General features: G+C 38.9%; 1 protein-coding gene and 1 non-coding gene across 2 annotated transcripts; one reads left to right on the forward strand and one right to left on the reverse strand.

The window, feature by feature from the left end:
• Positions 1-24,114: 24,114 nt before the first annotated feature.
• LOC119059920 (RNA polymerase II subunit A C-terminal domain phosphatase SSU72-like) lies at positions 24,115-24,738 on the reverse strand. The gene has a single exon (XM_037159755.2). The coding sequence runs from the start codon at positions 24,697-24,699 to the stop codon at positions 24,115-24,117; it is 585 nt and encodes a 194-aa protein (XP_037015650.1). The 5' UTR covers positions 24,700-24,738.
• An 11,066-nt stretch (positions 24,739-35,804) lies between these two features.
• On the forward strand, positions 35,805-35,968 carry LOC119059925 (U1 spliceosomal RNA). Its single transcript, XR_005084496.2, has one exon. It is a non-coding gene; the product is annotated as a U1 spliceosomal RNA (small nuclear RNA).
• Positions 35,969-72,089: the final 36,121 nt, after the last annotated feature.

Genomic DNA, 72,089 nt, shown 5'->3' on the forward strand with positions numbered 1-72,089 from the left:
AATTTGACAAAAGAAAAAGTCACACAAATCCAGGAATCACACAGAGTCCCATTCAAGAGGAACCCAAAGAGGCCCACTTCAAGACGCATCATCATTAAAATGGCAAAATTCCAAGACAAACAGAGAATCTTAAAGCCAGCAAGGGAGAAAAAAGAAATAACATACAAGGGTGCCCCAATAAGGTTAGCCACTGACTTCTCAATGGAAACACTCCAAGCAAGAAGAGATTGGCAAGAAATACTCCAAGTAATGAGAAACAGAGGCCTACAACCAAGGCTACTTTACCCAGCAAGGCTCTCAATCAAGATAGAAGGCCAAATAAAGAGCTTCCAAGACAAAAGAAGTCTAAAAGAATTTGCTGCCACCAAGCCAGCTCTACAAGAAATACTAAAAGGTCTGCTTTAAGGAAAGGAAGGAAAAGAGACAGACAGAGAGGAACACAGGTACAAAAATGGCAATGAATAAGTACCTATCAAAAATAACCTTAAATGTAAATGGATTAAATGCTCCAATCAAAAGACACAGAATAGCTCCATGGATAAGAAAGTATGACCCACACATATGCTGCCTACAAGAGACCCACCTCAGGACAAAAGACCATCACAGACTAAAAGTGAAAGGATGGAAACAAATTTTCCAAGCAAATGGACAAGAAAAAAAAGCTGGGGTAGCAATTCTCATATCAGACAAAATAGACTTCAAAAAAAGAGCCATAAAGAGTGACCCAGAAGGTCACTTCATAATACTCAAGGGAAGAATCCACCAAGAAGACATTAACATCATAAATATATATGCACCCAACATAGGAGCACCAAAATATATAAGGAAAATCTTAGAGGAATTCAAGAAAGATATAGACAGGAACACAATTATAGTGGGGGATTTTAACACTCCACTATCAAAAATGGACAGATCTTCCAAACAAAATATCAACAAAGATATTGCGGCATTAACAACACCCTTGATGAAATGGACCTAACTGATATATACAGAGCTCTTCACCCCAAAGAAGCTAAATACACATTCTTTTCAAATGCACATGGAACATTCTCAAAGATAGGCCACATGATAGGGCACAAAACAAGCCTCAACAAATTCAAGAATATTGAAATCATACCAAGCATTTTCTCTGACCATAAGGGACTGAAACTGGAAACCAACCCTAAAGGAAAAAACCCAAAACACCCAAAATCATGGAGACTGAACGGTATGCTATTAAACAATGAATGTGTCAAGAATGAAATTAGGGAAGAAATCAAAAAGTTTCTAGAAACAAATGAAAATGATCTCACAACAACCCAAAACTTATGGGATACAGCCAAGGCAGTCATGAGAGGGAAGTTTATAGCAATACAGGCCTACCTAAAAAAAAAAACAAAAAAAAAAAAACAGAAGCATTTCAAACAAATGACCTTACTCTACGCCTGCAAGAACTCGAGGAACAACAACAAAAACAGCCCAAAGCAAGTAGAAGGAAGGAAATAACTAAGATCAGAGCAGAACTAAATGACATAGAAACTAAAAGTACAATTCTAAAGATCAATGAATCCAGGAGTTGGTTCTTTGAAAAAATAAACAAAATAGACAAGCCTTTAAGTAGGCTCGTCAAGAAAAGAAGGGAACGGACACAAATAAACACAATCAGAAATGAAAGAGGAGAGATTACAACTGACACCACAGAAATAGAAAGGATTGTAAGAAATTACTATGAAGAACTGTATGCCAAGAAATTTGAAAACCTAGGGGAAATGGACACATTTCTAGAAAAATATAATCTCCCAAAACTCAATGAAAAAGAAGTAGAGCACCTGAATAGACCAATAACAGCAAAAGAAATTGAAGCAGTAATCAAAAAACTCCCATCACACAAAAGCCCCGGACCAGATGGATTCATAGGAGAATTCTACAAAGCATTTAAGGAAGAGCTAACCCCCATTCTTCACAGACTATTCCAAAAAATCCAAAAGGATGGAAAACTCCCAAACTCCTTTTATGAAGCCAGCATCATCCTAATTCCAAAACCAGATAGAGATACAACAAAGAAAGAAAACTTCAGGCCAATATCGCTGATGAACATAGACACTAAAATCCTCAACAAAATATTGGCAAATCACATCCAACAATATATCAAAAAGATTATACACCATGACCAAGTGGGATTCATCCCAGGGATGTAAGGATGGTTCAACATTCGCAAAACAGTAAATGTAATTCATCACATAAACAAAAGCAAAGACAAAAACCACATGATCATATCAATAGATGCAGAAAAAGCTTTCGATAAGGTACAACACCCATTTATGATAAAAACACTCAGCAAAATGGGAATACAGGGAACATTCCTCAATATAATAAAGGCCATTTATGAGAGACCTACAGCCAATATCATACTCAACGGGCAAAAACTAAAAGCTTTTCCACTAAGATCAGGAACAAGACAAGGATGTCCACTTTCACCACTTCTATTCAATATAGTATTAGAAGTTTTGTCCACAGCGATCAGGCAGGAAAAGGAAATAAAAGGCATCCAAATAGGAAAGGAGGAAACAAAATTGTCACTGTTTGCAGATGACATGATAGTGTACATGGAAAATCCTATAGACTCTACCCAAAAACTGCTCAAACTACCTAATGAATTTGGCAAAACAGCAGGATACAAAGTTAATATCCAGAAATCAAAGGCATTTTTGTATACAAACAATGAATCAGCAGAAGCAGAAATCAAGGAAAAAATCCCATTTGATATAGCAAAAAGAAAAATAAAATATCTGGGAATAAACCTAACCAATGAGTTTACGTAAAAGACCTGTATGCAGAAAACTACACAGCACTGAAGAAAGAAATCAGGGAAGACACAAACAAATGGAAACATATACCGTGTTCATGGATTGGAAGAATTAACATCATCAAAATGTCCATACTACCCAAAGCAATATACAGATTCAATGCAATACCTATTAAAGTACCAATGGCGTATTTCACAGACATAGAACAAACACTTCAAAAATTTATATGGAACCATAAACGAGCCCGAATAGCAGCTGCTCTTTTGAGAAAGAGGAACAAAGTAGGAGGGATCACAATACCTGATATCAAACTGTATTACAAAGCCACTGTAATCAAAACAGCCTGGTACTGGCATAAAAACAGGCACATAGACCAATGGAACAGAACAGAGAGCCCAGAAATAAACCCAAACCTCTACAGTCAATTAATATTCGACAAAGTGGGCAGTAACATAAAATGGAGTAAAGATAGCCTCTTCAGCAAATGGTGTTGGGAGAACTGGACAGCTACGTGCAAAAAAATGAAACTTGAGCACCAACTTACACCATACACCAAAATAAATTCAAGGTGGGTAATAAATATAAGCCGTGACACCATTAAAGTCCTAGAGGAGAACATTGGCAAGAAAATCTCAGATATTCCACGCAGCAACATTTTTACTGATATGTCCCCTAGAGCAAGGAATATAAACGAAAGAATAAACAAATGGGATCTCATCAAAATAAAAAGCTTCTGCATGGCTAAAGAAAACAGTATTAAATTAAAAAGACAACCAACTGTATGGGAAAACATATTTGCCAATGATACCACAGACAAAGGTTTAATCTCCATAATATACAAAGAACTTACACGACTCCACTCTAGGAAGACATCTAACCCAATTAAAAAATGGGAAAAGGACATGAACAGACACTTCTCTAAAGAGGACATACAGAATATCCAGAGACACATGAAGAGATGCTCAATATCGTTAGCTATCAGAGAGATGCAAATTAAAACCACAATGAGATACCACTTTACACCAGTCAGGATGGCTATAATAGACAAAGCAACAAGCAACAAATGTTGGAGAGGTTGTGGGGAAAAGGGGACCTTAGTTCACTGTTGGTGGGATTGCAGACTGGTACAACTATTATAAAAAACAGTATGGAATTTTCTCAGAAAACTAAAAATGGACCTGCCTTTTGACCCAGCAATTCCACTGCTAGGATTATACCCCAAGAATCCTAAAACATCAATATCAAAGAACCTATGCACCACAATGTTCATAGCAGCACAATTGACAATAGTCAAGAGTTGGAAACAACCTAGGTGCCCATCAGTAAATGAATGGATCCAAAAATTGTGGTACATATACACAATGGAATTCTATGCAGCAGAGAGAAAGAAGGAGCTACTACCTTTTGCAACAACATGGATGGAACTGGAAAGCATTATGCTGAGTGAAATAGGCCAGGCATTGAAGGACAAATACCATATGATCTCACCTTTGACAGGAAGCTAAAGAATAAAACAAACAAGCAAACAGAATAAAAACAAAGACACTGAAATAGAGAACAAGTGGGCAGCGACCAGAGGGGAGAGGAAAGGGAACTTAACGGGAAAAAGGGGGAGGGATTTTGAGGAACAAGTATGAAAGACACAGAGATGAGGACTGGGGGGGGATGGGAGAGTGGGGGGAGACTGGGCTGGGGGTGGGTGGGATGGGAGAAATAGATAAAAAAAATGTACTTGAAATAAAATTTAATATTAAAATAAATAAATAAATAAAAAATAAAAATAAAAAAAAAGAATCCTAAAACACCAATTTCAAAGAACCTATGCACCACAATGTTCATAGCAGCACAATTTAGAGTAGCCAAGGGTTGGAAGCAACCTAGGTGCCCATCAGTAAATGTATGGATCAAAAAATCGTGATACATACACACAATGGAATTCTATGCAGCAGAGAGAAAGAAGGAGGTACTACCCTTTGCAACAACGTGGATGGGACTGGAAAGCATTATGCTGAGTGAAATAGGCCAGGTGCTGAAAGACAAATACCATATGATCTCACCTTTAACAGGAAGCTAAACAACGAAACAAACAAGCAAACAAAAAAAAAAAACCAAAGACTCTGAAATAGAGAACAAGGGGACAGTCACCTGAGGGTAGAAGGAAGGGAAGTTAAGGGGAAAAAGGGGGAGGGATTTGGAGGAACTAATAGGAAGGACACAGGGATGAGTACTAAGGGGGTTGGAAATAAGAGGGAGGTGGGGAGCAAGGGGCAGGGGAGGCTGGGATGGGAGAAATAGACAAAAAACTGTACTTGAGAAATACCTAAATAAAATTAATCTTAAAAAAATACTTGACAAAAGAGGCAAGAACATTCAATGGAGTAAAGACAGCCTAGCCTATTCAATAAATGGTGTTGGGAAAATTGGACAGATATGTGCAAAAAAAATGAAACTAACCCACCTTCTTACACTGCACACACTAGAATGAACTCCAAATGGATTAAAGACGTAATGTTAGACTTGAGACCATAAAAATTCTAGAAGAAGACATAGATAGTCAAATGTTGGACATTTCTCATGGCAATATTTTTTCTGATATATCTCACTGTGCAAGGGAAACAAAAGATACAATAAACAAATGGGACTCTATCAAACTAAAAAGCTTTTGCACAGCAAAGGAAACCATCAACAAAATGATAAGGGAACAGTCTGAATGGGAAACTGTATTTGTCAATTATACATCTGACAAAGGGTTAATTTCCAAAATATAATAATATAAGAACTTATGCAACTCAATATCAGGAAGACAAACAACCCAACTCAAAAATGGGTGCCTTGGCCAGGTGGTTGAATTAGTTGGAGCATCATCCTATATATCAAAAGGTTGCAGATTCAATTCCTAGTCAGAGCACATACCTAGGCTGTGGATTCAATCCCAGGTCAGGGCATGTATGGGAGGCAACCAATTAATGTTTCTCTCACATCAATGTCTCTCTCTCCCTCTCTCTCTCTAAGTCAATAAACATATCCTCAAGTGAGGACTTAAAAAATAAAATAAAAATGCAGGGATCACATGGATCTCTACAGTCTTCCAGGTTTCTGACACTCTGAAGTCTATAAGGACATGGAACAATTCTTTTATTATCTCTTAAAAGACATTCTTTGAGAAATTGATTAAGAGAGGTTTCTAAAAGAAATATGTTAAAATATGTTTGTCAAATACAGAAATTAATTATTTCTCTAGCAGACCTGTTAGGATAATATGTACCCTTTCACTTCAAATATACCCTGTTTTGCCACAGAAATAGACTTAAAGTATTAATGTCATCAAAACCTGTTTTGATAGTCTTGCCAATAGCATGCTTTTTGGTACACTTTTGGTTTCATTTCTGGTAGATCATGTAAAATTGTTTTCAAGACTGATTTTTTTAAAAAGCCTCCTGACTTGTTTAACAATGCAATTCAATAGATCCACAGTTTCCCCTTGATATAGGGTACTGGAATTGTCAAACCTAGAAGCTTGACAATGTAGCTGATCAGCAGTTTTGCCCTGGATACCTAGTTTTTCCTCCAACTTAATGGTGCTGTCCTTGATAATGTAATGATGCTCAGCCATCTAGAGGTCTTTGATATCAGATAGTGAAGTCCTAACAGACATGAGAAAAGGATTATTAGTTTTCCCTATTCAGCATGCCTTCCTAAAAGTGATTTATAGGAGAACAAATTAGAATCAAATAATTAAATAGGTGAGCACTTAGGTGTTACAGTGATCAGCTATATAGTATAGTATTTAGGTGGAAGGTCTATTTTCTTTGAAAATTGTAAAAGGATCTATAGCTTCCTAGTAGAAAGGGACCTGTTTCAAGAGTTCAGCCAACTTAAGTTTTTGCATACAAATCACACATTTCCTGCCATAAGAAAATATAATCCCTGCTTTCAAATCTCTTGCAAAGATACATCAAGATTAATTTCAATTAATAAAACTTCCTGACATATTTTTGGATTCTCTCTATGAAAATTTCTGATGATTGATTGCATGTTTAATAAACAATAAAACTTATAGCCATCATGTTCTTGCTAAAACTCGATTTCCCCTCTGGTAATTGTGTGAAGGGAAGGAATGTAATTACATTTCTTGTCAACATTTCCTTGACAGTTGTTTCATGCAAAGACAGCCAAGCTTGAGAGACTAATTCATTCACAGACCTGCAGCCAGTATAAGTGCTTGGTGTACTGTTGGATGCCATTGCAGTTTCTTTACTGAAGATAAAATCTCCAAGTATTTTTCAACCATAAAAAAGAAAGACACCTTTTTCTGGCCAGGTAGCTCAGGTGGTTACAACATCATTCGATATGCCAAGGTTGTGGGATTGATCTCAATCAGGGTACATACAAGAATCAGCCAATGAATGCATAAGTGGAACAGCAAACAGATGCATCTCATTCTTTTTCTCTCTCCCCCTCCCCTTTCCCTCTCTTTAAAAATCATAAATAAAAAAAATTTAAGAAAGAAATCTTGCTATTTATGACAACATAGATAAACCTAGAGGGTATTATGCTAATAAGTCAGATACAGAAAGACAAGTATCATATGATCTCAGTTATATACTTATATGTGGAATCTAAAACAAACAGAACACATTGTCAGAGGTGGGGATGGGGGATGGGAGAATGGGGTAAAAGTGGTCAAAAGGTACTAACTTCCAGTTATCAAATAATTAAGTCATGAGGGTATAATATACAATATGGAGACTATAATTAGTAATATCATATTGCATATTTAAAAGTTGCTGAGAGTAAATCTTAAAAGTCCTCATTATAAAAAAAATTTGTAACTGAGCAATGACAGATGTTAACTACATTTATTGTGATTATTTCTCATATATATGAATGTCAAACCATTATGTTGTACACCTGAAACTAATGTTATTTATCAATTATACATTAATTTTTTTGATACAGAACTTCTATTTTATTTTTTGTCAACTTATTTTTTAAATTTACTTAGTTATTTTTCAAGTACAGTTTTTTTTATTTAAAAAAAAAATGGGCACTTCACATGGTTGCTCACCGTTAGAACTCCAAGAGGCCATTAGAGTGTGAAATCAAGGTTCTCTGACTACTGGGCTTGTGTGTTTTATTTTCTTTGAGTTATTCCCATCTGCAAGGCTCTGAGAAAATATTCCTTACCTTAGGACAATGCTCCTTCCTTTAGTCATGTAGAGGAGTAGGGACTTTCCTTTCCTCTAAAGGCATTCATTATTCATTATATTAAAATAAATGCATAGAAGTATTTCTACCATGTTTGACTCCATGTGACTGTAAAATTGCAATTCAAACTCAGTTCTCCCATGTTCAAGAAATCAAGTGAGTTAATCTTAAGTGGTAATTGATTCAGAAATTAATTACTGAACAAATACTGTGTACGTTTGATTTTTCTAGAAGCTATAAAATGTTAGTGAGATTTCAATCTAGGAAGGGGATATAATTAAAGGAACTTGAAGGTAATGAAAGAATAATTCAAGATAGAAAATGTAGCCGGGTGGCAAAATGAAATGGGTAGAAAAATGAAGCATCTTTACTTTTTATTTTGTAATTAATCTGGTCTTTGCCCAAGCTATACCTGGTTCCTGGGTGGTGGAATCCATATACATATACACACATATTATCTCTATATACACACATTTATTGTGCATGTAATTTGGCTTAAATGTATCTGATTTATGATTTAAATAATTTATGCAGTGATTTTAGGTACTGTCCATGCCTTATTTGAATTAAACTATTTCAGTGTCTCAGTTCCTCCTCCTCCTAGCTCTTTTCTTTAAATGGATTCTTAGTTAAGCATCTTCATGGAGGCAGAGAGTGTGTGGTCTTTGTAATTGGTGCCTACTCCCTCCTCTGATATGCAGGGCAATACTCTGTAAGGCAATAGCACTGAGGCAAAGATAAGAGAAGACATTGAAATAAAGCTGAAGATTCAATTTTTACTAACAACATCACCAAGGAGACTAAATCGAGAAGCACATTCTCTGAAATAGAATAAGGCAGACATGCCAAAGATGCTATGAACCTCATTCCATGCTTCCAGGAAGCAGTGGCCAGAGTAATGTTTTTGTCCCCCACCCCAAAAGAACCAAGCCATAAGCCAATCATAGTCCTCTCTTCTCTCTTACTTCATCTACTCCATCTTCTAGATTTATTCAAAATTTTCACTTTCCAGAAGGTAATTCAGAAGACTATATCAGGAAACTGGAAGTGATTATTTGTATCCAAATATGTTTGGCTGCCAAAGAAGCAGCAATGTGAACAGGGATAGATACAAAAAATTACAAGCTCTGAATGTGGTGCATGCTACATGGACTAGTTCATTACACTTCACCTTTGAAAAAGAATCACTTTTGCATTACAGTATTTGCTAATTTGTGGGAGCCTGAAATTCAAAGCAGGAGAATGTCCAGCTTCTCTCAAGCATCATCTCACTGTCTTATTTCTCTCTCCAAATATCCCACTTCTGGATATTCTATATTGATCTCTGGAGGTGGGATCAAGGGCAAAGGAAGTCTGCAGGTCAAGCTGAAAATCAAGGGGAAAGGAGGTGTCCTCTGCCCATGATGAGGTCACTGTAAGACAGCAGATGCAGGGAGGGCTGCAGCACTTGAGTCTGTCATTCAGCCGTGACATCCTCCTCACAAACCAAAACATACTGTCACCCCTCCCTGAATTAATATTTCTCTTTTCATTGTACCTATTAAAACATTATTGACCAAGGAAAGAGATTTTGATTATTTTTTTTTTCATTTTGTGAATGAGCCTCCTGCAAATATCAGGACCTCATGCAGGTCTGTTTTATAAAAATGTATGTATGCATTCATTTCATAGTCAAATATTGAGCACCTACTATATACAGATCAAGTGAAGCAGTGCAAGAAATGTAAAGATGGGCAGAGGTAGATTATTTCTCAATGATCTTAGGAATTTGGGAGTTCAGGAGGGAAGCTTGGAGTAGGAGTACCATCAAGTACAGAAAGAGGGTAGGGTGTTGAAAACCATCAGTTTGGGACTTAAGCATTCCTGCACTGGAGTCTCAGCCCCATCATTTCAGTAAGCTATTTATCCTCTCTCTGCCTCAGATTTAACCATCGACAGATAGACTAAACAATGTCACACACCTCATAGGTGGAGAATTAAAATGTGTAATTTATGCCTGGCCCCTACAAGTGTTCAATTAGGAGCTAGCATAAGACTTTCCGTTACTTTGACAGATTGGGCACCACCTCACCACGGTGAGCTCTAAACCCATTTCCTCCTTCATTCTGTTATCTCCACAGTCCCATGCTAATCTCTGTCCAGTAGTTGACTTTGGTGACAACTTTTGTAATCACAGGCTGTAAAAACCAAACTACAAAGTTAAATCGTTTTTAGGGATCTGTTCTGTTATGAAAGCAATTACAAACAACTCTCGATCCTTTTCCCTAAAGAAGTGATGTGAATTTTGGCTGGAACAGAATCAGAAAACCTGGATTGAACACCTGTGTCAACACCCTGCCCCTGCCATGTGATTCACAGCAAAGTCCAGTTGTTTGTAAGACCACAGAGCAATGTGGCCCACTCTTGCATGCAAGAGTTGATTTTCTGACTGATTTCCTGGAATCTCACTGACTGAGGAAACACATCCTAATTATCAATCAACCAGGAGTCAGGATAGCTCCAAGATAAAAAAAATAAATGAACAAACACCTTATGTAGTTTTAGGCTGCATTTACATAAGCATTACTCCCTCTCTACACTGGAGTTTGGTCTCTAGTGACCCTGGGGTCAGGAAGGGGTCATACCAGTCACTGCCTGGCTGTCCTATAAAGTCAGTAGGAGGCTGGAGCACTGGAGACTGGAGACATTACTTATAAGGATGTTTACAGCATCAAGGATGGTGGAAGAGTTGGAGTGGAAAATAAACAGAGGACCCAGGTGCAAAATACGGAATAAGGAGAGTGGATGGTGCGAGTCCTAGATAATGTCATAGGTGACTGGTATGAGGTCCAATGGAGCAGAGGTTTTATTGTTGCTTGTTTAAATCTAAGAATTTTCCCCCATAGGACTAATATCCAAATCATTTAAAAAAATAAGTGATTGAGAAAGACTCTGACAACTTGTCTTATTCTGGAGATCCAATGTATAGCAATGGTGGTGATAGTTAGCAGTACTGTTTTATATACCTGTAATTTTCTAGGAGAGTAACACACACCTCCCAATGGTATTTATATACAGGTAATGGATGTTAACTAGCTTGACTGTGGTGACCATTTCATAATGTGTATGTATATCAAAATATCGAGTGTGCACCTCAAATATACATAATTTTTATGTCAGTGAAGTTCAGGCAGGAGGTAGGAAGGAGGAAACCCTGAAGGTGTGTGGGGATGATTTTCCTCACAAGTCCCCCCTTGTGCCATGGATGAGAATAAACATGACTGAGACATGATGTGATCTGCTTGGGGAGGAGAGGTAGCCAGTTACCCAGAGGAAAAAGGCCTTGAGCAGTGGACAGTTTCTCAGGGGAAAAAGGCCTTGAGCCCCTTCCTCCAGAGGCTTTTATTTGGTTGTAATACACAGGAATACGGGGCAGCAAGGTTCAAACAGTACATAATATTCAAAGAAATCTGAGGGCTTAGTCTGAGTCAGAGTCTGTCAGGGACAGAGTTTTGGGGTTTCTTGCTCAAATCCTCAACATATGAATGAAAGCACTCTTAGCAGAGCAGATTCCACAGCTTTATCAGGCAGTCTTTGTGATGCCAGATTTTTCCCCAGGGCATGATCTAGCAAGGCAAGGAGCTGCACCCCCTCCCATCAGGTATTCAGGCTTAAGGGGATTAGAGCTAGGAAGCACTTCTCCCAGAGAACATGGGGATTTGGGCTTTGTCAAAGCCGGGGGGGGGGGGGCGGCAAGAGTCCATTGCTCCCTCTTTGTTGCAGCCTCCCCGAGTCCTTCCATGATGGCCTCCCAAGTGATCATGTCTGGCCTAGGTTGCCCCTCCTCTGAGGGGTCTTACTCATCAAAGACTTCCAACCATACTTTGGGGGGAGGGAGGAAACTGAGGCAGCATTTGCTACCAGAGACAAGCTTTATCTCCCGCAGCTGGGATTCTAAAGGTCACTTACTCCTTCCTTAGCCACAGGGGGTAGAGTTACAATTCCTAGAACCAGGCAGAGTGGTCCACAACAGAGGTGCCCCAGGGCTAAAATAAAGGACATTGATACCGGATAGAGACCCTGTTCTAAGACTGGTTGTTCCTGTTTTCTGGAAAAGTGTTGAATCATGGTGACTCATGAATGCACCCCCGAGCAGAAGATGCTACATCACCCCCGCTTCATTATAGTAGCATTATAATAAACTAACACTGTGTGACCTCCTTTTTCAGTGGCCAATCGAGGAAAATCATGGGAGACCACATATACAGTAGCTTTAAAGTAATATAACTACTTGTACATGTGCAATAAAAGCCCACCAAAACTAGCCAGGAAATATCCACCCTATAAGATTAGAATCCCTCTGGCCCCTGAGGTCAATCTCTGCTCTGAGCTGGCCCACTCCCATGTTCCATGGAGTGTACTATTGCTTAATAAATCTGCTCTCTCTCTTTCTGCTATAAAGTTTCTGTGTTCAGTTCAATTCTTTGCCTGTGATCACCAAGAACCTGATTACCTGTGCCCGCCTATGATACTATCTCAAGAAAACTGCTAAAAATAAGTATGGCCTGTAGGAAAATGGCTTTCAGGAAAGCATCAAACAATGAAGCTAAAAGGATGGGCTGACACTGGAGGGCTTTGTGTAAGATGCATGATCACAAATACATACCTGTGGCCAAGATCAACAGAGCAGCATGGTCCCAAATGACAGTATCTTGATTTCAGCTTTCCTGCTCTAGAAAGAGTGACACCTGCTTCTGAAACTGAGGGAATTTAACCTGAGGAAAATTATTCTCCAGATCTTTGTGCATGTATCTGCAAGAAATTAATAACCTTTGTATAACAAGGGGTTTTACAGTTTTCTCTTGAACATATAAAGTGAAAATGCCTATATTATCACATAAAATTTACTTTTGTGTCTCCATTTAGCATTCGAAACTCAAAAGGTCTGGCAAAGGACACACCATTCTCCTTTCTAAGATTCAAGATCAGGGCTATTTCTTGGCATCTTGACAAGTTCTGTGCAAGTGAGTCTCCTACCTTGGCCCAAATGTGGACAAAGAGAACAAGAAAAGGGCTTTCACTGCTATGGAGGAGCAGAGCATTTCTTTTATTTGAATGGACAAAAAAGCATCTTTGTCATTTCTATTAAACTGTGTGACAAATACTCATGAAACAAACTAAGGACTGGAAAATATCCAGGAAGAGAGTTCACTCAATGCAAGTTGGGCTTTCTGAGGAGCAATCAACTCGTGACATTACTTTATAGTCTGTTATTAGCTCCCCCAAACCCATAGAATCCCCCCAAGGGCTACGTTTGTGGGCTTCTTAGGAGCTCACCCAGGCACATTCCCTAGGACAAACACATTTTACTTCTACATTACCTAGGTCCTTTCTAGAATTAAAGTACGATGTTCACTGTCTTGGTAAAGATGATTTCTACTGAGAGTCACTATGTTTGCTTTTGCTTTTAAAATTAGTCGATGGCATTAATTGATTAGTTGAAACAGTGGGCTGGAATTATCAAGTTAAAATGATAACAGTATCTCAGGAAAAGTAACTGATTATGATAGAACTAACCTTAGACACAACTGGAAAGTGTACATTAGAAAAGATTAAGGAACATATATAAATGACCAATGGGCATGGACAGCAGTGTGGGGATTCACTGTGGGGGAGTAGGCTGGGCAGAAGAGAGCAGAGGGGGAAAATTTGGACAACTGTAACAGAACAATAAAATATTTAATAAAAATAAATAAATAGGGGGTTTCAAGATGGCGGTGGACTAGGACGGAGTAGATACCAGTTCCTAGTACAAAAGAGACAGAAACCTATCCGATCGGAGGAGGTGAGGCCAGCAAGCCAGCAGTTGCCAAGCATATATGAAAATAAGAGACCAGAAACCTCATCGGTCACGGAGGAACCAGACGGTAGGGAGACAGCAGCGGTACAGTAGTCTCTGGGACGGAGCACAGAGAAACAGCCGGTGCAGGGTAGGGGAACCAGCGTCCTGTGGCGAGAGCCCAACAGCTCCTGGGACAGCCTTCAGCGCCCAGACGGCTCCCTCCCTGGGATTTTTCTGCCAGGCAGGCCGAGTGGCCCAGGCAAAGAGGTGTGGAAGAAATTTCAGCCTGCGCGCAATCTGGGGAACTAGTCGCTCCACACGCAGTGTGTCTGGGCGGGTGCCTGAGGGCGCCTAGGCCAATGTTCAGCACCCAGAAAGCTCCCTCCCTAGGATTTTTGGGCCGGGGACCTGCCAAGTGGCCCAACCAGAGGGGAGCAGAGGTGATTTCAGTCTGTGCATAGCTCGGAGGTTCAGCACCTGGTGGGAACTGTGTCTGGGAGAGTGCCCAAAGGCGCCTAGGCCAACGTTCAGCGCCCAGAAAGCTCCCTCCCTAGGATTTTTGGGCCCGGACCGGCCAAGAGACCCAACCGGAGGGGAGCAGAGGAGATTTCAGCCTGCACACAGTTCTGGGTCCAGCACCTGGAGTGGTGCTGCTACGTCCCTAGGGTTTTTTTTTTCCAGAGGTTGGCCAGGGGACCCAGACAAACACAGGAGCAGAAGGGATACACACCACGCAGCGTGCCATGACGAGCACACAGAGTTTCTAGGTCTGCGCCCAGTCCTCAGATCGGCTCCCGGCTTCCAGTCTACCCCCCTCAGACTATCTGGAAGCCTGGGACGCTGAGGGGTCCTGGGAAAAGAGCTGAGACCCTCAACCCCCTCCCTTTCTGGCCAAGCAAGGTGGGGGGCCAGGAAAGACTTGTTTGATAGAGTTTACAGAGAGGGTGCGGAGGACAAAGGGCCCCAACCAAAGACTCTGTGGTTGCCAGCCCAGGAGAACTCAGAGGTGCAGCCTGGGGCTCTGAATCCAGTAGACACTGCAGCCTGGTCTGCTTCACACCCAGTTTGGCAGCAAACCCAGGACTGGGCAGAGGGTCTGGGGCCTCCCAACTGAACGGGGGCAGGCCTGTGCTCAATCCCGAGGGAACCAGGCAACTAGGCCGGTGCAGGTGCCCGCAAACGCAGCAAACCAGCCTATGACGGTAACCCCTGGGAGGGGAGCGCTGCGAGAAAGTCCTAGTTCCCCATTGTAGGGAGCTGGGGGAGAGGTGCCAAGTGTCTGGATCCTGAGAGGGGCTGGCTGAAAAAATCACAACAATCGACCCTCAGCCAACTGCAACCAGAAAAACCGGTTTGGCTAGTTTGAAGCCAACAAGTGACATTCCTTTTTCTGAGGTTGTTTTTGAGAGATTATTTTGGTGCGTTTTTTGTTTTTTGTTTTATTTACTTTATTTTATTTTTATTCTTTCTTTTTTAAATTTACCTTTCTTCCTTCTCCATTCTTTTTCTTTATCTTTTTGCTTTTTTAAAGTAAACTGTTATTTCTTTTAAACTTTATTAATCTTTCATCTTTCCATACTTTTGTCCTCTTTTCCTGGATTTTCTGTTTTATTTCTTTTTCTTTTCTTTCTAAACTTATTGCTCTTTCTTCCATTCCCCTACTATTTTTTTTCTTTCTTCCTTTTATTTCTTTCCTTATCATTTCTTTCTTTTACCCACAAGAGTCACAATCAACTTGAAAATATAAAAAGACCAGAGCTGGACCCATAGAAGAGGCCTCCCAATAGTAGAGTCAGAGAGACAAATTGCACATTGTTGTAGGAGAGAAGCCACAAGTTGCTGCATATTTGAGTAGGTGGAAGCAGAGAACAACAGGATAACCAAAAGAGGCTGCACCATTGAAATTCACAGGCATTCCACCACAAAAATTCATACCATAAACCCAGGGTGTCAAAACAGATTAATCTAAGAAGCTGAGGCTAACAAGAAGAGTCTCACAAACAATGGGAAGACAAAGAAACAATCCCCAAATGAAAGGAAAGGAGGAATCCTCAGAAAGAATGTTAGATGAAACAGAGGCAAGTCAACTATCAGATACTGAATTCAAAGCACTGGTGATCAGGAAGTTCAAAGAGCTCACAAGCAGCTACCAGAAACTACAGGGAAGCTACAATGATCTCACTGTGAACTATATCAACATGAAAAAGGAAATGGAAATTATTAGCAAGGGCCAAGAGGAAATGAAGAATACAATTTCTGAATTAAAAAACACAGTGGAAAGCATTAAAAATAGGGTGGATGAAACAGAATTTCGGATTAGTGAATTGGAGGACAAAGTAGAAAGCATCTCACAGAAAGAACAGGAAAGGGAAAAGAGGCTCAGAAAGAATGAAGAGACATTAGGAGAAATGCAAGACAATATGAAACGGAATAATATCCGAATAATAGGAATACCAGAAGGAGAAGAAGAAGAACAAGGGATAGAAAACATATTTGAAAGAGTAATGAGAGAAAATTTCCCTAATTTGACAAAAGAAAAAGTCACACAAATCCAGGAATCACACAGAGTCCCATTCAAGAGGAACCCAAAGAGGCCCACTTCAAGACACATCATCATTAAAATGGCAAAATTCCAAGACAAAGAGAGAATCTTAAAGGCAGCAAGGGAGAAAAAAGAAATAACATACAAGGGCGCCCCAATAAGGTTAGCCACTGACTTCTCAATGGAAACACTCCAAGCAAGAAGAGATTGGCAAGAAATACTCCAAGTAATGAGAAACAGAGGCCTACAACCAAGGCTACTTTACCCAGCAAGGCTCTCAATCAAGATAGAAGGCCAAATAAAGAGCTTCCAAGACAAAAGAAGTCTAAAAGAATTTGCTGCCACCAAGCCAGCTCTACAAGAAATACTAAAAGGTCTGCTTTAAGGAAAGGAAGGAAAAGAGACAGACAGAGAGGAACACAGGTACAAAAATGGCAATGAATAAGTACCTATCAATAATAACCTTAAATGTAAATGGATTAAATGCTCCAATCAAAAGACACAGAATAGCTCCATGGATAAGAAAGTATGACCCACACATATGCTGCCTATAAGAGACCCACCTCAGGACAAAAGACCATCACAGACTAAAAGTGAAAGGATGGAAACAAATTTTCCAAGCAAATGGACAAGAAAAAAAGCTGGGGTAGCAATTCTCATATCAGACAAAATAGACTTCAAAAAAAGAGCCATAAAGAGAGACCCATAAGGTCACTTCATAATACTCAAGGGAAGAATCCACCAAGAAGACATTAACATCATAAATATATATGCACCCAACATAGGAGCACCAAAATATATAAGGAAAATCTTAGAGGAATTCAAGAAAGATATAGACAGGAACACAATTATAGTGGGGGATTTTAACACCCTACTATCAAAAATGGACAGATCTTCCAAACAAAATATCAACAAAGACATTGCGGCATTAAACAACACCCTTGATGAAATGGACCTAACTGATATATACAGAGCTCTTCACCCCAAAGAAGCTAAATACACATTCTTTTCAAATGCACATGGAACATTCTCAAGATAGACCACATGATAGGGCACAAAACAAGCCTCAACAAATTCAAGAATATTGAAATCATACCAAGCATTTTCTCTGACCATAAGGGACTGAAATTGGAAACCAACCCTAAAGGAAAAAACCCAAAACACCCAAAATCATGGAGACTGAACGGTATGCTATTAAACAATGAATGTGTCAAGAATGAAATTAGGGAAGAAATCAAAAAGTTTCTAGAAACAAATGAAAATGATCTCACAACAACCCAAAACTTATGGGATATAGCCAAGGCAGTCCTGAGAGGGAAGTTTATAGCAATACAGGCCTACCTAAAAAAAAAAAAAAAACAGAAGCATTTCAAACAAATGACCTTACTCTACGCCTGCAAGAACTCGAGGAACAACAACAAAAACAGCCCAAAGCAAGTAGAAGGAAGGAAATAACTAAGATCAGAGCAGAACTAAATGACATAGAGACTAAAAGTACAATTCTAAAGATCAATGAATCCAGGAGTTGGTTCTTTGAAAAAATAAACAAAATAGACAAGCCTGTAAGTAGGCTCATCAAGAAAAGAAGGGAACGGACACAAATAAACACAATCAGAAATGAAAGAGGAGAGATTACAACTGATACCACAGAAATAGAGAGGATTGTAAGAAACTACTATGAAGAACTGTATGCCAAGAAATTTGAGAACCTAGGGGAAATGGACACATTTCTAGAAAAATATAATCTCCCAAAACTCAATGAAAAAGAAGTAGAACACCTGAATAGACCAATAACAGCAAAAGAAAATTGAAGCAGTAATCAAAAAACTCCCATCACACAAAAGCCCTGGACCAGATGGATTCACAGGAGAATTCTACACAGCATTTAAGGAAGAGCTAACCCCCATTCTTCACAGACTATTCCAAAAAATCCAAAAGGATGGAAAACTCCCAAACTCCTTTTATGAAGCCAGCATCATCCTAATTCCAAAACCAGATAGAGATACAACAAAGAAAGAAAACTTCAGGCCAGTATCGCTGATGAACATAGACGCTAAAATCCTCAACAAAATATTAGCAAATCACATCCAACAATATATCAAAAAGATTATACACCATGACCAAGTGGGATTCATCCCAGGGATGCAAGGATGGTTCAACATTCGCAAAACAGTAAATGTAATTCATCACATAAACAAAAGCAAAGACAAAAACCACATGATCATATCAATAGATGCAGAAAAAGCTTTCGATAAGGTACAACACCCATTTATGATAAAAACACTCAGCAAAATGGGAATACAGGGAACATTCCTCAATATAATAAAGGCCATTTATGAGAGACCTACAGCCAATATCATATTCAATGGACAAAAACTAAAAGCTTTTCCACTAAGATCAGGAACAAGACAAGGATGTCCATTTTCACCACTTCTATTCAATATAGTATTAGAAGTTTTGGCCACAGCGATCAGGCAGGAAAAGGAAATAAAAGGCATCCAAATAGGAAAGGAGGAAACAAAATTGTCACTGTTTGCAGATGACATGATAGTGTACATGGAAAATCCTATAGACTCTACCCAAAAACTGTTCAAACAAATTAATGAATTTGGCAAAACAGCAGGATACAAAGTCAATATCCAGAAATCAAAGGCATTTTTGTATACAAACAATGAATCGGCAGAAGCAGAAATCAAGGAAAAAATCCCATTCGATATAGCAAAAAGAAAAATAAAATATCTGGGAATAAACCTAACCAAAGATTTTACGTAAAAGACCTGTATGCAGAAAACTACACAGCACTGAAGAAAGAAATCAGGGAAGACACAAACAAATGGAAACATATACCGTGTTCATGGATTGGAAGAATTAACATCATCAAAATGTCCATACTACCCAAAGCAATATACAGATTCAATGCAATACCTACTAAAGTACCAATGGCGTATTTCACAGACATAGAACAAACACTTCAAAAATTTATATGGAGCCATAAACGAGCCTGAATAGCAGCTGCTCTTTTGAGAAAGAAGAACAAAGTAGGAGGGATCACAATACCTGTTATCAAACTGTATTACAAAGCCACTGTAATCAAAACAGCCTGGTACTGGCATAAAAACAGGCACATAGACCAATGGAACAGAACAGAGAGCCCAGAAACCAACCCAACCCTCTACAGTCAATTAATATTCGACAAAGTGGGCGGTAACATAAAATGGAGTAAAGATAGCCTCTTCAGCAAATGGTGTTGGGAGAACTGGACAGCTACGTGCAAAAAAATGAAACTTGAGCACCAACTTACACCATACAGCAAAATAAATTCAAGGTGGATAAAAGACTTAAATATAAGCCATGACACCATTAAAGTCCTAGAGGAGAACATTGGCAAGAAAATCTCAGATATTCCACGCAGCAACATTTTTACGGATATGTCCCCTAGAGCAAGGAATATAAAGGAAAGAATAAACAAATGGGATCTCATTAAAATAAAAAGCTTCTGCATGGCTAAAGAAAACAGTATTAAATTAAAAAGACAACCAACTTTATGGGAAAACATATTTGCCAATGATACCTCAGACAAAGGTTTAATCTCCAAAATATACAAAGAACTTACACGACTCCACTCTAGGAAGACATCTAACCCAATTAAAAAATGGGAAAAGGACATGAACAGACACTTCTCTAAAGAGGACATACAGAATATCCAGAGACACATGAAGAGATGCTCAATATCGTTAGCTATCAGAGAGATGCAAATTAAAACCACAATGAGATACCACTTTACACCAATCAGGATGGCTATAATAGACAAAGCAACAAACAACAAATGTTGGAGAGGTTGTGGGGAAAAGGGGACCTTAGTTCACTGTTGGTGGGATTGCAGACTGGTACAACCATTATGGAAAACAGTATGGAATTTTCTCAGAAAAATAAAAATTGACCTGCCTTTTGACCCAGCAATTCCACTGCTAGGATTATATCCCAAGAATCCTAAAACATCAATTTCAAAGAACCTATGCACCACAATGTTCATAGCAGCACAATTTACAATAGCCAAGAGTTGGAAGCAACCTAGGTGCCCATTAGTAAATGAATGGATCAAAAAATTGTGGTACATATACACCATGGAATTCTATGCAGCAGAGAGAAAGAAGGAGCTACTACCTTTTGCAACAACATGGATGGGACTGGAAAGCATTATGCTGAGTGAAATAGGCCAGGCATTGAAGGACAAATACCATATGATCTCACCTTTGACAGGAAGCTAAAGAATAAAACAAACAAGCAAACAGAATAAAAACAAAGACGCTGAAATAGAGAACAAGTGGGCAGCGACCAGAGGGGAGAGGGAAGGGAACTTAAGGGGAAAATGGGGGAGGGATTTGAGGAACAAGTATGAAAGACACAGAGATGAGGACTGGGGGGGGGGGAATGGGAGAGTGGGGGGAGACCGGGCGGGGGGGTGGGGTGGGATGGGAGAAATAAAGAAAAATGTACTTGAAAAGTAACTAAATAAAATTTAATATTTAAAAAAAAAATAGCCCTGCTGTGTGGCTCAGTGGATTGAGCACTAGCCTCCAAACTAACAGGTCACTGGTTCAATTCCCAGTCAGGACATATCCTGGGTTGTGGACCAGGTCCCCAGGTGGTGTGTGAGAGGCAACAGATAGACATTTCTCTCCCTCTCTTTGTCCCTTCCTTCCCCTCTCTCTAAAAGTAAATAAAGTCTTAAAAGTAAATAAATAAAAATAATGTAAATTCAGCCCTTTCTTCATTTCTTTCTTGTTTTCTGTTCTCAACCCTGAAGCCCCAAGACCTGAGGCCTCCAATAGCATTCCAGAACAACCATGCTCTCAACCAGTATTTTTCCTTCATCTTCACCTTTCCAAATGCGTAGTGCATTTGTGCCTCTTTCCCACTTACTGTTACAGCTAAAACCTTCCTGTTATAGATTAATGCTGATTATGTATCAGAAAAGGATTTCAAACCAAAGATTGAATTGTGGGATAAGGGGATGGAAGAGGAACTTTGTGAGTGTACCTTTAAATCAGTTTCTCAAACAGTAGCAGGCATCAGGATTTCCTCTCGGACTGGTTTACAACACGATTCTGGGCTCCTCCCCAGAGTTTCTAATCTAGCAGGTCTGAGTTGGGGCCTGAAGAGTCTACATTTCTAACAAGCTCCCCAGTGATGCTGATGTGGCTGCTGATCAGACCACACCGAAAAACCATTACTTTAAGTCAAATAACCCAAGTGTCTGCTTCATTTGACTTGGCATCCAAATGCCAGCGTGAACAACACTCTGACATATTCTATCCAAACCTCTTGCTCCAAATTCAGGGATTTATTCTTCATTCATTGTGAGAGTCATAAGCTGCTATTGGGAGATAAATATACAATTTAGAATAACATGCCTATTTGTTGTCTGCTTTCCAGTCTCTGGGAATTTCTTTAAAATCTCTGAGCCTCGCTTTTGTATTATAAAAAGTAGAACAATAAACCTAGTCTTTCAAATTAATTGTGGGGCTGAAAACACATGTGAAGATGTCTGGTAAATGATTCAGTGCTTTACAAATAGTATCAATGTTCTACAGTAAGTCAACTGTAGCTATCGAAAATGAAAAGGTAGCTATCGAAAAAGAAAAGATGTTGGGCCACATCATTTTCAGAAAAGTACAGCTACCTGTGTTTCCTGGGTCACCAACAAAGCTAGTTTCCTCAAAACACTTGTCATAGGTTGAGAGAGAGAGAAAGAGAGAGAAGGAGGGAGGGAGGGAAGGAAGGAAGGGAGGGTGGGAAGGAGGGAGGGAGGGAGGGAGGGAGGGAGGGAGGGAGGGAGGAAGGGAGGAAGGGAGGAAGGGAGGAAGGGAGGGAGGGAGGGAGGGAGGGAGGGAGGGAGGAAGGGAGGAAGGGAGGAAGGGAGGAAGGAAGGAGAGAGAAACGCTGTACTAATCTTTGACATAACTGTTATTTATGCCCTGGAGAGCCACAAACACAGTGCAGACCTGTGTAGAACAAAGGGGAATTTTCTGGCATCCTATATATTTCGAGTGCAATCCTAGTACTGTTACAGAAAACAACTCAGCTGCTTTCAGGTGTACGGAGTGGAAGTTTATTTTCACACGCGTGAACCCAAAGGAGTCAGTCTCCAAATTCTGGGCCCCAATCAGTGGGGAGTAATGGCTTATATACGGTGAAGGGGGCAGTCTGTCACTCGGACCCTTACTTCTGGCTCGAAAGCAGGAAGCAGCTTACAGAAGCAAGAAAGTGGAACTGCTGATGGGAATTAATACGAATTTCTTTGTTCTTACTCCTCAGTTACTTAGTTACTTGCTCTCCCTGATCCTGTTGACTCACCAGCTAGCTCCCCTCCTGGGCAGGCTATCAGCCATTACATTGATCTTATTGATTCACCAGCTAGCTCCTCTCCTGGGCAGGCCACTACAGTACCTGTTGTGGAAAATCTGTAACACCACCACCTGTGAAATTTTTCTTAACACCAACACATTCAGAAAGTACCACAATAGAGCTACATGAACATAATTCAATACCTATATCCCACTGCATTATTTTGCCCCTCATCTTTCACTTGGCACTTATTAAGGAAAAACCTACCTCCTGTGATTACAACACACACCACACACACTGCTATGAATTCCATTTGTTATATCCAAATCTTGGTTAAAACCTCAATATCTGCAGCCCTGGAAAATATGCAGCTCTCAAAGAATATCATCCCAGATCCAGAGAAAACTGGGAGAAGCCATTATACTGTCCCCCTAACATTCTCACATCCAGAGCTAAGGCAGGAACAGACCTGTCTCTGCAGGGGGCAATTCTAACCCCTTGGAGTCATTCCTTGCTGGCAGGAGCCTGTGGAGAAAGCATAACAGGTGCACAGCACAGGCTGGTCTCTTCTGAGCTGTGAGGTAACTTAACACTCAGCGTTTCTCTTTCCCCAACATAAGAGCAAGTGAACACTCAGGTGCTGAACAAAGGAACACAATTCCATAAAAGGCTGAAAAGAAATGAGGTAGAGTAGTAAATCCAAGTCATTTGATGCCACAGGCCCACCCACCTGTTGACACCAAATGAGATTATACAACTCAACACACATAGGGAAAGCTCAGAAAATAAGGAAGGGGAGAGTTACAATTTTATTTCTAGTATTCTTCCCAGTGCTCCATACCTCACCCTCTGGATTCCCTTGCTACAGTGCCAACAGTGTCATCTCTCATCACAGTGGGCAACCCTAAGCCTCTGGGGCCAATAGCAGGTGTGCAAGCCTGCAGTCACCTAGATAGCTCTGTGAGCCCTATCTCTTCTGGCTTTTTTTTCCCCAACAGCACCTGTTTATTGGATAATTGCAGGTTCCTTCCTAATAGATACAGCTTTGTTGCCTTATTAAAGGATTTGTACATTCCAGCTAGAAAAGGGGCGGGGAAGCAATGCAAAATGAAGACACAAACATACTGGAAGGAAATGTACTTATAAACCGTTTACTTTTTTGATTAAAGAAAAAACTTCATAAACAATATCCCACTCATAAGTAAAAATGGGATAAAAATTTGCTTAAAAAGGTTTGATTGCTATTAATCTGCATTTACATGTATCTTCTAATCTCATCTGTAAAGTTTATTTGGGTTCTGCTACTGTCTACCAATAGAAGCTCTGAGAGTAAACACAAGTATCAGGAAGGAAAACATATTTACAAGAGAAAGTTCCAGAATATGGCTTCAGGAGACAGCAGTGGCCCATCAGTAGAAGCAGACCGTGTGCAGGAAGGTCTGGCCACTATTCTCCTCGAACTCCAGCAGCACTTCCCCAAGCTCCTTGTTGACATCATCCAAGAGCTGAAAGCACTGGCAGAACTCAGAAAACAGGAACGCCCCCAGGCTGGCCTCTTCAAAGTTATCTCTGATGTTCAGGTTAACCACATGCACCAGCTGGAATGTAACACACTTTCTGGAATTCAGTTCTTCCACCACCTGGTCGTAAACTTGCTCTTCACAGGTGAGGATCAGGTCGAATACATCTTTGCAGTTCTGGAACCTTTCAGGCCTCGGCTTGATCTCCTTATTTCTCTCCAACATACGCAATATGCCTTTCTTTGTATAGAGTTCCTTGTCTTTCCTAACAAGATCTCTGTACATTTCATCATAAGTGGTATTGAAATCATAAACATTGGGCTGGTCGGCTGTTGGTCCTGGAAGCCTCACATGAGTCCCTGTTCCAAAGGACCGGACAGAGAATCCCTTCCTCTTGAGGAGATGGTGGGCTTCCATGCTCCGATTTTGGTTGCTGGAGCACACTACTGCCACCCGCAGCGAGGCTGAAGCCATGGCGATGGTCCCTGCCAAGTCAGCACTCTTCGGCTCCCAGTTCCCAGCTCCCACTCCAGCTCCCACTCCCAGCTTCTGGCTCTGACTCCCAAGTCCCGACTCCCGACTCTACTCCCATCTCCGACTCCCAACTCACGGCTCTGGTTTCTGACTCCCGGCTCCGAAACACCCGTTTCCAGCTCCAACTCCTGGCTCTGACTCCCGACTCCAGGCTCTGGCTCCCAGCTCCGGCTCCAGGCTGCGACTCTCGGCTCCCGCCGCCAGCTGTGACTACAGGCCTCCTGCCTCCTGCCTCCGGCTGCGGCTTCCCGCCACTGGATGCAACTCCCAGCCTCCCACCTCCGCATGCAACTCCCAGCCTCCCACCTCCGGATGCGACTCCCAGCCTCGCGACTCCCAGCCTCCCATCTCCGGCTGTGACTCCCAGCCTCCCGCCTCCTGCTCCAACTCCCGACACCGACTATGGGCTCCGGCTCCTGGCTCCGGTCTCCTGACTCCTCTCTCCCGGCTCCGACTCCCGGCTCCTGGACGTACACTCAACACATTGCTTCCACACCAGCAAGATGGCAGCAGTAGATCCCTAAACGTAGGACGTACAAGTGGCGCCCTGGGTTGTTCGTCGTGGGGACGCACCGCAAGTCCATGCGCAGTGTATGGCCATGCGCAGTGTATGGCCATGGGCAGTGTAGGCCGTGCGCAGTGTATGGCCGTGCGCAGTGTAAGTTGCGCCCCAGCCACCAACCCAAAGTAGGCCTACCTCACAGGTCCATGATGCGCATGCACGCCGCCACTCTGGGCAAGAGGCCAAGGCCTGTATTCCTCCCACAGATGCCCAATGCCACCCTGGCTTTTCTTCATTGACTCTTTCTTTTCCCTGCTGAAGTTCTCATGCATTTTAGAGTTTTCTTCTCCAGTCCTGTCACTGCCACCCAGCTTACTGTTTGCAAATTCATTTGTGCATTCCTTCTGGTTACAACAAGCCATTAAAATGGAGGAGCAAGAGTAAGAGACATGAGGTCTTTATACCTTGAGTTCATTCATTAAGTTGATCATACAAAAAAAAAATGGAATAAGCATCACTAAAAGAGGCACTTAGAAAACAGTTGAGAAGCCACTGAAGAAGTGGAACTTATGCACATCTCGTTTCAGATCTTGAAACTCATGTTAACTTTCTGATCTGTTCCTAAATGCATCTCAAAGCCATCCACCAACATCCTGAATAAACGATTACTGCATGAACATGCATGGACTTGACTTTTTCCTCCTCATCACAGTAAGTAGACCACCTGCATCCTTCACCTTGAAAGGAGCCAATCAGTTTCAAAAACTAGCCTCCTCCATTTTCATGGTGAGGCTTACTGATCCTTGCAGACCTAGCCAAGTCCTTCATTCACAGGGAGGACCAAAATGAGAACAGCCAGTTTGGTGATGACCTTTATAAACCCTGCCTTTTTTTTGTCCCCTTTGGAGCACAGTTTAGCTTGCTCCCTGAATCTGTGCCCTTTCTTTGCTCAAATAAATATTTTTATTCTTTATTGCAGCCTAAAACATTGTTTATATTATTTGGTTAAAAAAGTCAACAAATCATGTGTGTTTACTATGTAAATGCCACTCTTCTAGGTGCTGGCCACACATCACTGAACAAAAGGGGAAAAATACAATCCTCCCCCCAAACAAACTCCTGTCCTCTCGGAGTTTATAGTCTAATGTATTTATAATCTGGAATTCAACCCCATTTTCAAATCCTTTCTTGACTCCAAAGTATAAGAGTGAAATGTGTTTATTTTCAAGAGGAATAAATTGTAATTGAACCAATATTTCTCAAGTGCCTTCCAAAGATCGCCTCCATCAGAATCCCTTTAACATACTAGTCAACACAAAGATAAATGGGCTGGCTCCACAGCAGGCCCACTCAAACTCCATGAGTGTGGGTGCAGGGACATTAACATTCTTAACATGAATATTTCCCAACCTTTGAGATTTGTCAAACTAAATAGATTAAGCTCAAATACTGGAGAATTAGGTTCTTTTGTGCAAATGAATGTTTGAAATCTGCTGCTCAAACACAGAGATAACCTCAAACAGTGTGGAGTTTCAGACACTAGCTATAGCCATATTTCCTAAACTTCCCAGTAAAATTACCCAGGGGCCCTTGTTATTATTGGAGCTTCTTAGGTCCATTTCACAAAGATTCTGATCCAGTAGGTTTTGGGTGGGATCACAGATGATTTCTTGTTTAAGAAATACAGAACTTTAGAATAGAAGTAAAAATAGGGGATGGAGGAAATATCCCATGCTCAGGGAAAACTATCCAGGAGTGCTATATTGGTCATTTTTATCTCCTCCTCATATTAGTGACTTTTTTCCTAACATAGATTTGCTCCACTTGCCTCTCCATTTGCTTTCTTTGCTGGGTAGGTATTTCAGGCTTAGTTATGTGAGCTCTGGGTACAAAGGAACATGTTTTCATTACAAGATTCATCATTAGATCTTCAAAGGAAAGGGACTAATCTTGTTAATCCAGTGCTCATCCAGAGCTTCCACTCGGTAGGTACTCAGTAAAGATTTACTCAGCACTAGCCTGGTTAATAGTATTCTAAAGAATTAGAGGGTGTTTGGATCTAATTTAGACCACATCTTGCAATTCTCCACTGGCCCAAAGGTCAACTTTTCATCCTTCAGTGAATGAGGCACTAAGTGTCGGTTCCTTTGCAGAATACTCTATAACACCTATTGATTCCTCCAAATGTCTCCTCTGCTCCTCTAACCTGACAGACAAGACATTAGATCAAAGTAGGCTGACAAGGAGATCAGAGTTGCACTTGAAAGAAATGACAACTTTTCATTTTTCTGGCTGTTGAAATTAAGCTAGTTATGGCACCATTGCTTTAGCATTTTAGTATTAAAAGTATAGTTGCAATAAAATGAATTTATTTAACTTTTTTGATATTTAAAAATGTCAATAACTATATCCCTTTCCTCTTTATCAGTAGAGCAAACTGAGCTTGGCATTATATATCTGATAAGAATTGGGAGAAAAGATAAAGGATTAAAGACTGAAACTTGTCAAGCAACTTTAAAGGGAGGAAACACAAAAGCAATGTATCTTGAAGATATCCTTTATGAAAACATCTCATGACTTTTCTGTACAGAAACCATAGCTGAGCAGAGTGAGAGAAGAGAGAGCTCAAATAATAAGATAGTAAAGTTTGGCAGTTGGAGATAGCAGTAAGAGAATAGGCTTTAGAGGTAGTCAGAGCCATGACAGAACACAGGTTGTCACATGGAATGACTATGTGATCTTGGGCAAGTCACCAACACCTCAAACATTAACAAAATGTCCCCCATCTTTTTAGCAAACATTTGTGAAGATAAATAGCAATTCATTTTTCTTCCCTTTTAACTGAAGTCATATTCGATGAAAATTTGCAAAATGAATAATACAGACCAGGTATCATGAGTTCTAAAACCTGTCCACTGGCACAGAGAATACAGTTAATGTCAGTCATTAACAATGATTTGAGCTAGAAAAGTAAATGAATTATTATACCGTTGAAACTCATTAAGCTATTGACACTATCATATATTAAAACAAAAAAAACCAGAACAAGCAAAAAGAAAAATATCAGTCTAATACACAAGAGATTTCTAAGTAGGTTCTATGACATTGCATTTGGAATTTGAATTTAATTGGCATTCATCTCATGATTATGCCTCTTGGAAAATGGGGTTGACATTTCAATAATTTTGAATAGCCTTGAAATATGATTTCTTATAGACTCTGAGAAATTCATTAATCACTATTTGAAAGGACCCTGTGCCTTTGAGGATTTCCCTACCCTTTTCACACACACAAAAAAGTCATTGATATGTCCAAGGGTACAATATATTTAGATGTAGAATTGACATAAACAAAGACAAAATAACATTGGTAAATCTCAGCTTATGCCCCAAAATTCAACTTAATAGTTTGATTTATGCTGGTAGGTGGGGACAGTTAACAAAGGAGTGTCTCAGAAATACACAGGAAATCTGTGTCAGTCCAATAATCTCTTTCTGGATAAATTATATGACAAAAAAATCAAAATATTCTACCCAATTTTCTTCTTTTCTATTTTATCCAACATATTAGGAATATTAAGCACAAAGAAGAGTGAATGTTTTACAGAAAACAATTCAGCCACTTTCGGGTGTAAAGAGTGGAACTTTATTTACTCTCATGGACCCAGAGGAGACAGTCTCCAAATTCTGGGCCCCAAGCTTGGGCAGAGGCTTGCTTATATAGTGTGGCATGAGGAAGCAATTTTGCTAAGCCTACATGGCAGAAGTGGGTTTACAGAAGCAAGAAAGTGGAACTGCTAATAAGAGTTAATACAAAATTCTTTTGTTCTTACTTCCTGGTTACTTAGTTACTTGTTCTTCCTGATCTTATTGACTCAGCTGTGAGCCCCCTGGGCAGGCCACTACAAATGCTTATGCAAAGATAAATACTTTCAAATGAGTTGGGACACGACACAGGGTTCAAAGAATTCACATAAATTCAGAGTTCATAACTTGGACTTGAATGGATGCTTAGCCCTAGCCTCTCTTTTGTTACTGTGATATGTACTCCATTTTCACATATAAAATGGATTATAAACAAGATTAATTGATTTATTTAAAATAACATTTATCTTTTGCAAAAAAACCATTGTTATTCATAAGACTATATATATAAAGATGAAATCAAGGTATGCATCTACCAAAGTAAGCATATTCTGGTCACCAATTCTAATGTGAGGGGATATGGGAGATTTCCCCATACCAACATGCAATTCTCCGGACAGCAGCTGGGTGTCTTACAGTTCAACTGAATTCTGACACTATCGACCTAGAGATAGTGTCACATCCCACAGGTTAAGAGTTCAGTTCTAGAAGACTACCCCCCTCCTCCACTTCAGATACTGATACAGGGTGCAGCCAAGGGGGGGGCAAAAAAAAGATTTGGAATGGTGTCCAGAATCCAAAGTGTATAGAAATATTGGAGAGACATATGAGATGTCCTCACCTCCCCCCAGGGGGAAAAGACAAATAGAACCAGGGCCATCGAGAGCTGTTTTGCATAACAACAGTTTTTCAGCTAACCTCTGGAATTATTATTTAACATATCTATAACCTTTAACTGGTTTCACAGATATGTTGAATAGCTGTGGCCAAGTTTTGAGCCAGGGAGACGGGAGTGGCTGGGACTCAAGATGTAACTAGGGGCTATGCCCCTGAGTGAGGGTGCCTGCGTGAGAGCTGGGAAAAGATGGGCTCCAGGATATGAGGGGATAACTGCCCAGGTGAGGAGAGGGCCACGCAGTTTGGGGCAGAATGGAGACATGGCAGCCATTGAAGGGAGAGCCACGCGGTTTTCAGCAGAGTGAAAGAGTACCACTCGACTTTGCCAGAATGGAGATTCCTGCAGCCAGGTGAAAAAGAAAGCCACATGCTTTTGGTGGAGTGAGAACCCCTGCAGCTTTGGTAGAAGAGGCCCACGCGGCCCTGGGGTGCCCCTTTGGCCGCATGGCCTGGAAAGCAAGAGAGACTTTGACTGGAACTTGGTACAAAAAACTCTTGCCAGTGGACCATGAGAGAGTGCCACATAACTTTGGATTAACTCGAGAGCCTGCACAGTGACACAGTTGACGGTGCCAGCGGCCTGAAACACAGACGTGTGCTCTTTTCCTGATTTACCGTACCCAGAGTTGGGACAGTGGGAGAAGGGAGCATTGTGTGGGTGTAGATGTATACCCTAAAGGACTTTAATATTTTAGTGGTGGCATTAGGCCTGAATAGCATTAAATAAACATTTTGTTTCCTTTTCACGAATCTCTGGCATTGAGAGATGTCTTTCCAATTGGTGGCGGACAGAAGAGCCCAGTAGATTTTAGTATTCTGTCCTTGGAAGGGGCCTCTGTTCTATAGCAATATTTGGCATCCCTAGGTGGGCCAGATACTGCCCCCTCTCCCGGACATCTTGTTCAGTAACAATACCAGTAGCAAGTCCAGGTTGTCACCTGTACTACTGAGCAAACTGCTATAGATCTGAGGTTCTAACAACACCCTACTTGAGTTCAATTAATTTTGTTAGAGCAGATCACAAAACTCAGAGAAACATTTCACTTAATAGATCACTGGTTTATTATAAAAGGATATGACTCATATAACTCAGGAACAACCAGATGGAAGAGATGCACGGGGCAAGGTATGGGGAAAGGACTCAAAGCTTTCATGCCCTCTCTGGGTGTGACACTCTCACAGGTCTATGCATGGTCAGCAACTCAGTAGCTCTTTTAAGCCTGCCCTTTTGGTTTGTTCTGGTGGCTTCATTAAATAGGCATAATGATTAAATCATTACCCATTGGTGATTGATTCAAATTCCAATTCCCCCATCCCTACCCCAGGAGTTAAATACAGAGACTGAAAGTTCTAAAGCTCTAATGCAAAATTGGTTCTTCAGGCAACTAGCCCCCATCCTTAGGTGCTTAACAAAAGTTACTTCATTGACATAACAAAAGACACTTTTGCTGTTCTTAGAAAATTACAAAGGAAATTACAAAGATTTTAGGAGCTCTGTGTCATAAATCAGGACAAAGATCAAATATATATTTCTTATTATAAATCAAATCATATACACCTCTACCACTTTATAGATTTATCTAAATATCTTTTTATATATCTATACCGGTACATGCTCTCTTGCTTTGCTTATTCTCTCTTGTTCTTACAAATGTTACAAAAAGAGAGAGTTAAAAGGCCTCAAAAGAAATAACTTGTGTTAAGTCTCACCAAGACTTAATACCTAACCTCCTTGCAGCTTCAGCTTTTCCTGGGAATGTGATCTTTAAATGATTAGTCAATGCCCAATTTCCTTTCAGCACTAGGGGATGATCCTAGACTCCTTTGGGCCCTCTTTTTTAAAATATTTTTTTATTGATTATGCTGTTACAGTTGTTCTATACCCCCCTTCATTCCCCTCCACCCTACCCCCCCATCCCCACCATTACCCCCCCTTTAGTTTATGACCATGTGTCTCTCTGTAACACATGAAATTTCTTTCTGTTGCCAGATGGGATGCAGCCTAATTCACGAATCATTAAATAAAATTCAGTTCTATCTTTAAATTTACTCATTTGAATTTTTGTTATTTCACAAAAATATCCTGTTAGCAAAAGAATAAGCAAGCATTTTCACTCCAAAAATGTCAACTTTATTTTCCTTCTACCATCCAAAGCAAATATCAGTATTGCCTTTGACAGACCCAGGAAGATCTAGCAGGAATGGAAAATCACCAGGTGGGGAAACTATACCATGGGAAACTATAGCCTGGGAAACTGCCTGCTGACCTTACCCAGGACAAATAGATGCCCACCTAAGATTGGGGTCTGGGGTCAGCCTATCCAGCATAACAGGATGCAGCTTTAATTTGAGCCTTACAAGATGTATTAAGAACAATGGTCAACAGAAATGGCACAGCACCCAGCTCTAGCCAATCAGACTCTTGACACCCCAACCAGTTACCCTTCGTGGGGTTTTGCACTTAAAAACCCTGCCCTAAGAACAACTGAGTAAGTCTTAAACTCCCTTGGTTGTCTGCACTCTCCCTCTTATTCCCGCTAATAAACCCCACTCTGTAGCTCTCTGCATCTGGTTTCTTGAGCACCTGTGGCCTAATACCCTCTTCTAACTAAGTAGAAAAGGAAACCATGTAACTTTTTATGATCATGTTTGCTTGATAATTGATTTTATCTTTTTCTAGAAGATATTCTCTTTGTTTCTGAAATTCCGATTTCTTTTCTGTCCTCTTTTTAGTCATTGAATTAATATTATTAAATTTGTAGGATTCAAATAGATAAAAGGACATAAAATGTAGTTCTGTGTTATGTATTTATCATTTTCCTTCTGCTGGATCTTTGCTTGTTTGCTTTCTTCAAATATATAAAACATATTATTTTAGATTTCTATTGAACCTCAACCAAACACATCCATAAACATGTATATTATCTTTAAATTTTATAAGAGTAATACTATTATTTTTTGGTCACAGAAAGATTTTAGAAATCAGGCTTACTTATTCATTGAGTACTTATTCTCATCCATATTCTCTCTCTGACTTATAATTATGAAAACTGAAAATAAAGATGGCAGAATTAGCTACATTAAAATAATTCTCTTTGTCTTAAGGACTGTTTTAGGCTGATTATTATTTTTTTTGAAGCAGCAGGGATAAGACTGAATAGAAGTTATCCTTTTGTAAGGGACATTTACACTCCTAAAAGAAATAATCCATTTGTAAAGGTGTCTCCCTCTTCAGTACCTAGAATTAAAGAGTGATTAAATCTCTAAAAACCTTTATCCATAGAGAGGCAATGACTTAAATCTGCATAACAACTTTACCCTTATTTACCGTGCCTTTCCTGGAAACATTTCATTACTGGCTCCCCCTGCCTGCCCACAATATCTTCCTTTGTCTCTAGCTGGAGATGGTATTTAAGTAGATGGTTTAGGCCATGTGGAGAGTTACGTAGATTTTCCTGGGTCTCTTCCAAGTACACAGGGGTTATATATGTTAGTAAATTTCTGTTTGTTTTTCTCCTGTTAATCTGTCTTTATTATAGGAAGGTCTGAGCCAAGAACCTAGAAGAGTAGAGGGAAGACAATTTTTTCTCTGTCACAAAAATTACACAGTAACATTTTGAATCAGGATGTATATCAGTCTAGCAAAGCAAACCAAACCAGAAGCAAACCAAAGACCATGATATGTCTGTGTTGTGCTCTATCATAATTCTGGAAGCAAAATATTCAAGCAGATTCCTTAAAAGACATTTAACATAAAACTCTTTCATATGCCTCTTAATTTTGTCTACATATGTCGATAGTCCCTTTATTAAAGTTCTTGAGGGTCCCATGGATGAAAAAATGGTACTGTAATAAATCTAATTAAAACAGGGTGATTTGATCATAAAGAACAAACTGTACAGGTCATGGTGGGTAGGCATGTCCCAAGATATAACTTCTTTAGTAAAAGGTATACCTTTGCCTTAAGTAAGTCCTGTGCATTGTTTTTGTGCACTTAGATTAACAACACCTTTGAAATGCCTTGTTTTCAGACCCTTCAGGAAACATAACCACCCTCAAGAGAGCACATAATATTGTTATCTCTCCTGTAATCCAGCATTTTCAATAAGCGTGTGGCAAGAATTTTTAACATATGCAATACCTGACGGTTTAGTCAAGAACATCGACCTCTCTTCCCTTAGACTGTCAAATAAAACAATGACATCCCTGGATATCATAGCTCAGTGGATTGAGCACGGGCCTGCGAACCAAATAACCACAGTTCAATTCCCAGTCAGGGCACATGCCTGGGTTGCAGACCAGTTCCCTGCAGGGGACGCATGAGAGACAACCATACATTGATATTTTTCTCCCTCTCTCCTTCCCTTCCCCTCTAAATATAAATAAATAAAATCTTGAAAAAAACAATGACAGCAGCCAACACAATAGCCATCCAGTGTGAGTGAATAAAAATTACACCTATTTTTTGTCAGATTGGCAAAACAAACATTTTTTTGTTATACCCCAAAATTTTAGTAATTAATTTATGTGTGTCACAAGATGACAAAAGTTGAAAATTGCCATTGTAATCCAATCCCCACCTTACTTTCTCTCACTTGCATGTAATCTTCCTCATGCTCCCTCCTTTATTCTAAATGTGCAAAAGAAGCTGCACACTGTCATTCGAGGAAGCATTTTTGTCAGTCTGTTGAATCTTGTTTCCAGGTATATCCTCTGTTTGGCTCAGATAAACTGTAATAAATATATACAAATTTTCTACAAGTTTGGACATCCTTATGTCAACTGTACTAACTGAAGGAATGAGATCCCAGACATGGAGAGTGACTGGGAACATCTACCACGTAGCCTGCCTCCCAGTTTTGCCAAGTGCTGGCTCTTTCTTTCCACCTTACCAGCAAAATAACTTTCTGGCAACTTTCATCCTCTTAAAATCAGGCAAAGCTTTCAGATTTGAAGCCAGATATGATCTAAAAGCTAAAAATAAATACTTTGAAAAACTCTCTGTGTCAGTTAGTTTGGAATTATTTTCTAAACCATAGTCCAGCTTAGCATCACTTGACCATCAGCTACTGAAGCTGAAGAAGCTGTTTACTCTTTAAAATTATATTTTTTATTTAACCTTAAAAGCTGTCCTCTTTCTATGCAGTGTCTTTGACTTTTTCATTCTCTATTTTTCTCATTTGTTAAAAGGACAAATAACCCAACAGTAGATATAAAGACAAATAGGTATTTCACAGATAAGGGAGTACATATTGTGGAAATGCTGCAAAAAAGTGCTCAGCCACTTTAGTGAGCAAGGGAATGCGAATCAATACCAGAAATGAGAAGCCATTTCACACCCCTTTTCTTGGTGAAAGTAAGAAATCTGATAATTCCAAATGTTGGAGCAGACCTGGATCATTGTGATCTTTTTAATATAGCTGGAAGAAGTATTAATTACTACAATCACTTTGGAAAACAATTGGTAGTATCTTGGAAAGATAAACACTCACATGCCCTATAACCAAGCAAATTCCTTGCTAATCATATACCCCAAAGAAACTTTTGCATATATCTACCACCACTACTAGCAGCACCACAGCATATGTACAGGAATGTTCACAGAATCTCTTATAGAGTAGTAAAATCTTGAAAACAACTACCAACAGGAGAATTGATAAATAGTAACATATGCATGACTACACATCAGCTGTATGCAATAAGAAGAATGAATGTTAGCAGTAAGATTTTGAAAAAAATAATCCTTTAGTTTCATGTCATTAGGTAATATCTCGGTATAATAACTGATTTGCTTGTCATTTCTGACAATTCTTTTTATCCAAACCACACAGTTCTTCCCCATTAGAACAAGACAAGGAGGCTGAATCATTTCTACATTTCTTGCCCCAGAGAATGGAAACATATAGCAGAATGCTGAGGAAAAGATTAAAATAGTTTTAGTGCCATCATTTGGTTTTGAATATCAAAAGCCAATTGCTAAAAGAATAGAAGAAGTACATTTTATACTTACCTGGCAGGGGAGATACTTTGATCATGTGGGTGGCTTTTCTAGGGCAAGGCTTTTCCATTGCACTCAGGATGTGCTGACCCCTGTGATTTCCCCAAATGTGGGAAACTCGACTACATAATTTGTGGTAGTGGGGGACTGTGTTCGCGTTCTCCCCTGCACCAAAACAAATCACATTTTAGGCTTAAATCATGGTTTAGAAAAAGGTTTAGAAATTTAGGTTTAGAAAAAGATGAAAATTATGCAAAACATCACCAACCACAATGAAAGCTTATACTTAAGGGTGACTACCTAAAACCATCCCTTTTAAAATGAGGAACAGAAAAACATGTCCATGATCACTATTATGTTTCAGTATTGTTTTTGCAGTTCTGGCAATTACAGAGACAAGAAAGAAGTATAAGGGTTGGGGAAAAAGCTGAATTTTCTGTACCAGATGTGATCATCTATACATTGGGATGAAGCTGCCATCGGCCTGCACGAACTCCCGGAGACACCATCCCTGCCAATCCATACGGAACATTTGGTGTGAATGAGAAATGCACTTTGTTTTCAAGCTACTGAAATTTGGGGGTTGTTTGTTGCTAACTAAACTGATACCAGTATCATCTTCAGTTTGATACATACAGCTTCATATCTAAACTGCGTAGAGGTTAACATTACCTATAATATATGCCTGACTAGTTTGTAATAGGTATTTGAAAGCAAATGGAATGCATAAAATACCAATTTCCCTAATCTGTAAACTAGACAGAGTTATTTCAGTCTGGGTAAGAGTCAGAGAAGGGTAATATTAGACAGTGTGCATCTGTTAGTGGGGATTCTGAGATTTCCCCTCTTCCTTCTCAGGGGAGAGATAGTATAGTTTTGGGGTTTTTTTTTTAAAGACTGGTTTAAAAGAGTTGGAAAATAGGACTTCTGCCAAGATGGAGGCGTAAGTGGAAACACTTTTCGTCCTCGCACAACCAAATCTAAAAACAATAAAGTTTTAACAATAATAAACATAACCAAACCACACAGAAAATCAAATATGGAGTCCAGAAACAATGGACCACTCAGCTAAACCGGTGAGAGGGGCGAAACCAGCAGCAGAGCCAGTTGGGCAATAAAGATCCGGGCAGTGCACAGGCAGCCAGGGGCGCGGATCCCAGATGCAGGCTAGCTACAGGTGGAAGCCAGGGAAGAGGCGCTGCTGGCTGTCCACAGTAGGTCGCGCATTTGCACACAGATAAACCAGTGAAGAGGCGAGCATTGAGACAGATCTCACAGGCCCCAGCGACTGGCACAGGACGGCAGACTCACACATTAGCACTTGGATAAGAAGGCGGGGGTGAGCAGTGAGGTGGACTAGGCAAGCAGAGAGGGCCACCACTGCTTCCTGTCTGACCCCGCCTCCACATACAGCATCACAAACCTGCGACCTGGGTGGCCCCGCCCCGGTAAACACCAAGGCACCTCTCCTTGTACATAATAGGCATGAACAGATCAAACCATGGCTCAACAACAACTCAGAGCCCCAGAGTGGATAAATCTAAGCAACGAATAAATAGCTAAACTTTCAGATGCACAGTTCAAAACACTGGTGATCAGGATGCTCACAGAAGTGGTTGATTTTAGCCACAAATTAGAGGAATATATGAAGGCTAAACTAATTAAAATGAAGGGAAATGCACAGGAAACCAATACTAATGGAAAGGAAACTGGGACTCAAATCAAAGGAGTGGGCCAGAAGGAGGAAAAAAATGACCAAACAGAAAAGAATGTAGAAACAAGAATTCAAAAAAAATGAGGAGGGGCTTAGGAACCTCCAGGACATCTTTAAATGCTCCAACATCCGAATTATAGGGGTACCAGAAGGGGAAGAGGAACAGCCACGAGTGGAACACTTATTTGAACAAATAATAAAGGAGAATTTCCCCAATCTGGCAAAGGAAATAGACTTCCAGGAAATCCAGGAAGCTCAGAGAGTCCCAAAGAAGTTGGACCCAAGAAGAAACACACCAAGGCACATCATAATTACAGTAGCCGAGATTAAAATGAAAGAGAGAATCCTAGAAGCAGCAAGAGATAAGGGGACAATCACCTACCAAGGAGTTCCCATCAGACTGTCAGCAGATTTCTCAAAAGAGACATTACAGGCAAGAAGGGGCTGGAAAGAAGTATTGCAAGTCATGAAAACCAAAGACCTACAACCAAGATTGCTCTATCCAGCAAAACTTTCATTTAGAATGGAAGGACAGATAAAGTGCTTCTCAAATAAGATCAAATTCAAGGAGTTCATCATCACCAAGCCCTTACTATATGAAATGTTAAAGGGACTTACCTAAGAAAAAGAAGATAAAAAAGATGAACAGTGAAAGGACAGCAAACTCACAGTTATTAACCACACCTAAAACAAAAGCAAACTAAGAGGACAGCTATATCAGGAGTGAACCATGGAAATGAAGATCACGTGCAGGGTTAGCAACAGGGGAGTGGGAGAAGGAGAAGGGGGGAGAAGGTACAGAAAATGAGTAGCACAGACAGTAGATAGAAAAAGATAGGGGAGAGGGTAAGAATAGTAGGGGAAATATAGAATCTAAAGAACTTGAGACACATGTTCATGAACTAAAGGGGGGAGAATGGTGGTGGAGGGGTGTGCAGGGTGGAGGGGAACAGAGGAGGGGAAATAGAACAAATGTAATGTCATAATCAATTTTAAAAAGTTAAAAAATAAACAAATAAAAGGAGAAAAAAAAAGACTTGGAAAATAGATAGTACACAGACGAAAAATGGCAGCTGAAAGGTCTGGACTGAGATGGCCTAGCACACTCAGAATCTTTCTCACAGGATAGCACCTGCAAGTTTCCATAGCTTTGCCTTCTCTCCCAATAAAAAGGTTCAGAAGGGCTGAGAGATGCTGATGACCTGCTAAGGACCTCACTACTGAGAGAAACAGACCACAGTGTGGGTGGATGAACTTACAGGGCCTGGACACCATGACAGCCTGTGAGTCAGGTGCCCTCAGAGGACATCTGCACAAAGCTCTGTTGACCGCCCACATTCAGGACTTTTCTAAAATGGCATTATTCCACATGAGCCTTTGAGCATGTTAGCCACCTGAAGAGGAAGGAGGGATATGCAGAAATCCTTAATCATCTGATTTGAATTTGATTTGACTAAAAACATTTTATAATGGTGATGACTGAATTAAATCTTTTACCTTTGTGCTGCACTGGGACTAAAAATGAAGGCCAAACATTTACAAAGTTAAAAGTAAGTATAATTATTTGCTGACCTGCATTTTTTGGCAAATCAAATACTCCTTCAAAGAGCTGGTTGGACATGGTTCGTAAATTGACATACTAAGAAGGAGAACTCTGGGAAATGGATTATATTTGGGGTAGGGAACAATCAGGAATACAATTTCACAACACAGTTAATTCAAGATGCCTAATAAACCCCAAAGCAGAGGAAGATGGGTATCAGCAAGAAAGGTTTGTGGTAGACATGCACATTTGGGGATTTTCATATATAGATGGGCATTTTTTTCTTTTTTTCTCCTTAATTTTTTTTTAATTTAATAATTTTTTAAAGATTTTTATTTATTTATCTTTAGAGGGAAAGGGAAGGAGAGAGGGAGAGAAACATCAATGTATGGTTGCTTCTCATGCATTTCCTGCTGGGAACTGGCCTGCAGGGAACCAGCCTGCAACCCAGGCATGTGCCCTGACTGGGAATCGAACTGCGACTGCCTGGTTCGCAGGCCCGCGCTCAATCCACTGAACTACACCAGCCAGAGCTATTTAATTATTTTTCAAGTACAGTTTTCTGCCTTTTACTCCCTTCCCACCCCACCCTTGCTCCCCACCTCCCTCCCATTTCCACCCCCCTTAGCTGTTGTCCATGTGTCCTTTATACTAGTTCCTCTAAATTCCTCCCCTTTTTCCCCTGAAATTTCCTCCCCTCTCCCCTCTGGTCATTTAAAATTAGGGATCTGGGAATTAGATTACATTAGATAGTAAATATAGATCAAGAAAAGGACAGATGCGACTTGTGAACTCTAAGGCATTCCAACATTTAAAGATTAATTAGAGGTTGTTATTTCAACAAAGAAGACAAAACCCGCAGCAAATGAAGTAGGACCAGAAAACAGCAGTGTGGTGACCTGAGTGCCAAATAAAGTTTCAAGCAGTAGGTGATCAACAGTGTTAACTACTATGACAGGAAAGATGGGAACTAAATAATAGCCATTAGATTTGATGATGTGGACATGATTCAGGACTTTGCAAGTACAATATTGTGTGTTGCAAGTGAGAGAATTGTACGAGCATCCGAATCTGGGGCCGATGTTCTAGTACTTTTATGTGGTTTTTCCAAAAAAAAGTTTTGTTGATGACACATAAGAAGCTCCTTAGTAAAAAGGTTACTCATTCAAATATGTCTGGAAACACTGCATACCACATTACTCCTTGGACAGTCATGAAGAAAATGAGCAAATTAAAAACCTAACAAATAAAAAAATCTGTTTACATTTTTTTAGCTTACAAATTCATGAATTTATGTCCAATAAAATGAACACACGTGTGTGTGTGTGTGTGTGTGTGTGTGTGTGTGTGTGTGTGTATTGCCTATAATCTCTTACCTGAAGTTTTTCTGGTCAGATGTAATTTGAAAACCAAAATATTTCAGACTTTAAAAAAATAAGGAACTGATAGCACATGTTTTATGTAATTCTGACAGCAAGAAATCAAACTCATGAACACCTTTCCAGTTGTTATAAAAACTTCACTCCATGATAAATAGACTATATATAGCCTTACACTCCTTTAATTTTATATGCCAAAGAGTTGTGTGCCAAAATTTCTAGGAAAATAATTTCAGTTTTAGAAGTTTTGGGGTTTCAGAGTTGTAGGTTTATGTTAGGATGTAGTGGAAATGTTTTCTATAACAGTTTGTGTAGCACTGATGTGTGACCTTGAGGTAAAGCTCAAGAATGAATATTAACCTTTGGAGTAAAATATACAAATGGGTATTCACTGAGTACTGTTTAACTGCAGAAGGGGATATTTGACCCAAGCAACATGTGGATTCATGTCATAAGAAAATAAATAGGTACATGCTTTATGATTTCAAAGTGTTATATAAAGATTATATAAAAATCATATAAAACAATGTTTCAGGGTGCTTTAAAAATGAAAACAATAATTAAAATAAAAACATTACTAAAATTTTTGAAGGTGAAGATGAAGGGAGTGGATGGAGAGAAAGAGGTTTTCCCTGAAACCCTCAGTAAAATAAAGACAAATTTATTTAAAAAATTAAATGTTTATTTCTTACAATATTATATTTAGTGTTATGTGAATACCCCCCCTCCCCTCAAAAAACCTGTTATGGCTCTTTTGGAGACTGTAGCTAATGGAATGTTCATTATCATATGAATTTATCAAACTAGAGCTCTACAGAGCCCAATGGTTAAAAACCTGGCCACAGGAAAGCCACTGCCCATCTGATTACATAAGTTATGCTTTTAGGCTATGTATGCCATTCAGGTAAATTGGTCATAACAAAAAGCTAAAATAACTTCTTGTACTTTTAAACTGTTTGCCCAGTTTCTATAAGTGATTTTCCACTCACAAATGATTAGTTGTCCCTACTTTTCAGGGGATTCAATACATTCAGCCAGGATGTCTAATTTACTAACCAATGCCTAACAGAGGATATTCTATAGGAATATGTGGTAGCTTTGGAAATAAGAGTACAAATAACTTAGTCTCAGTTTACATGTGGCCTCTGGAAATGGTTGTGAGAAGGATGGGACTGGAAGGGGAGGAATGAAAGCCTCCAGTTTAAAAGTTTAATGCTAGCAGTGGAATTGCTGGGTCAAAAGGCAGGACAATTTTTATTTTTCTGAGAAAATTCCATACTGTTTTCCATAATGGTTATACCAGTCTGCAATCCCACCAACAGTGAACTAAGGTCCCCTTTTCCCTAAAACACCAATTTCAAAGAACCTATGCACCACAATGTTCATAGCAGCACAATTTACAATAGCCAAGAGCTGGAAGCAACCTAGGTGCCCGTCAGTAAATGAATGGATCAAAAAATTGTGGTACATATACACAATGGAATTCTATGCAGCAGAGAGAAAGAAGGAGCTACTACCTTTAGCAACAGCATGTATAGAACTGGAAAGCATTATGCTGAGTGAAATAAACCAGGTGTTGAAAGACAAATACCATATGATCTCACCTTCAACAGGAAGCTAAACAACAAAACAAGCAAGCAAGCAAAATAAAAACAAAGACACTGAAATAGAGAACAGGAGGACAGTGACCAGAGGGGAGAGGGGAGAGAATTTAAGAGGAAAAAAGGGGGGGGTTAGAGGAACAAGTATAAAGGACACAGGGACGAGAACTAAGGGGGGTGGAAATGGGAGGGAGGTGGGGAGCACGGGGCTGGGTCTGCTGGGATGGGAGAAATAGACAGAAAACTGTACTTGAAAAATAATTTAAAAAAGTTAAATGCACACATACATGCATAGGGCCTCAGCATATATATAACTCAACCCAGAAAGGGTGTATCACTGAGGCATTGGAACTTGGGGTGACAGAATGTCATCCTTCTATCTTCTCCTTGCTCACATTATGTTCGCAATTGTGGTCACACAGCTTTCAGATACTTTCCACCTGTAATCATTCTGCTTGGCCTGGTGGCTCTTCGTGGACGCAGCTTGTAACTGGTTTGTAGAAAATTCCATTAGTTGTGACTTGTTCAGGGAAACTGTGGGTGTCTCAGGCTGTCAGACAGAAGGCAGGTTGTGAGCTGTTCTAGTTCTGGAAAAGCCTGTGTATGAATGAGCCTCCATTCCACAGAGGCATGCGGGTTTAGATAAAATAATCAGACATTGACACCTTCCTCAAGGGAAGGAGGTATGGAAATACCATACTAGAAACTAAAGGAAGGCCACACAGTTTGAGTAATGTTTTCATTAACAATATGCCATACAGGATAATGACCCATTTTAATGCTACGATTGAATTGTATCTGCAGGTGGGTATTGACTGAGGAGAGAAAGCCTCTGATAGGACATTTGGGTGGTTCCTTTGTCATTCTTGCATTGTTCTCTCCTATCTCTCAGGATGCAGCACATTTTGGTTACCCATTAAAGATATAGCCGCTTCATGAACACAATCTATTGAATTGTCTGTATCACATTGTGTCTTTCCTGGAGAATATCAGAAAAAATATATCTAAGAACCATTCTACACCTACTTACCACATAAATTAAGTTTGAAAAATAACAAGCAGCTGGGGAACAAATATCACATCTGCCAGCCTCCTTGACTACCTGGAATGGCAATGTCACCCACAATGGGTGCTGAGCAGGAACATGAGATGTGTGCGTGCAGGAAGAAAGAAAAGGTTGCTCTCCCTGACACTCTCATCACAGACAAGAGGCCTTTGACTTGACAAAACTTGCCCCCAATTGACTCTTAATGTTTCTCCAAGAGACCACCTTCAAGGTTGTATTTTTTTAGCTTATATGAGAAATGGCCTATCATTCCCTTTTGGGTTTCTTACTAATTGAGGAATTTAAAGGTGATAGATCAAAACCCTGTTGGATGACTACCAGCTTGTTTCCCTACCTAGTTCCTGAGGAGCTGAGTGGTGGGAAGAGTGTGGACCTTGGGGGAGGAAGAGTGGGAGGGGCACTGGTTTCACTATGCACCAGACCCTGTTAACCTGGACAAACCCAGCTCCTGCTGATACTGGGTTTCTTATCTATGAAGTGAGAGGGTTTCCCAAACCTACATCTCAGAATTATTGTGAGAAACACAAGACAGTGTGACAGAGAGCCATTTGTACAATATAAAGCACCACACACTCACTAGAATTTATTTTAAAAATTTTAATAAAGCAGGACAAAGATTAGACCAGGATACAGACCTAGTCCTCCAGAAAAATTAAGTCCTACAGAAAAATTAAGAAATTTAATGATAGCAATAGGGCTTCTTTTGTAGTTTTTATATTACAAGCCCAGGATATTATATCTCAACACAGTCAACAGGCAAAATTGGAAAAACAAACAATCAGCTTTTTGAAAAAATAAAATAAGATGAAATAAAGTAAATTGTGGGAATTCAGAAAACTGTTCTTGAATATGTTATTTTCATTTCATCTCCAAAGTAATGAATGACATTTAATCCAGGCCTTTCTTTAAAAAGTATGCATTTCTGAAAGTATAAATTCATTTCACAAAATCACACTGTAATTGTCTAGGACAGAGTCTCTCTTTTTTAAAAAATTATTTATTTATTGTGCTCGCTTCTGCAGCACATATACTAAAATTATTTATTTATTTTTATTGATTATGCCATTACAGTTGTTCTATTCCCCCTTTCATTCCCCTCCACCCTACCCTCCCATCCCCACCATTACCCCCCTTTAGTTTATGACCATGTGTCTCAAGTTCTTTAGATTCTGTATTTCCCATACTATTCTTGCCCCCCCCATCTATTTTCTATCTACTGTCTATGCTACTTATTTTCTGTACCTTCTCCCCCCTTCTCCTCCTCCCACTCCCCTGTTGCTAACCCTCCTTGAGATCTTCATTTCTATGTTTCCAGTCCTGATCTAGCTGTCCTTTTAGTTTGCTTTTGTTTTAGGTGTGGTTGTTAATACCTGTGAGTTTGCTGTCCTTTCACTGTTCATGTTTTTTTAACTTCTTTTTCTTAGATAAGTCCCTTTAACATTTCATATAATAAGGACTTGGTGATGATGAACTCCTTGAATTTGATCTTATCTGAGAAGCACTTTATCTGTCCTTCCATTCTAAATGAAAGTTTTGCTGGATAGAGCAATCTTGGTTGTAGGTCTTTGGATTTCATGACTTGGAATACCTCTTTCCAGCCCCTTCTTGCCTGTAAGGTCTCTTTTGAGAAATCCGCTGACAGTCTGATAGGAACACCTTTGTAGGTGACTGTCCCCTTAGCTCTTGCTGCTTCTAGGATTCTCTCCTCCATTTTAATCTTGGCTAATGTAATGATGATGTGCCTTGGTGTGTTTCTTCTTGGGTCCAACTTCTTTGGGACTCTCTGAGCTTCCTGGATTTCCTGGAAGTCTATTTCCTTTGCCAGATTGGGGAAATTCTCCTTTATTATTTGTTCAAATAAGTTTTCCACTGGTGGCTGTGCCTTTCCCCCTTCTGGTACCCCATATAATTTGGATGTTGGAGTGTTTAAAGATGTCCTGGAGGTTCCTAAGCCTCTCCTCATTTTTTTTGAATTCTTGCTTCTTCACTCTTTTCTGTTTGGCCATTATTTGCTTTCTTCTGGTCCACTCCATTGATTTGAGTCCCAGTTTCCTTTTCATTGCTATTGGTTTCCTGTGCAATTCCATTCATTTCAATTAGTTTCGTCTTCATATGTTTGTCTAATTTGTGGCTATAATCAACCAGTTCCATGAGGATCCTGATCACCAGTGTTTTAAACTGTGTGTCTGAGAGTTTTGCTATTTCTTCATTGCTTAGATTTATAGGCTCTGGGGCTTTGAGATCTTCTTGAGACATTTTTGTTCTGTTCACGCCCATTAAGTACGAGGAGGGGAGCCTTGGACTCCCAGGTCGCTGGGTTGTGACACTGTATGTGGGGGTGTGGTCAGAGTGGGGAAATGGCGGCCCCCTCTGGTGTTTCTTGCTGCTGGGTGAGGAGCAGAGCCTCAGGTGGTTCACCAGGGCAGGGCCACTTAGGTTGCTTGCTGGGTTATGATGCTGCATGTGGAGGCAGGGTCAGAGTGGGGAAATTACGGCGCCCTCTGCTGCCACTCGCCACTGGGGCCTGCTGTGTCCCCGTCCAATCGCCCACTCCCTCGCTTTTCTATCCACACACTGATGCAAGACCACAGTCAACCCGCAGCCCTGCTCCCTTGCTGTTTCCCTGTCGCTCACCGAGTTGCCCACCAGGTCCAACCCTGCGCCTTGATTCCACGTGCCTGAGTCCTTCTGACCAAGTTTTCCTGTGCAACCCCGCTTCTCCAGCTGCTGGTTTTGCCCTTCTTACTGGTCAGGTTGAAGAATTTGTTGTTATCAGACTTACGAAAAGTTCAATTTTCTGTGTCCTGGCTATGTTTTCTGTTGCTAATATTTAGTTATCTCTAAACTTGGTTGTATGAGGAAGCACGGTATCTCCACCTATACCTCCATCTTGGTGGAAGTCTTTAGGACAGAGTCTCTTAAATGACTTCTGAATTTCAAATGAACTATCTGCTTTGTTGAAAAGAGTGACATTGTGGGACTTGTTCTGTATCCTCAACGAGTTAAAAAACAAAAGTACACACTTTCTTTTGGCACAAACTGCCTTAATAAAAAGCTTCAAAGGCCTCAGCTGTTGTGACTCAGTGGATTGAGTGCCACCCTGCAAATCAAAGGGTCACCAGTTGAATCCCTAGTCAGGGTACATGCCTGGGTTTCAAGCCAGGTCCCCCGTAGGGGGCATATGATAAAAACAACCACACATTGATGTTTCTCTCCTCTTTCTCCTTTCCTTCCCCTCTCTCTAAAAATACATAAATAAATATCTTTTTTTTAAAGCCTAACAGAAAGTGGGGTCTGTGCTTACACAAATATATAAAGTCCTACAGCTTTGTTAACCTCAAACAAAATCAGCTTAATTCCAACATGCTTCATGATGGATCTTGCTAACTTGATATTAAAAGTGATCTAGAATTGTTTTTAATTAATGATATTTTTCAGTTTTTCAGACTCTTTCACAAAATGGGCAACTCTGTTATAAGAAAGGGCTAATATAATAGGGTCCATCTATCAGTTATGAATATAGAATGTTGATCCAATTAACTGAGCCCCCCCACAATTTATCTTCCTAAATTCATTTTAATGACCAGTTAAGTACAAGTATCCATCAAAATGTATTTATAATTTTGCCAGAAATTTTATAGGGATTCTAATGGTATGTCATCTATAATAAAGATGGCAAATTGAAAAATCAAATGTGCAGGCTGACAGTGACCACAGGGGAGAGGGGAGGGAATTTTAGGGGAAAAGGGGAAGGGTTTACAGGAACAAGTATAAAAGACACATGGACAAAAACAAGGGGAGGTGGAAACGGGAGAGAGGTGGGGAGGGAGGGGATGGGAGTAAAAGGCAGAAAACTGTACTTGAACAACAATTAAAATACAAAAATATTATTTCAAAAATATAAAATATTCCTTTTGTTTTGCAAAAAAGCCAAAAATGTGCAAAATTTCTATAAACAAGAGATAAAGGTAATATTATCTTTCCTTCTCCACACATGAGAGGTTCTAAAAGTATATGAGCGGTGTTACCCCACAGTACTCATAAAATATGTCCTTGTCCAAACTGAAATAGTAACTTCCCTCTTCCATGTAAAGAAAGACCAACATCCAGGAAATGTGTACTCCCACATAAACTGTGGATACCAGACTGATCAAAGATCCTCCAGAGTGTACTACTGCTTTGAGACCATCAAGGACTTCAGTAAACTATAAATATTAAGAAGTTTCACCCATTCAAAATGTACATATTACAGAACCTATTTATACTCATAAAGGATGACATCCTCAACCATTCTTGAGTCAATTCACAAAACAAAATTGTGTAAACTCAAAACCTATTAAATAAGATACTTTATTCATAAATTGTTTCTATCAATTTATCAATCACCTAGCTCTCCTTATCTAAATATGTCCTATACATACACATATAAGGTATGTCCAGAAGGTATCCAGCCATGTAATATGAAAAAGACACATTTATTAAAGAAGATACAAGACATAAGAAACATTATACATAGGACAATGACACCTCAGTCCCCTTCAAAGTAGGCACCTTGGGACCTCACATAGTTCTCCTCATCACCATCAGCTGTCCTGTCCTATTTTCCTGAATATTATCAACAGTCTGAAAACTCATCTCTTTCAAAGGTGATTTTAGTTTTGGGAAAAGCAAGAAGTTGTAGGGCACTAACTCTGGGCTGTGATGGGGCTCAGTCACCTGGTGATTTGATATTTCACTAAAAATCTCTGCAAGAAATGTGATACATGAGCAGGTGCGTTGTAGTGATGACTCTGTCAATCACCAGTTCCCCAAAGCTTCAGCCTTCTAAATCATCTGAATAGTTTCTGTAGAGGAATGTTCAAATTTCACGCAAAATCAGATGCAGATTTGCTCAACTCACTCAGTCATTTTGAATGTGAGGGACACACAGTATACACGCTCACTCAATGGCCTCTACCACCTCCACTGACTAGTACAGTGAAGTTGTCATTGTTCATGCATGCCCATTCCAGTCCACTCTCCTTGGTTGCCAGGTTACATTGATGTGGCACAATCCATTCTTTTTTTTTAAATTTATTTAATTATTGTTCAAGTACAGTTTTCTGTCTTTTACTCCAATCCCAGCCCACCCTCCCAAGAGCTCCGACCTACCTCCCATTCCCCCCACCCCACCTTAGTCTTGACCATGTGTCCTTTATACTTGTTCTTCTGAATCCTTCCCCCTTTCCCCAAAAATTCTCTCTGCTCTCCTGTCTGGTCCCCATCACTGTGTTTTCAATTTCAGTGTTTTTGGTCATATTTTGTTTGCTTGTTTGTTTTGTTGTTTAGGTTCCTGTTAAAGGAGAGATCATATGGTATTTGTCTTTCACTGCCTGGCTTACTTCACTCAGCATAATGCTTTCCATTTCCATCCATGCCATTGCAAAGGGTAGGAGCTCCTTCTTTCTTTCTGCTGCATAGAATTCCATTGTGTAAATGTATCATAGTTTTTTGATCCATTCATTTTCTGATGGGCACCTAGGTTGCTTCCAACTCTTGGCTATTATAAATTGTGCTGCTATGAACATTGAGGTGCATAGGTTCTTTTGGATTGGTGTTTCAGGGTTCTTAGGATATACCCCTAACAGTGGAATTGCTGGGTCAAAAGGCATATTCATTTTTAGTTTTCTGAGAAAATTCCATACTGTTTTCCATAGTGGTTGTACCAGTCTGCAATCCCACCAACAGGGAACTAGGGTCCCCTTTTCCCTACAACCTCTCCAACATTTGTTGTTTGTTGCTTTGTTCATGATGGCCATTCTGACCAGTGTAATGTGGTATCTCATTGTGGTTTTAATTTGCATCTCTCTGATAGCTAGCAATATTGAGCATCTTTTCATGTGTCTCTGGATCCTCTGTATGTCCTCCTTGGAGAAGTGTCTGTTCAAGTCCTTTTCCCATTTTTTAATTGGGTTGCTTGTCTTCTTAGAGTGGAGTCATGTGAGTTCTTTGTATATTTTGGAGATTAAACCCTTGTCTGAGGTATCATTGGCATATATGTGTTCCCATACAGTTGGTTGTCTTTTTAATTTAATACTGTTTTCTTTAGCCATGCAGAAAGTTTTTATTTTGATGAGATCCCATTTGTTCATTTTTTTCTTTATGTCCCTTACGCTAGGGGACATATCAGTAAAAATGTTGCTGCCTGAAATATCTAAGATTTGCCTGCCAATGTTCTTCTCTAGAATTTTAATGGTGTCACAGCTTATATTTAAGTCTCTTACCCACCTAGAATTTATTTTGGTGTATGGTGTAAGGTGGTGCTCAAGTTTCATATTTTTTTTGCACGTAGCTGTCCAGTTCTCCCAACACCATTTGTTGAAGAGGCCATTTTTACTCCATTTTAGGATACTGGCCCCTTTGTCAAATATTAGTTGCCCATAGAGAGTTGGGTTGATTTCTGGGCTCTCTGTTCTGTTCCATTGGTCTATGTGCCTGTTTTTATGCCAGTACCAGGCTGTTTTGATTACAGTGGCCTTGTAATACAGTTTGATATCAGGTATTGTGATCCCTCCTACTTTGTTCTTCTTTCTCAAAATTGCAGCTGCTATTTGGGGTCGTTTATGGTTCCATATAAATTTTTGAAGTGTTTGTTCTATGTCTGTGAAATATGCCATTGGTACTTTAATAGGTATTGCATTGAATCTGTAAATTGCTTTGGGTAGTATGGACATTTTGATGGTGTTAATTCTTCCAATCCATGAACAAGGTATATGTTTCCATTTGTTTATGTCTTCCTTAATTTCTTTCTTCAATGTTGTGCAGTTTTCTGTATACAAGTCTTTTACCTCCTTGGTTAGGTTTATTGCCAGATATTTTATTTTTGTTTTTGCTATATCGAATGGGATTTTTTTCTTGACTTCATCTTCTGCTGTTTCATTGTTAGTGTACAAAAATGCCTTTGATTTCTGAATATTGACTTTGTAACCCGCTGTCTTGCCAAATTCATTTATTAGGTTGAGCAGTTTTGGGGTAGAGTCTATAGGATTTTCCATGTACAGTATCAAGTCATCTGCAAACAATGACAGTTTTGTTTCCTCTTTTCTGATTTGGATTCCTTTTATTTCCTTTTCTTGTCTGATCACTGTGGCTAAAACTTCCAATACTATATTGAATAGAAGTGGTGAAAGTGGACAACCTTATCTTGTTCCTGATCTTAGTGGAAAGAATTTTAGTTTTTGCCCATTGAGTATGATGTTGGCTGTAAATCTCTCATATATGGCCTTTATCATGTTGAGGAATGCTCCCTCTATTCCCACTTTGCTGAGTGTTTTTATCACAAATGGGTGTTGTACCTTATCAAAAGCTGGGATCAACCTCCTTGTGGATCCCCGAAACCACAGATAATACCAAACTCTATATATATACTACATATTTTCCTATGCATACATAACTATGATAAAGTTTAATTTATAAACTAGGAACAATAAGAGATTAACAATAATAACTAATAATAAAATAGAATCATAACAATATACTGTAATAAAAGTTATGTGAACATGATCTTTCAAAACATCTTATCATACTGTACTCTCCCTGCTTGTGATGATGTGAGATAACACAGTGCCCACATGAGGCAATGAAGGGAGGTGAATGAAGGGAGTAGGCATTGTGATGTAATGTTAGCTACTATTTGCCTTCTGACAATACATTAGAAGGAGGATCATCTGCTTCGGATAATTCTGGGTCATGGAGCCATGAAGATGCCAATGGTTGGATGTCAGGAGCAGACCATGTTTTATAATTGGGGAAATTTAATATTTTCAGACCACAGTTGACCACAGGTGACCAAAACTGCAGAAAGTTAAACAGCAGATAAGGGAGGATTATTGCTTCAGCAATGATTATGGTCCGTGATCAGCATTAATGTCAGCAGCAGTTCAGTATGCAGCAAAGCTCACATCTGAGAGTTTGTTTGTAGAAAGGGTGCATCCCAACTCAGTAAAGTAAGACACAGTAATTTGTTGTGCATGTCAAAATTCACATCAAAGACTAATGTAATACAATAAGAAATGAATGAAACCTGGAGGAAACATCATCCTCCAGGAGTTATCAGATTGCCTCCCCAAATCCTCATAGTGAGCTTTGCCAGACAAATGTGCTTGTGGGAAAGGAAATACTGATAAAAATTTTACATGATCCTTATTCCAATATGTCTAGGATGTATAATGAACCCAGATATGTGAAAGTTAACCCAAAAAGCATTGCAGAAAAAAGACTCCATTCAGAAGAAGTGGAATGGCAAAATGATCTATTTGACAATGAAATGGAAAGAGCTGACCATGAGAGGGAAGATTGATGACAGGATTACTTTGAGTTATCTCTATCTCTTTTATATGATTTTTTAAAAAATATTTTATTCATTATTTTTAGAGAGGGGGAAGGGAAGGAGGAGAGGGAGAGAAACATCAATGTGTGGTTGCCTCTTGCACGCCCCCAGCTGGGGACCCAGCCCACAACCCAGGCATGTGTCCTGACTGGGAATTGAACTGGTGACCATTTAGTTCTCAGGCTAGCACTCAATTCATTGAGCCACACCAGCCAGGGCTCTTTTATACAAATTTATATGTAGAGACTCATCAAGTGTTTTACTTGTCTTAAATATATACATAGCAAAATTATAGTTTTCTTTCTTGTTTTTCTGACCTGTTATCATAACATTTGTCCCATACCAATCCCATGCTCCACTGACTCTATATGAATATGGAATGTTTCTGCAAAGGAGTTCTCATTAAACAGAAATTTAAAATATAAGATTCTGAAATTAAGTAATACAAAATAAAGTTCTTTTTTTCCTGTGAATGAGTGACTTAGTTTATTACCTTCTCTGAAATCTTGAAATGTGATTTTGAAGTACTTAGTTAAAAATAAATAAAAGTGAAGAATAGAAAAAAAATTAGAGAACTTAAGATCAGAAAATCTATGGTAAATTTAGAAATATATTGGCAAATAAAAAATTGGGACAAAATTTCTTAAGCATCATGGTTCAAGATTTTGCAACTATATTCATGTAAGGTAATTTTATCCTCAGTGAAAATCATGTGTCCACAGCTACAACTAGCTTATTATGCCAGGGTTGGTGAAATGGCCTGTAGCTATACCATGAAATCACACATGAATGACAACAAATATAATAATTAAAAACTGACAACGATACCTCAGACAAAGGTTTAATCTCCAAAATATACAAAGAACTTACATGACTCCACTCTAAGAAGACAACCAACCCAATTAAAAAATGGGAAAAGGACTTGAACAGACACTTCTCCAAGGAGGACATACAGAATATCCAGAGACACATGAAGAGATGCTCAATATCATTAGCTATCAGAGAGATGCAAATTAAAACCACAATGAGACCCCACTTTACACCAGTCAGGATGGCTATCATAAACAAAGCAACAAACAACAAATGTTGGAGAGGTTGTGGGGAAAAGGGGACCTTAGTTCACTGTTGGTGGGACTGCAGACTGGTACAACCATTATGGAAAACAGTATGGAATTTTCTCAGAAAAATAAAAATCGACCTGCCTTTTGACCCAGCAATTCCACTGATAGGATTATACCCCAAGAATCCTAAAACATCAGTTTCAAAGAACCTATGCACCACAATGTTCATAGCAGCACAATTTATAATAGCCAAGAGCTGGAAGCAACCTAGGTGCCCGTCAGTAAATGAATGGATCCAAAAATTGTACATATACACAATGGAATTCTATGCAGCAGAGAGAAAGAAGGAGCTACTACCCTTTGCAACAACATGGATGGAACTGGAAAGCATTATGCTGAGTGAAATAGGCTAGGTGTTGAAAGACAAATACCATATGATCTCACCTTCAACAGGAAGCTAAACAACAAAAGAAACAAGCAAGCAGAATAAAAACAATGACACTGAAACAGAGAACAAGGGGACAGTGACCAAAGGGGAGAGGGAAGGGAATTTAAGGGGAAAAAAGGGGATGGATTTGGAGGAACAAATAGGAAGGACACAGGGACAATAACTAAGGGGGGTGGAAATGGGAGGGAGGTGGGGAGCAGGGGGCTGGGTGGGCTGGGATGGGAGAAATAGACAGAAAACTGTACTTGAAAAATAATTAAATAAAATTAAAAAAAAACTGACAATGGGTTCCTATCTTCCCTCCTTCTTTCTCTCCATTTTCTCCCTTCCCTTCTTCCTTTTTCCTTCCATTTTTCCCCATTATTTTCTTTTTTTTTCCTTTCATATTCTAATCTTCACTCTGAATTACACAGTCGGGGCTAGTTAGCATCCCATAATTTGCTCAAGTAGTTTTTGGCAAACAAAAATTAACTACAAATCCAATTCCTATTTATTTTAGTGGAGTCTTGTCATTCCCTTATACCTTGACACTCTTGAGGAACATGCCTTGATTGACCACTCTTTGATTGACTTCTGAGTGAAAAACACATATATATATGTAGTGGGGATGTGTTCTAATGGTTCTGTATGCAACATGCTATGAGGATGACAAGAAAGGAGGCAACTGATCATACCGGGAGGAATTTTGGAGACTTCCTAAAAGAGGTAAGATTTGATATGGCATGGAATAGTAAGTAGGAATTTGCTATACAGACAAGATGAGGAGGCAGGGTATTCCATGGAGAAGAGAGGTAGAGGGAAATATGTAGTTAATCCAGTCATTTAAAAACAAATTAGTTGATTTAGGAAATATTTTCTAAAATGTTACTTAAAATATGAATTGTATAGTCAGAGTCTAATCCTACTTGGTCTTTGCTGGAGTTAAGTGAAATGTATAAAGGTTCATGTTGACAGAACTATCAACTAATGGCAAACTTAACCTGAAAGAGCAGAATATGCTGTGAACCACCACATAATGTTGTTCACACGGTGCTGCCAATGTCAGGGTGGCCTAGATCACCCTCCAGGGGATGAAGGAAGATCCTGGAAATGTTAGTGGATCATGATGATAAGGTGTTGGAGAAACATCCTGAAAATGGACATCCATAAATATATCATAAATATATATGCTCTCTATATTTTACATATATTCTTCTCTGGAATTCTATTCACAGAACAGGTGTGTATGTAAGGAAAGTGTAAAATAAAAGAATTATTCCTGTATTTTCTTTACATTAGTGATGTGAAACATGAAAACTAACTTAGAAGTGATCCCAAATGCAATGATATTCCAATGAATTAAAGTTATAGAATTCATAGCCTAAAGTCATCTTAACATGATTTACTCCTGTCTCCTCGTGTCAAATACAGGAAATGTAGGTCAAATGAGGTCATAACTTACTCCCAATTCCTCAGTTATTATAAAAATTCTATAATTAAAATATCAGTTTCTGGATTCCAAGCACCATGTTCCTCCTTTGCTGTACTGTGTATATACCTCTATGACTACCTTTTCTTTGAAAACAATCATGGAGGGGCCATCAAAGATCATTTAGTACCTCAGTTCATTGAGTGACTAGAACTATGTGTTTTGCACAGACTTTAAGCTATAGGCTATTAATTTCTTAAGAAACTGACAAATAGTAGATTAGAATATTATTCAAATGTCATCCCTAAATTATCATCTTTCTCTTTAAATAAATAAAAGTGATTTTTATTCTTCAATGGAGTTTTATATCTTGGTACAGACATTCTTTTATATTACAAAAAACTCAATGGAAAATGGAAAGTAATTTGTCAGCAACATATACATTCTAAAATAAATAAACTTCATTGTTAAAACAGTAGTATCATTCAAAGATGTTTATAAATGATCTCAATTGCCAAGGATTCACTTAATTCAAACTAATTATTATGTGGTAGATATGCCCTCTGTCCCATTCCTTGGGGTTTTGGCTGTGAAAAATCAGCCTAGATATATTTCTGCAAAAAAGGGAGTACTCAAAGATCTGGGGCCATCGATTCCCAACAGTTTGTAAGTCAATGCACGAAAGTACCAGGAACAATTCCGCCCACACAATCAGTCATTCAGCAAATAACTCCCAAGTTCACTTGAATTAGATTTAGTTAACTGCACATAGGCAGCATTACTACATCATTCAAAAACCTCTACTGCACTATGAATGGTACTATGCATGCACTTTGTAAATTGGGCCTCAGACTGTACCATCTTACTTACCTTGGGTCACTCTATCTCTGAGAGAGGGCTTTGGAAGGAAAGTGGGTTCCAATTCCTGCTCTGGCACATGTTAGTGGAGCACCTTCTCTCTATTCCTGTTTCTTTATCTGCAAAATGGGACTAAGGATACCTAGTTCATATATTTCTAAGGAAGGAAAAATGAAATAATACTTAGCAAATACTTAAATTATCTAGAGTGTAATGTGGGATTGGAAATGTTTAAGCACCAAGTATTATGATTCATTTTGGTTAAAATAAAATTATAAACCAAATATTTTAGTCATACTAATAAGAAAAATTTAGGGGAAACAATGTTTGACACAAGTGCTTTTGGGAAAGCAGGATACAGGTCTCCTTGTTAATCTTTATTTGAAAAGATAACAGAGATTGCTGGAAATATTTGCAAATCAATTATCATTAAGGCACAAGGTATAAATAGCACTAGCCATGTACAGATTTAACTTAATCAATACATATTTCTTATCTTGTCATTGTAAAATTGATTTGGGGGCAAGTTTGTTGCAAATGGAAGAAATCTCTGGTAACATTCTGTTTCCATTTTCAGAGCTTTATTTTTATCTGTACTGCAATGTAATCCTTAACCTCAAGACTATAATTACATGGGGCTTGTTGAATATGTATTCTATAAAAAATGTTATCTGTTGGAGTATTTATTACAGGAAATTAGATTTATTCACCACAATTGTAAAGCAGTTCTGATGTTTAGCTCAATATATTTGTCTTTGCTAAATGTAGCAACATATCTACTATATATGTGACATAGATTTACTTGTCCATGAGAAAGCTTTTTAATTTAAAATTTCTTTTTGTGGGCCTGTTTTAAAAAAAATATACATGTGACTCTAATACAGTCATCTGTAAACAAAATACAGAGATTTATTCCTCTACAATACATGATAAATGCAAAACCAATGTTGACTCTTGCTACTAAGATAAGTACTTGCATTATTTATTCTCTCTTTGGACATTTGACAACAGACCTACAATTTATAGAGTAATAAAAGTAGATTAATTTTGCCTTATCTTAGGGGAAAAGAAAGTTTGACATGCCAGGGCTCAAAACTGGGTTAACTTACCAGATAGCATCTGAGCTTTTGTCTTTATCTTTGTCCCTACCTGCCTATAATAATTGCCTACAAATACCGAGGTCCCCCCTTAGAATCTGGGGCCACGTCTTCTGTTGCTATTTCCCTTATACTGGTGTCCCATCCAAACCCAACATTATGGCTGGTGTCCAACACCTGTTGAGCATTCCCCCCAAATTTCATGCCTGCTTGTTTGTCTGCATCTTTGAAAAAAATCTTCCCCCAAATTCCTCAGGCACCTGCTTGTCAAAGGAATGACAACCAAACAGTGGCTTTGAGTGATACTGTGCCTCAGTTACATCCCACAGTGAATAAAATTAAATGTAAAATCCTGCATTTGAGTCATGGACCTGGTGTTGCTTTTCCCTCTGAGTGTAAGGATCATCCAAGGTAAAGGCATTGAGAGAGAGGGCTTCAGGTTAGTGATTGGTTAGCCTCAGGAACAGAAAGGTAAATGTAATGTAATTCAACTGGTGAACTTGCTATTTCCTCTCATCCTCAGGGCTGAAAATAGCCAGGGTTCAATAGTAACATGAATAAACTATAATTAAAGAGCAAATACAGTCTAGAAAGTATAACTTAATTCTGATATTATCTACCTGGAGACAGTGTCAGATCCCACAGGCTAAGAGTTTAGTCCTAATAAGGCTGCTCCCACCTTCACTTCAGACACCAGTCACATGTCCAGGTTGTCATTTGTGCTTCTGAATGAACTGCTGTAGATGAGAGGTTTCATTCATTTGCTAGAGCAACTCACGGAACTCAAGAGAAACATTTTACTCAATAGATCACTGGTTTTATTATAAAAAGATATGACTCAGAAACAGCCAGATGGAAGAGACGCACAGGGCAGAGTGTGTAAGAAGGGGTATGGAGCTTCCAGGCTCTCTCCAGGCCACCACTCTACCAGCATATCCATGTGTTCACCAAACTAGAAGCTCACCAAACCTTGTCCTTTTGGGTCTTATGGAGGCTTCATTACATAGGCATGATTGATTAAATTATTGGTCATTGGTCATTGGTCATTTATTCAACCTCTAGCCATGTCCCATCACTGGAGGTTTGCACGTGGGACTAAAAGTTACTACTCTAATTACATAATTGGTTTCCCTGGCAACCAGTCACCACATTTAGGTGCTTTCAAAAAGTCACCTTATTAATATAACAAGACTCTCCTCACATAGGAAATTCCAAGGGTTTAAAGAGTTCTGTGCCAGAAATAGGATGAAGACGAAATATGTATTTATTATAAAATCACAATATCACAGGAATGATAGAGCGTTTCTGTGATAGCTAAAGCTCTCATATCACAGGCATCCTGCTGTTTTCTTTAAAATACAAAAGCAAAACCAAAACTTACATAATAAGCTATGACCATTAAGAAAAGATAGCTAGATAGCTAGTAACATGGAAGGGAAGGCAAGATTAAGAGGTTGTTGAGGCCCAAGAGACTTCAGGAGTAGGATCACCCCATCAGTGGAAGACCATGAGGGTTGTCCTCACCTATGTTTCTTTGGACCCAGTTAATTCCAAGAGACAGACCACAGCTCTCCTCTAGACCGGAAAGCAACAACAGAGATTTGTGTTTTGGAATCAAGCCATTTTACATGCACTTTCCAAACAAAGACAACATTGCTGTTTTCTCAAGGTTATTTAAGACTGAGCAGTATCCAGGATTAAAATTTTTGGGTTCAGGTAAGAGGAAGAAGCAGCAAGTACTGAGGATGTAATTTCCCAGTGACAGAAGTTGAGAATATGCCTCTTCATGGGAGGAGTTGAACATAGCAGCTAGATTACCTATGTGATGATAGTGGGCAGTGTTACACTGCCTATAATACACTTAACATTATACACACACACATACACAGATGCATACACATATATTAGATGTGTATCATTTAAATAGTTAGTTCAAACATTAACTTGGGTCCAGATGCACTAAAGAACAATGCACACTCTAATAAGCATGGCCAGCTGGTACTCAAATAGGAAGTCCATCCTTAAGAGGTAACAACTGAAAGTGATTTTGTTCCTTATTTTTCAATTACCAAACTGGGCTTTGTGAATTAACATATGAAATATCAGAAATGAAATCTGAGCATGAAATAGGCATGTTGAATAGAATGGTGATTTTTGTAAATGGACACTTATAGAGAAATAAAATGCAGTTAAGGTTTACAGATTGGCTGAATCTAGTGTTACAAATACTGCCCACACCTGCACAAAGAGGTTTTAAGAATCAAATGAGGTTGGTAAATTTTACCCTTTGGAATGAAGCCCAAGCCTAAATTGATTTCTAAACAGTCATGCATCCCACTACTAGTTGAGAAATGTGGTTCTTAAACTTGGCTGCATATTAGACTTACTTGAAATGGGATAAAAAGTTGAAAATGCTGGAGCCACACCTTAGAACAATTAAAATCAACTCCCTGGGGGAGCAGTCCAGACATTAGTGGTTTTTAGAGCTCCTTAAGTGATTCCAATGTGCAGCCAAGGTTGAGAACCACTAATCTGAGATGATACATAGTGGCAATTATTATACTGTTTGCAGATACCAGCCTCTGCAATGGGTTTGGATCTATCTAGAGTGACCTTTTCATGCAAGAAGGTAGTTAAAGTCCCTAAAGGGACAGAAATCTGGACTTCATGGAGCCCACAGAATAGGTTGTATGAACTATGTCATGCCTACTTGATAGTATTTGATTAATGTATATCTGTATATGGGGCAGTGTCTGTTCTAGGACAATTTATCCTGACGGAAAAGTTTATGGGGAAGCAACTACCATCACCCATATCCAACGTTTTGGCAGCATTTTTTAATAAAAAATAAAACTAAGGGTTGTGCAAGATCAAATTAGACTAAGACTGAAGTGGTTGCTAGGAGTGTAATTTGTTACCCACCCAACTATGGGTTGTATTACTGACAGACTTAATTACTATATTCAGCAAAGGGTAGATGGGTGGATGGATAAATATATAGATAGAAAGATAGATAATATGAAACTTCACATTGGAACTAAGAACCCATGTTGGCTTTGGCTGAGCTGTATACTTTTAATTGATTTGTTGCTTGACATGTATCCAATTCCTCTGTGGCTCAAATGTCTGTGTCCCTTCTGCTCTATGATACTCAGTTTATTGTAGACCACTGTGTATCTCTGTTTTCCAGTCATTCTGAGGACTCCTAGAATCTCCAGCCCCCTCTCAGCTATTTTTATATTCCTCTGAAGAGAAGAGGCCACTTTTGGGTGCTTACATACCCACCGTGTTGAGGGCCATGTGTCAAAATTTGTGACTCTAGATTTTAGTGGCTTTGACATTTATCCAGGGGCCTTTTACAAACACCTCTTTATGTTTGGGTCCCACAAAGGCTGTCTAGATTTTTATCACACATGATACCCTAGAACATGATCCTGTGATACTTAAGCTAGTTTAACTCCCTTATTCACCTCTACCAAATATTTTACTTTCCTCAAACAAATACATGGGTTATCTGCCCAGAGGCAAGAAAGTGTTCTCACATCCTCATACGATCCTAAATTCTAGGGCTGCTTCCTTCAAGGCTGAATTTATCGAAATGCCAGGTTTTCACAACCAATTGTTCTATGAGTTTATAAAATACACTCAGAAACTCATTTAACTTCTGTAGTCTTAGCTGAGTTAGCCCTCCCCTGACTGAAGGAATACCACTAACTCAATGGATAGAGTACCCAAGATTGTAAAAAATAATGGAAGAAAGAAAAGCCTTGATTATTATCAAAATACTGCTTCCTGCCACACTTGTAACAAAGGCCTGTGGTTAATTAGATGGCTGGGCTTGGGATAATATAATCAGGATATCTGTATTCACTTTTATTTCAAGTGCCTTCTTGTGAGAAAACTGAAGATCTGACACATTAAGTGACACATTAGAGGTCACACTGCTAGTTAAGAGCAAGTCTGGAACCATAAAAGTACAGCATTTTTCTGTTGCTGGAAGCTCTAAACTTAGGCTGGAGAAATGGGAAGGAGCTTCTAGCTAGCTCAATGTCACTGATGCACAAACATGACTGTGCATTAGAATCAACCACAGAGCTTTGGAAAAATGTATATGACTTTCCCACAACAGGCATGCAGATTCAAGATGTCTGGGTAGATAACTTCTATGCTTATAAAATAGACAAGGCTGAAGAGCAGGTGTAATGCATAACCAATCTGCCTCAAATGTGACCTTCTCTGGGCCTCTTTCCAGCAGCTCTGTCCTGGTTCTCTCAGTACCCAAGGCCATCTGGGAGGTAGTTAGACTGGCATCAGCTCTGAAAGATGCATGACTTGAGGCAGTGTTCTTCACACTTTTGTGGGCTTCAGCATCATCTAGGATTCTTGTTAAAAAATGCAATTATCAGTTGCCACTTCCAAGCTGCATGAACTGCTTTATGGACACTTGAAAATAGGTAATTAATAAGTGAATATATGCTAGAATTTGATCCAAAGCCTGCTTTTATTATCACCTGAAAATTAGGCTTTGGAGCCTATTCAACTGTTACCCATATCAAACCTTTGGCTGCTCTTGTTGTTTATCTACCAAAAAGAACCTAATAGAGGTGCATGACCAAGTTGATTTAGGTCATAGGGCTTATTTACCCAAGTGAGTTTGAATCTTCCATTCTTCGGAGGCTACAAACAGTCTGTCTCCTGGTCCTGGCTTTGGAACATAGCCTGGTAGGCAGTGGGAAGTGAACATATTTGTCTACTGGGGGACTTGGCAGGGTGGCATGTAAAAACATTTCCCAAAGTATTTCTGAGCCTGCTCATAGAAATACTGACAGTCTTCCAAACCTATAAAAAGAGCTGTGATGTTTACTAAGTGTTGAGTTTGAAGACACTGAATTTGTTGATTGATAAATTCCCACTTGGAGAACAGAGAATGCCTGCCAAGCACAGTCTGCCACTCAATAATTTCCAGGGAACACAGATGGCAAAAGTATTTGGACTTAAAAGCTCTGGTAACTTAGAGGATTTGTTGGCAGTTTAATTATTTTGCAGGTAAAACAAGGGCAGATGTATTACACTGAGTCCAGCAGCAGGGTGAACCGATGTCTTAGCCCAAACCATCATTCCTTGGCTCCTTGCATGAATTCCCCAGAAATGCAGAGACAAAAGTCTACAAATCTGTGTGCTGAGTTCTATGTATGCCCTGTGCTGCCAGACAAGGCAGGTAAGAACTGGTAGGAGAAATGTCCCTGTCAGAATCATTATTAGGGCAGCCTCTTACCAATAGATTGATATCCCAATGGGAGGAAAACCTGAGAGGAGGGAAGAAACATAATAGGAGAAATATGATGCAAAATTAAAGATGATCTTGGCAAGATGTTTGGGAAATCCTATTTCAGCCAAGAGCAGCCTACCCCCTGGTTTGCTTTGCTATGTGCTTCAGTTCCTTCACTAAAAATAGTGAAGTCAGAAACCATAAATGTGACACCTGAGGAGCACCTGAGGAGCAAAGGAACCAAAACAGAACAAAACCAGAAACACTTCCTTATGGAAAAAATATGGTCCTCTTTGTAACTGGTTTTATTCACTGAAGTGACAGGGATGTAACTGCCTTTTTTATATATTACCTTAACTGCACTCCAAAACCTTTGAATGGAGACATGGTTGGATATTTACTGTGGTAGTCCCAGCACACAGCATAACATTTACACATGGTAGGTGTTTAGTACATGTTTGTTGAATGAATGATCATAGGGAAAATGCTTTCGTTAAAGTGGAAGGGGACATTGAGGCAGAGGATGAGATATAAATTCTATGGGCATATGTAAAAACACTGACATTTCTAAAATTATGTCCCTTTGTTTTCCTATTGTTTCCTTCATTCCTCCTTCCATTGTCAATTTTCTGCTCATCCCTTTGCTTGCCACACTTCTTTTTTTCCACTGTCCTCTTTATTTCCTTCCTCCTTTCCTCCCTTGGTTTCTTCCCTCCTTGTTTCTCTCCCTTCCTTCCTTCACTTCCTCCCTTTCTCCTCCCTCCCTTCTTCTGAAATTGAGTACTGAAGCTGAAAGGGGCTAGATGACATTTCCAAGTTCCTCCATTAAGGTGATGGCAGAGCTGAGACAAAGACAATTTATTTTGTCACCCACACCAGGTATCTTTTTGCTACATCACACATACTTTCCCTAGTTTAGATTTATATACAATCCAAGAGAGGCAAGATGTCACCATGACACTGAATAAAAGTCCTCATTACTCTCCATGCAGTACTCTGAAATTATTACAGCTTAGGAAATTACTGGCACTTCACACCCTGCTGTAGTGCAGGCATAGAAAATGCTTGGCTGTGGTGGTCATCAACAGGATAAACGTGAGAGCTAGGAAACAGATTTTGTTTATAAGTGTGTGTTCAAAAGTCCAATATGCATGGATTATCAATGCAATAAGTGTTTCCTAAAATTGACTGCTCTGAATTTCAATCACTGTATTGGATTTTGTCACACTTCAGCTATATCTTACAGCACCCAAATTAAAATGAAAATATGAAAAATGTGTCAGTTTATATTTGTTTGAAGATACAATTCCATAAATGTGCATGCAGTTATTATCTCCAGCTAAAGCCATCTGTTATTTTGGTATCATGTAGACATATTCACGATTGTAATTTTATTTTTTGTATTGGGCAAGTGAATATTTCAGGAGGCAGAAGACTTGCAGACCCATAGGGCTTTGACAGCCTCTCAGTAACCTAGACACGAGTTACTGAGTCTGAGTCCTACCTACTAATATTAAAACTAATAATAAATGCTATTAGGCTATTTCCGAGAGGATTATAAATGATATTCAATGCACAGAGAAAGCTTTCCAAGGATTAGGGTTTTATATTTTAAGTGGAGTGGAATGGTAATATTTACTGAGGAAATAGAAAGCACTAGGAGGCATTGACCAACTTTATTTTCCCTCATGCATATTCTTACTTTTCCCTAGAACTAATAAGCCCTGACTCTCTCTGCTCGGAAATAATAAATAGTCACATCTGACGTTCTACTTGAATTTTGTTCTACTGTTGTTTTTTTCTCTTGCATTTATACCTTCCATTTAATTCACTTTCTTATATATACTTAGCTTATTAGAAATTATGCTTTAGAGAATCAGTTTTAATTTTTTATTAGTTTACCTTTAGCAATGATTATGACTTGATGCAATTTCATTTAAAGGATTGGAAGGAAAGAACTATAGGCTGAGAAGGTAATTTTGAGGCTACTAGCTTGTGAATCAGTTAAGTCCTTGGTAAGTGATAATCAAGAAAGCCATTTATAAACAAGAAACATACTACTGTTTTTGTTCTGACTCAGAATTATCTATATTTATTGGCTTTTCTAAAACATGATAAATGAGATTAATATTTTCTAAGTACTGGAACTTTATAAAAGTTATATCTAATGAAAATATCTGGTCAATGCCCCTTTGTCTTTTCTCCCATCTGAGAGGTGGCACTAAAAGTGCAAAAATGACCAAAAAGAGAGAAAGCAAAATGAGTAGTACAGAAAAAGTAGTTGAAGAAAACTTATTAACATAAATCTGCCTTAGAAATCATTCTTTTTTAAAAATTTTATTTAGTTATTTTTCAAGTACAGTTTTCTGTCTATTTCTCCCATCCCAGCCCAACCCACCCTATGTTCCCCGTCTCCCTCTCATTTCCACCCCCCTTAGTTCTTGTCCTTGTGTACTTCATACTTATTCCTCCAAATCCCAAAATCATTCTTTTTACTTACAATACAAAGAACATAGCAAGGTTGAATCTTGAGTATTAGAAGAGATAAAATTTTACTAGGCATTGTACACCACAGGAAAGCTGAATGAGACATAAGTGAGGGTGGGTGGAACCAGTTTATAGGGTTTTGGTGTTTTTTTAGGGGCATTCAACATGAAGTTATCCTGGGGGGAGCTACTGTGTCATAAATCTCTACATCTAGTTGGGTTTGGAAAATTATCCCTGAACATATATGGGGGTGTCCTTTGACTACACAGATCTAGGACTTGTTAATACACAGGGTCTGGAATAAATAATGCTCCTATTTCATTATAAAATCTTTTATTACAAAATTATAAGCATGTCATACTGTAACAACAATATCACACTCAAGGTCACCATATGGTATGTTAGGTGAAATGTTCAAATTAAAAATATAGATTATTACACCCATGTTATTACCCAACCAATCACACTCAAACAAGCATTACTTCTGCCTGGCCTCATATTTTAATCAAGCCTTTCCTAATGGGCATTCAGGATTACTTCAGAAGCAGAACTATAGTCCCATGCAGGAAATAGTAGAAACACATTTCTCTTTGAATGGTACACTTATAAGATTTAAATCAACTTCAAGTTAAACATTCTTCCTCCCCCAAAGTCTAAGAACTTCTGAAAAGGTTTTATATGTATAATCATATTGTGTTATTTAATGCTTTATTACTTGTGAGTCTTTTGGTTTTTCTATGATGTTAAGCAATAAAATTCATGTTAACTAACTAAATTAAACCAATCACCTCCTGGATTTTTTTTCTTTTTGTGGCTTTTATCTATTGACTAGAAAGGCATTGTTAGACCACCTTCTAAACTCTCTTAGTTTTCTTATTTGGTGAATTGGGGAAGGGAAGTGGTATTCAGACTCCTTATTGATACAGTTGTGAGAATTTCATTATTACCATGTGTCAAACACATAGTAAGCATTTAAAAAAGGTTAGCTATTATAATAATTATTCAGTATATAAAACTCACTTCTCTTATCCCAGTGACTTGATTCTTGTAAAACATGAATGGATATTTAAGTTTGATGTCAGGAAGATGGCAGAATAGAAACCCTCAGACCTCATTCTTCACAGAGACACCAACTTAACAACAATATATAGTTCAGAAAAGCTTTATGAGGACTCCACAAACCAGTTAGGATGGCTCAGTACCCCAGGAAAAGGCAAAGCCAAGAATAGCCACACTGAAATTGGTAAGAAAACTTGTTACATTTCACCCATGATAGCCCTTCCCCCAAGCTAGCACAGCTTGGTGTGATTGAAAGAAAATTATCAACTCAGAGCTTCCCTTTTGGGACAGGAAGAGAAGACTGGAATTTACAACAAATGTTCCAGTTTTTGGGGGGGCTGCCTGAGCAAATGGATTCTGTCATACCTGACTCAGTGCTTGTAGAGAACCAGCTGACTTTTGAAACCTGGGGGCTGCTGAGAACAAAGAAGAGCTTGGTGGCATGTTATAGCACAAAAGAACCTAGATAACTGAAATAGACACCAGAGGGAAGAAGAGATTACAAACTCCTCAAAAAGTAACTGGAAAATCTGTATAGTTAGGAAATTACATGCACAGGCACAAAAAAGACACACCTCAGAAAATGTTTTAGAAGCTCCTAGAATCTGTATCCAAGTTGATTGGTGAAAGTCTTCTGTACAAAGCCAGTCCAGAAATATTGGAAGCAAGATATAACAAGGTATATAAAAATAGGAAAATATGGCTCAATCAAAGAAATAAAACAAATCTCCAGAAACTGACCTTAAAGAAATACAGATCTATGAATTTGTTGACAAAGAATTCAAAATAATCATTTTATAGAAGCTCAGTGAGCTTCTATCAAAAATTTAATTTAAAAAATCCAGAAAATAATCTGTCAGTGAGGATGCAGAGAAATCAGAACACTTGTACACTGTTTGTGGGAATGTAAAGTGGTGCAGCTTCTATGGAAAATGGTATGGAGGCTCTTCAAAATATTAAAAACAGAATTACCATATAGTCTAGGAATGTCACTTCTAGGAATATATCCAAAAAATTTGAAAACAGTATCTCCAAGATATATTTGCAGACTCATGTTCATTGCAGCATTATTCTCAATAGTCAAGAGGTGGAAACAATCTAAATGTCCACCCAGAAGAACAGATAAAGGAAATTTGGTATACACATACAACAAAATATTATTCACCCTTAAAAAGAGGTACAAATCCTGTTACGTGCTATAATATGGATGAACCTTGAGAACATTATGCTAGCTTAAACATGCCAGTTATGAAAGGAGAATTACTACATGATTCCACTTATATGTGGTATCTAAACTAGTCAAACTCAGAAACAGAAAGTGGAATGTCAGTTGCCAGGAGCCACGGGGATGAGGAAAAGAGGAGCTGTATTTTGATGGGTACTGAGGTTCACTTTTGCAAGATGAAAATTTTCTACAGATCTATTGCACAGCAATGTGCTTATAGCTAACACTTCTGTCCTTTACTCTTAAAAATGTTTAAGATTTTTAATTTTTATGTGTTTTTAACATAATGCAAAGAAGATTTCATTCTAGGGTAAGCCCTAAAATAACTTTTTATACTTCATCTACTCTCCTCTATTCCTATGCCAGCATTTCATCACAATTTCTGTCTCTACTACTGTTTCTCCTCCTTGAACTAACCATTATGTCCATTTCCTGTCATTTGAATTTCTCATTCACTATCAACTGTCTGCCAATAATAGTTCTCAAATTCCTTTAATAAATCCTTATAACAAAAGCACAAATCTCTGGAAATTCAATCAATAGATGTTGTTGCAAACCACAATTGTTTCTATGTGCTAGACTAACCTGTAACTATGATTAGTTCTTTGAGTAAGCTATTGTCAGGGAGGAAAAATTATTTTACTTCTACCTTCTAGGATCTTGGGTGAAGCCTGTCTTCATAACAAAAGTCAGATTAGCAGGAGAAAAACAAAAGTTTATTAACATGTATACTTCCTATATACATGGGAGGTACCGAGGAAAATGGAGTGACTCCCCAACATGCCCCAAATCTTCACCTTAAATACCATGTTTAGCTAAAGACAAAAGATGTTGGGGTAGGTGGAACCACTTATGGGAAGTTATCAAGCAAAGCACAGTAAACAAGCATAAGTTTTTTATGCATATTAAAGTCCAGGCCTTCTCCACTGATAAGAGTTTCTAGATTTGTGAAAAATATTTCATTATTTTTAGAAATAGGGGAAGGGGAGAGAGAGAAAAAAAACATCAATATATGAGAGAAAGGTCAGTCAGTTGCCTCTTGCATGCCCCCAACAGAGGATCTGGCCCAAAACCCAAGCACGTGCCCTGACTGGGAATTTTTTAAAATTCTTAGCTGAGGACATGCTTATTGATTTTAGAGAGAGAGAAAGAGAGGCAGAGATAAGGAGAGAAACATCAATGCTAGAGAGAAACACTGATCAGTTACCTGTTGGAGGCATCCTGACAAGGGGCCAAACCTGCATCCTTGGCATGTGCCCTAACTGGGAATTAAACTGGTGGTGACCCTTTGGTTTGTGGGATGATGTTCCAACTAACTGAGCCACACCAGCCAGGGTAGAGTTTGTAGATTTTAATTATCCTACTCTTACTGGTAGGGAGCTTCTCCTATGTCTGTTGTTTCTTTAAAGTAACTAGACCAATATAATCATTATGCCAAAGAGGCAAATATCAAAGTGGTATATATTGCTCCCCTTCAGTATAACATCAATTCTAAAACTAGTGAAATAGACCTCTAAATTAGTAAAGGAAAAATATATTACACTAAAGGTGTTCTAAACAGGCCTCCCCAGAATCTGCTATTTTGGCATGTGTATTATTGTGACCTGAAGGTAATCAGGGACCTAAGGGATCAGGAGAAACTTCTGCCCATCCCTTAGCTACCTAGAAGAATCTAAATTGGAGCCCTTTCCCATAATAAGAGTTATTAACAAAGCAAACTTTCTATGATTTATCTATATGCAGCTGGGAAAACTTCTAATTACTGAACATCTGCTCTTCTGATGGTCCTGCCAATTTCCCTCATCTGCTCTGAAGCCCAAGGCATTTTAGGTCATTCTTTCACTCAAAACACCATACTGTTGCTCTGTAGGTGAGTTGTTTATAATCCACCACCAGCTTCTTTCAAGATGTTTTTATTTGCTTTTGCTTTTATGCAGTTTTGATGTGATATGAATAGGTGTGGCTTCTTAGTTGTTGTTTTCTTTTGTTTTTGGTATTTATCCTGATTTGTCTTCTCTGAGTTTCTAAAATCTGTGTTTTGGTGTCTGTCAATAACTTTGGGAAATTCCAGGCCATGAATACTTCAAACATTTCTTTTGTTGTATTCTTTCTCTTCTGCTTCTGATATTCCAATTACATATAATTTATACCTTTTGACATTGTACCCCTATTCTTGGATGTTCTATTCTGTTTGTTATTTCTTCTCTTTTCATATAAGTTTGAGAAGTGTACAATATCTACCGATAAGCCATTGAAGGGTTGCTTCATTTTTGATATTGCATTTTTTAAATTTCTAGCATATACTTTTGATTCTTAGCATTTCTAACACTTTGCTTTCTCTACCCACCTATATTATACTTTCATATTGCCATTTTTCCCACTAGACCCTTTAAATTATTAATCATAGATATTTTAAATTTCCCTCCTAATAATTCCAACATCTGTATCATATCTAAATCTGATTCTGATACTTGTTTTTTCCCCTCCATTGAGCTGTTTTCCCTTGCCTTTTGGCATGCCTTTTAATTTGTGTTGAAAGCTGGATATGTTATATTAGGTAATAAGCACTGAGGTAAACAGGTGTTTAGCGTGCATATTTATGTTAATCTTTCTAAGAGTTTGCCAGTATTTAATGTTTGGTGTAGCTATACATGCCAGAGATTTCAAACTCCTCTAGTGTCCCTGTTTTTTTTTTCCCTCCTCTTAAGTTTCCCAAAGTATCCTTCATCTCTTTCAACTCTCATCCAGTGCTATAGTACTGGGGCCCTGTAGGTGACATGGTAAAATATGTGAATGAGAGCACATTCTACAATTTTCTGATTAAATCTCAGTTTTTTAGTGGCCCTGTATATTGTGGCCTCCACAAGAATTTCTCCAGTGCTATATAGCCCCTCCTACTCCAATTCCATATTGCCTCCCCCAGCTCCAATATCACAGTCTATTTTCTTGAAGCCCTAAATCTTGTTGACTATGTCCCCCAACTCTCTTCTATAAAACAGGAAGACTAGAGGAGACTGGAATGTGAGAATTTTGTGATAGAGAAGGCTCGGAACATATTTCACAATGGTTACTCTTCCATTTTCCTTGCCAGAACAGTAAAGGAATCTTCCCCAGGTTTCATTATGAGAACCTGGCAAGGTTCCTGGAGATAAAGCCCACAAAAGTATAGAGGTCTACCTTAGACTGTGGCCATCTAAGAATTTCTCACTCTTATGCTAATCTACACCCAGTCTCCAACTATGCATTTAAAGTTACTTTTTACATGTTCATATCAGTTAATGGTTCCACCAACATCTATTCCAGGTAAACAGATCTTAGCTGTGTCTCTCTGGATGTGCTTGTCTCTTCTGATTGGGGATGGGGGGATAGCAATTTGCCCTGTGACCTTAGTTCTCTGATGGGTCTGAGAAAAAAGTCAATAATTTTTAGTTTTTCAATCTTATTTTTACAAGGGTGGGAGTAACGACTTCCAAGTTCTTTATGTGTTTAAGGTGAAACTAGAAGTACAAACATTCCTATGCATAGATTAGGTTACTTACAGTAATTTCATTCAAATATAAAATTTATTCTAGTTTATTTAGAAAATTAATGTTCAAAGTTAAAATATTTTGAGAAAGAAAGTTTTATGTCTAATAAGAATGTACACAGCAAAGCTGAAATAAAAACATGTTTGCACTAAATGTATGCCAGTATAATTGCACTGGGTAAACTTGGTTCCCAACAGTTATACACCTCAGACTGTGTATGGAAGATACACTACCAGTACTGGAGATGCACAAGAGTAAAACCACAAAACTCGGGGAGTTGACCTTCATTTGGTGAGATATGTCGTAAAGAAATATGAGTGTAGTATTATGAAAAGGATGAGGTGATCCTCAATATAAAAGTGCAATTTCAGAGTTAGTTTTGCATATATTCATTTAGATTTCTGTTCTATGCTCTTTGAAATGCACTCAGTAATAGAGTTTGTTCCCTGGAGACCATGTGACTTTGGAGAATGCCAGGGACATGTGTCAGGAAGTGTTCTGCACATAAATTGCACTAGCACCAGTGTTAATCCCCATTTCCCCTGTTGGCTTACTGAAAACTACCTCTAATATTGGCATTTTTCTATGTTATCTTCTTTTTGAAGGACTTCAGGGTCCACTTTTGACAAGAATACACATATTTAATTCTCAAGAAAAGTACATAGAGATATCACAACCTTAAACAGTAAAAACAAAAATGAAAACAAAAACAGTATAATTGCACATAATTAAAAATATATGAGAAGGGAAAAAAACAAAACAAAACAAAAAAAACAAACAAAAAAACAGTATAATTGCATCCTTGAACAACAAAATGTGACAGTCTCAGAAAGCAGAGATAGGCACTTTACAAAGAATAATAGAATCACTGGACTGGCACCAGGATATGTATTGCATAGCAACCTTCAGTGATTAGCATCGATTAAATCAGCAGGCCCAGTAGTGCCAAGATATAAAAAAATCTCTGTACAATTCTTTAAAATATTTATTAAATTTTTTGGCTTCTAAAATTTTTTCTCAATTATTTCCTTTTGCTGTTATACTGTCCTCCTGATTTCTTTCTTTTTAAAACAATTTTTAAAATATATTTTATTGATTATGCTATTACAGTTGTACCATTTCCCCCCTTCACTCCCCTCCACCTTGCACACCCCATCCCACCCACATCCCCCACCTTTAGTTCAAGTCCATGGGTTATACATATAAGTTCTTTGGCTTCTACATCTCCTAAACTATTCTTAACCTCCCCCTGTCTATTTTCTACCTATCATTTATGCTACTTATTCCCTGTACCTTTTCCCCCTTTCTCCCCTTCCCACTCCTCTGTTGATAACCCTCCATGTCATTTCCATTTCTGTGGTTCTGCTCCTGTTCTACTTGTTTTCTTAGTTTGTTTTTGTTTTTGTTTTAGGTGTGGTTGTTAACTGTCAGTTGGTTGTCATTTTTACTGTTCATATTTTTTATCTTCTTTTTCTTAGCTAAGTCCCTTTAACATTTCATATAATAAGGGCTTGATGATGATGAACTCCTTTAGCTTGACTTTATCTGAGAAGCACTTTATCTGCCCTTCCATTCTATATGAAAGCTTTGCTGGATAGAGCAATCTTGGTTGTAGGTCCTTGCATTTCATGACTTGGAATACTTCTTTCCAGCCCCTCTTTGCCTGCAAGGTCTCTTTTGAGAAATCAGCTGACAGTCTGATGGGAACTCCCTTGAAGGTAACTGTCTTCTTTTCTCTTGCTGCTTCTAAGATTCTCTCCTTATTTTTAATCTTAACTAATATAATTATGATGTGCCTTCGTGTGTCCCTCCTTGGGTCCAACTTCTTTGGGGCTCTCTGAGCTTCCTGGACTTCCTGGAAGTCTATTTCCTTTGCCAGATTGGGGAAGTTCTCCTTCATTATCTGTTCAAATGTTTTCAATTTGTTGCTCTTCCTCTTCTCCTTCTGGTACCCCTATAATTCAGATGTTGGAATGTTCAAAGATGTCTTGGAGATTCCTAAGCCTCTCCTCATTTTTTGAATTCTTGTTTCTTCATTCTTTTCTGTTTGGTTGTTTGTTTCTTCCTTCTGGTCCATACTATTGATTTAAGTCCCAGTTTCTTTCTCATCACTATTAGTTTCCTGTACATTTTTTCTTTATTTCACTTAGCATAGCTTTTATTTTTCATCTAATTTGAG

This window comes from Artibeus jamaicensis, unplaced genomic scaffold, assembly GCF_021234435.1.
Source record: "Artibeus jamaicensis isolate MK-2021 breed Jamaican fruit bat unplaced genomic scaffold, CSHL_Jam_final scaffold_1283, whole genome shotgun sequence".
NCBI lineage: Eukaryota > Metazoa > Chordata > Mammalia > Chiroptera > Phyllostomidae > Artibeus > Artibeus jamaicensis.

Coding starts and splice junctions, on each gene's coding strand:
- LOC119059920 (XM_037159755.2), bottom strand. CDS start 24,699: ATGGCTTCAGCCTCGCTGCGGGTGGCAGTAGTGTGCTCCAGCAACCAA.